We start from the raw sequence: 70,954 nt of genomic DNA, 5'->3' as shown, positions 1-70,954 counted from the left end.
CATGTGTTACTCAGTTATTTCATATCACATACCTGTGGGGCTCAGAGGAGTTAAGTAACTTTTCCGAAGTCACAGAGCTAGAAAGTTCCAAGGGGAGAGAGCTGAGCAAACTCATGCCAGCAATGCAGGAGACCAGGTATCCCTCCAGGAGAGGCCTACTCTCAATGTCCTGTCCAACTTGAGAGAAGGGGCTCTGCTGGGTTAAGTGTTGTTCAGTCACTCAGTTGTGTCCGACTTTTTGCAACTCCATGAACTGCAGCTTACCAGGCTTCCCTGTCCTTCACTATCTCCCACAGTTTGCTCAAACTCATGTCCACTGAGACAGTGATGCCACCCAACCATTTCATCATCTGTTGCCCCGTTTTCCTCCTGCCCTCAATCTTCCCCAGCATCTGGGTCTTTTCCAGTGAGTCAGCTCTTTCCATCAGGTGGCCAAAGTATTAGAGCTCCAGCTTCAGCATCAGTAGTCCTTCCAGTGGATATTCAAGGTTGATTTCCTTCCTTTAGTATTGACTGGTTTGATCTCCTTGCAGTCCAAGGGACTCTCAAGAGTCTTCTCCAGCACCACAATTGAAAAGCATCAATTCTTCGGTGCTCAGGTTTCTTTATGGTCCAACTGTCACAAGTGTACATGACTACTGAAAAAAAATCAAAGCTTTGACTATATGGACTTTGTCAGCAAGTGATCTCTGGTTTTTAATATGCTGTTTAGGTTTGTCATAGCTTTCCTTCCAAGGATCAAGCATCTTTTAACTTCATGGCTGCAGTCATTATCCGCAGTGATTTTGGATCCCAAGAAAATAGTCATTGTTTCCATTGTTTTCCATCTATTTGCCATGAAGTGATGGGACCGGCAACGCCAAAAAATGCTCAAACTATTGCACAATTGCACTCATCTCACACGCTAGTAAAGTAATGCTCAAAATTCTCCAAGCCAGGCTTCAACAATACGTAAACCGTGAAATTCCAGATGTTCAAGCTGGTTTTAGAAAAGGCAGAGGAACCAGAGATCAAATTGCCAACATTCATTGGATCATCGAAAAAGCAAGAGAGTTCTAGAAAAAACATCTATTTCTGCTTTATGAATTATGCCAAAGCCTTTGACTGTATGGATCACAATAAACCATGGAAAACTCTGAAAGAGATGGGAATACCAGACCACCTGTCCTGCCTCTTGAGAAATCTGTATGCAGGTCAGGAAGCAATAGTTAGAACTGGACATGGAACAGACTGGTTCCAAATAGGAAAAGGAGTACGTCAAGGCTGTATATTGTCACCCTGCTTATTTTACTTATACGCAGAGTACATCATGAAAAATGCTGGGTTGGATGAAGCACAAGCTGGAATCAAGGCTGCCAGAAGAAATATCAATAACCTCAGATTTACAGATGACACCACCCTTATAGCAGAAAGCGAAGAACTAAAGAGCCTCTTGATCAAAGTGAAAGAGGAGAGTAAAAAAGTTGGCTTAAAGCTCAACATTCAGAAAACTAAGATTAGGGCATCCAGTCCCATCACTCCATGGCAAATAGATGGGGAAACAGTGGAAACAGTGGCAGGCTTTATTTTGGGGGGCTCCAAAATCACTGCAGATAATGACTGCAACCATGAAATTAAAAGATGCTGACTTCTTGGAAGGAAAGTTATGACCAATCTAGACAGCATATTAAAAAGCAGAGACATTACTTTGCCAACAAAGGTCTGTCTAGTCAAGGTTATGGTTTTTCCAGTAGTTATGTATGGATGTGAGAGTTGGACTATAAAGAAAGCTGAGCGCCGAAGAATTGATGCTTTTGAACTGTGGTGTTGGAGAAGACTCTTGAGAGTCCCTCGGACTGCAAGGAGATCCAACCAGTCCATCCTAAAGGAAATCAGTTCTGAATATTCATTGGAGGGACTGATGTTGAAGCTGAAACTCCAGTACTTTGGCCACCTGATGGAAAGAACTGACTCATTTGAAAAGACCCTGATGCTGGGAAAGATTGAAGGCGGGAGAAGGGGATGACAGAGGATGAGGTGGTTGGATGGCATCATCGACTCAATGGACATGAGTTTGAGTAAACTCCGGGAATTGATGATAAACAGGGAGGGCTGGCATGCTGCAGTCCATGGGGTCACAAAGAGTCGGAAACGACTGAGCAACTGAACTGAACTGAACTGAACTGATGGGACCGGATGCTGTGATCTTAGTTTTTTGAATGTTGAGTTTTAAGCCAGCTTTTTCTCTGTCCTCTTTCACCTTCATCAAAAGGCTCTTTAGTTCCTTTTCAATTTCTGCCATTAGAGAAGGGTTATTTGCATATCTGAGGTTGTTGATATCTCTCCCGCCTAGCAATCTTAATTCCAGCTTGTGAGTCATCCAGTCCAGCATTTCACATGATGTACTCTGCATATAAGTTAAATAAGCAGGGCGACAATATGCAGTCTTGACATACTCCTTTCTCAATTTTGAACCAGTCCGTTGTTTCATTCCCTGGTCAACTGTTTCTTCTTGTTCTGCACACAGGTTTCTCAGGAGATAGGTAATGTAGTCTGGTATTCCCATTTCTTTAAGAATTTTCCACAGTTTGTTGTGATCTACACAGTCAAAGGGTTTAACATGGTCAATGAAGGAGAAGTAGATGTTTATTTTTTAATTCCCTTGCTTTTTCTATGATCCAGGAGATGTTGGTAATTTGTTGGGAAAATGAGGAGGAAACACTTCATCTGGGCCTTGTGAGATTTCACCTGTAGATGAACAAATTTCATCTGTAGATGAACATCTGTTGATGAACATCTGTTGATGAATATCTGTGGAAGTACAGATGAATCTGTGTTTCTTTCAGGCTGAAGAAGTAGCATTTGAAAAGGGGCAGAAACCCAACAGGAAACATGTGCCTCAGAATGGTGATGAGCTTGGTATTAAGTAAGGAACTGGAGGCTTCCCTGGTGGCTCAGTGGTAAAGAATCTGCCTGCCAGTGCAGGAGACACAGGTCCAATCCCTGGCCCGGGAAGATCCCACACGCTGCAGAGCACTAAGCAGGCGCATCACCGTTGGTGGGCTTGTGCTCTAGAGCCTGGGAGCTTCAACTACTGAGCCCACGTGCCCTAGAGCCCATGCTCTGCAATAAGAGAAGGCACCACAATGAGAAGCCCATACACTGCAGTGAAGAATAGCCCCTGCTTGTCCCACCTAGAGAAAAGCCCAACAGCAAGAAGACCCAAAACAGCCTAAGTAAATAAACAAAAATGTTTAAAACAGCATCTTCTTAAAAAAAAAAAAAAGCACGGGGCTGAGGAGTGTGAACACTTTGGAGACCATGTTTGGGAGCTGGACTTGTATCCTGCAGACAATGGGGAGTCATAGGGTAGGGGTGGGATGGAGGGACTCCTCATTCTGAAGAAATTACTGCAGCTTTCTGATTTCTTGGAAGTGAGAAATTAAGCAATGACTTATGTACCTACACACACATGGACCCATAATCCCCCTTCCTGCCTCTTAATCAGATCCCCACTTTTCTGTCAAATAAGGCAGAACATCTTGTCCCCAGAAGCATAGCATCTCAACAGCCACCGCAGACTAGACCCATGCCATGCCATGCTCAGTGCCATCCAACTCTGTAACACTGTAGCCCGCCAGGCTCCTCTGTCCAAGGGAGTCTCCAGACAAGAATACTGGAGTGGTTGCCATACCCTCCTCCAGGGGATCTGCCCGACCCAGGGACCAAAGTCTAGACCCTGGGGACCTCAAATCCTCTCTCCGTAGACTTGAAATGAGCCTGGCCACCAATATCCAGTAAATGAGAAAGGTCAGTTTGCCTGTGAGCAGGCAAATCCAAATCCATGGCCAACCAGCTATGGAGGCTTCCCCAGGACAGCAGCCTGGAGGAGATGGAGGGAAGGTGAAGGAGTAGTCAGGAGGACTGAGAAGAGCGGCAGCCCATCCTCACCTCACCTGGTTTCTCCTTTTCACCCTGGCAGCGCCCCTGCCTGATCTCCCTGAGAGGAGTTTTCAGGTTACTGGGACTCAGCCTCCTCCCTTCCATGGGGGGCCACTGACCCCATGGCTAGCCCAACTCTGCCTAGAAAATCTGATGCCCCCATCCAAACATCAGCCCAGACACCAAGAGCTAGAGAGGCCTAAGTGGAGGAGGCTGTAAAGTCCGGATACACTGGGGAAAGGAGGCAGCCAGAGACACCTTGCACATACATTTACAGAGAGACTGAAATGGGGCTTGTCCCTGTTAACTTGGCATTTTCTATCCATTATCTTTAGTCCTGAGCCAAAAGTGAAAGTTGTGTCTCAGTTGTGTCTCACTCTTTGCAAGTCCACAGACTGTAGCCCACCAGGCTCCTCTGTTCGTGGAATTCTCCAGACAAGAATACTGGAGTGAGTAGCCATTCCCTTCTCTAGGGGATCTTCCTGACCCAGGGATCGAACTTGGGTCTCCTACATTTCAGGCGGATTCTTTACCATTTGAACCATCAGTGAAGCCCACTCAATTTGTTCTACAGTTTGTTAACTGTATGGGAGGTGGGCAAGAGGGACACAATCATCTTAATAGTACATAGAACAACCTCTAGGAATCCTAGTTAGCAGCAGCAGCAGGAGTTCTAGTCCAGCTTACTGAATTACTTGCTCTCTGGTTAGTCCTGGCTCTGTCAGGATGAAGTTTCTTTGGCTCTTGATATTAGTCATGTCCAATTTGTGTGAACAAAAGAGAGGAGATTCAGCATGCGTGCAGGCTCTGCAACTGCTGTGTATATGTGTACTGTTTGTCTCACCAAGAATGCCCAAGAAGTTGAACATCTCAGCTGCCTCTAGTAATACAAACTGGGTTGCCAGAGGAGAGATGATAAAATTTTGCCAAATGCATGTCTTACCTATTCAGATCAATAATGGTTTGGAACATTTACCAACCTTGTTTTAAGCAAGTATTAAGTATTAATATTAGTCGCTTAGTCGTGTCCAACTTTTTGTGACCCCATGGACTGTAGCCTGCCAGGCTCCTCCGTCCATGGGATTCTCTAGGCAAAAATACTGGAGTGGGTTGCCATTTCCTCCTCCAGGGGACCTTCCCAACTGTACATAAAGGAGACTTCATTACTGTGCATTAGAGGATACCCCAGGTTAACCATCATAGAAAACTGTCTCTTGAGCCTTTATAGTCTATACCAATTCTACACCTCTGGTTGACCAACTTGTTTTAAGCAAAATCAACATAAAAAGTCAATTCAATAGCTTCTGCTTTCAACTCTGCAGACACAGTTGGGACCAAAAAAAAAGAAAAAAAAGGTCTGGTTACTACCTTCAAGAAGCAGAGAGAAAATTACAGAGAACCAAACACAATTTAAAATCACTCCAAATGATTCTGAGAATAAGGATCCAGCCTGGGAAGCCAGGAAAGTCAGAGATCAGAACTGGGTAGAAAAGTGATCTGTACCATCTGGGAAGGCATGGGAGGAGTTTCAGAGGCCAAGCCCCACCCAGCAAGAGTTTGCAAGGGGTGGGGCGGGGCGGGGGAGGAGGGGTGCCGAGAGAAAATTTTAAAGAGAGAGAAGCACAGCTAGAAGAGTCCTGCCCTTGAGATACACCAGTCCGTTCAGTAGGGAAAGAAGGCGGGACTGTGAAGATCCAGCCCTTCACGTATCACTGGAACTTCAGGGGTCCCTTCCCCAATCAAGACTCAGTTTCTTCGTCTATAAAATGAAAGGTTTGGCCCAGAAAGATCTCCAGGTGCCTCCCAGCTCTAATATTCTCTGATTTGATGGCTGCAGTCTTCTGCAAATGTGCATAAAATAGATTAGTTTTAGCAGTAGTAAAAACAAAACTGAAAATCAGATTTATCATTTTAATTAAATATACTTTACATTCTCAATTTCTAGGTAGCAAAATGCTTCCCCCCACCATGAGTTTTCCCTTTGTGGGAGACATTCGTGTCTGATGTGCAATTTAAGAAAATACTGAACCACCCCCTAAGAAGATACACAATTTAAAAGACCCTAACAGGTAATAACAAGAAAATGGGACTTGTAGGGGGAAAAAAGAACATAAGAAAGAAATGACAGGGAAGGAAGGGTCAGCTGGGTCAGGATATCAGAGGACTGGGGATCAGGGTGGTAAGAACAGTATGCTTTTGTCTCTACCTGGGTCTCAGATGAGGATGCTCCTAGAGCTGAATGGAGCGCTAACAGGGAATCAGGAAGCGGGAGTCTGGTCCATTCCACATCCCCCCCACCTCCACCCTCAGGTGACAGAAGGCAGATTGATGTCTCAACTTTAGAGTACTCAACTATAAAATGGAACTAAAAAGACTTACTTCGAAGAATACTGGGGAAAAGGAATTAGATAACCTATCTGAAAAGGCTTAGGAAAACAATAACATGCAAAGCACACAAGCACACGTGAAAACTCCACATTTTGGAAACTCAAACTGGGATCCAGAACACCTGGGTCCCATCCAGAATACCTGGGAGAGGTATTGTGTCCTCTCAGCATGCATTCCCCTAACATCCTTCTTTTCTGCCATCCTCTCTCCACCCAGGTGTTTGGTCCCCACGGAGTGAAAAGAAGGCAGCGCCTTTGCCAGAACGAAGCATCATTTCCTGGGTTATGGGTTCCGGGTTCCATGGCCCCAGATGGTAAATCAACCAACCATGGCTGCAAATTACTAGCTAAATCTGGGCTGGGGTCGCCAGCCAGGACAGCTGAGAATCAACAGGAGAAACAAATCTATAGCAGCAGTCCCCCGAGTTGCAGAGAAGCCCTTACGATGCCTCAGGGGGACTCAGGGGCGTGGGGTAACAAAAGAGTTTCTAATTTGGGGGGAAAAAACACTCGGAAATAAAATCACGAATTCCCTCCCCCACCACCACCACTCTTTCCTCCAAACAGAGTCCAAGGGAAGCCAAGCATCCAGGCTTCAGCCCGCTGTGAGTTCCCTGCCACTGCCTTAGTGAGCTGGGGCATCCACTCAGTGGTCCATTATTTGAGATGACAAGAGCAAATATAGACACTCTCAGAGAACTGAGGAGAGACTAAGTGGAATAAATGGCATTTAATCTGTAAAGAGAGAAATTGCCTCCCCTTGGCAGCGCCCCGCCCAGCGGGAGCTATGGCCCCTCATAATTCACATCCTCACTTAATTAAAAAGGGAAAAGAATCATCACGGATTCTGCCCAACTGGCACCTACTCCTCTCTCATCCTTCAGGCTGCTGACATTTGTCCGTTTGTCTATCTTTGACAGAAAGGGAAAAATTTCAGAAGGGGAAGAAAAAAAAAGATACTGTTAGATCCTGCAGTTTTCAGAGATGGCTCCTTCCTGAGCAGGGCTGCCTTGTCTAAATACCAAGGGTTGAAACCTAAACTAATAGGGGATGGACTTCCCTGGCCGTCCAGTGGTTAAGATTCTGTGCTTCCACCACAGGGGGACTGAGTTTGATCCCTGGGAACTAAGGTCTCGCATGCTGCACAGGGCAGCCAATAAATAAATAAATAAACTAATTTTATTAGGGGAAGAGACAGAGCAAGACAAGGAAGACTTGGCTTTTACGTAGGAGAGTCCTGAGTGGCTGTAGCAGCAAAGAGGAAAAGCTGAAGTCAACAGCACCTTCTGAAAAGAAAAATGACTTTCCTCAGGGACACCCTTTGAACTCCTAGACTCTTCCCACCACTAGGTTCAAATTTTCTCCCCAGACAATATTACAGATGAAAGGAGGACAGATTTATTTAGCCTTGTTTACAAATATTGAAATGTTCCTCATAGGGTATCTGACCAGTTCTTACATAGCTCTCCAAAAGGTGACTTCCCGGGGGCGGGGGCAGTCCTAAAAATCAACCCTTTCCAGGGACTAGCTTGGCCCCATGGAGGTCCCTGTGTCCGTCCCTCTACTCCTGAGAATCACTCTGGGTGGGTTGAGGCGGGGGGCAGATTGGGGAGAAGAACCTCCCATCTCAGATTCCTGACTGTGGACCCTAGCTGCTGCGCAAGATCTCACGAGAGTCAGGCTGGGGTTGCCACCTCCTCCTTTTTCTCCCAAGTTCCCCAAGTACATTCCATCCCTGCAACATCCAAGAGAAAGAGAGGTCCGTGTCTGCCCACAGCTTCATCTTTAGGACTTTTCTCCTGGGACAGCTCTCCTCTCCCAGGGCGCCCTCTGGGGTTGCTCAAGAGATCCGCTTTACCTCTACCTCTCCTCTGGCCAGCCCACGTGCTCCCAGCCAGCTGTCTGCAGGGAGAGCCTCTCCCTTTCCTGCGGGGTCGGGGGAGTGGCAGGTGGGGGGTGGGGGTGGGGTGTCATCTCAAGAGGGTTCTCCAGCTAAGTGGAAGATAGAAAGGAACAAGGGAAGCAATTGCCTTACTCCCTCCCAAGCAGAGTTTCCAAAAGTGCTGCCTTTTCAACCACTTTTAAGATCACATAAATTGACAAGATGTTTGTGAAGATAAGGGCTTCCTGGTGGCTCAGAGGTTAAAGCGTCTGCCTGAAATGCAGCAGACCCGGGTTCAATCTCTGAGTCAGGAAGATCCCCTGGAGAAGGAAATGGCAACCCCCTCAAGTATTCTTGCCTGGAGAATTCTCCCCATGGACGGAGCAGCCTGGTAGGCTACAGTCCACGGGGTTGCAAAGAGTCGGACATGACTGAGCGACTTCACTTTCACTTTGTGAAGATATCTAGGATGAAAGCCATTAGGGCAGTGGTTCTTAACCTGGGGGAGGTGAGGGATCACACACTCATCTGTGATGGCTCTGATAAAACCTCTGGACCTCTCAACAGCAAAACACACAGCTGCAGTTAGTTTCAGGGTGTAGTGTATCCATGGACACTAGGCTCAGAACCCCTGCAGTATAGAGGAAGTATTATGAGAAAGTCAGACTGTGAGACAAGGACAGTCCAAGAGTCCAAAGTGAAGTCCAAAAATGGCATTTTCTTTTTTCTGACCCATCAGCCCATAGTGCTCATGCTAAGTCACTTTAGTTGTAGTGAACTCTTTGCAACCCCATGGACTGTATAGCTCGCCAGGCTCCTCTAGCCAGCCCATGTGCTGGGAATCCATGGGATTCTCCAGGCAAGAAATGGAGTGGATAGCCATTCCCTTTTCCAGGGGAACTTCCCAACCCAGGGATCGAATCCACATCTCATGTCTCTTGCACTGGAGGCAGATTCTTTACCACTAGGGCCACCTGGAAAGCCACCAGCCCATGGGAAAGACCCCATGCTCCCCCAACTCCAGAGCCAGACCTTATTCTCTGATTCATTCCCTTTGGTGACATCTCCAGTTTGGAAGACACTAAAGGGCTTCCCTGGTGGCACAGATGATAAAGAATCTGCCTTCAATGCAGGAGACCCAGGCTCAATCTCTGGATTGGGAAGATCCCCTGGAGAAGGGAATGGCTACCCTCTCCAGTATTCTTGCCTAGAAAATCCCATGGACAGAGGAGTCTGGCCAGCTACAGCTCATGGAGTCTTAAAGAGCCGGACATCACTGAGCGACTAACACACACGCATACATAAAGGAACAATAGGTTACCACTTGGCCCTGTTTATCTCATCCATCTGGCCTTACTGTTAAGCTGCGTTACCCTCTCAGCTCCTTGCTTTAAGCCCCTGAAACTCTCAGCTCTTTCACACAGCAAGGAAGCCAGGGCTCTGGAGAAATTTCTGTCCCCCAATCAGTTAGACTGGGTAGGTCACTCAGCATCCTATACTCTGAAAGGCCAACTGGGGGACCCTGCTTCTCTGATGGCTCCTGGGCCTCCTGGTCTAATCTAAGTGTCTCTCACTCCTCATCCCAGTGCTCCAAACTTTCAGCTCTCAGGTAAGTACCAGGTTGCCTTTGTTGAATATCTGCATATCTAAAATCCTCATTTACATTTTATATCTTATATTCCTGGGAAACAAGTCAGAGTCCAGCCCCATTATTCTAGAGAAGGAAGCATTTACCTGCACAGCCCCCACCAAAGGTATAACGGGGGGTGTAAGGAGGTTTGTTGTGTGTTGTTCAGTCACTCAGTTGTGTCTCACTCTTTGCAACCCCATGAACTGTAGCACACCCGACTTCCCTGTCCTTCACTGTCTCCTGGATGTTGTGTGTGTCCTCCATGAAGCTGTGTGTCCAGGAGGGGGCTGTGAGCTTCCTTCATTTAGGTATGTCCATGTATACTCTGTGGCTCAGGCATGTCCTCCACCTGTTTCGTTGTGTGTTCACTCAAAATGTAGTCTTTGGGCCCATGAGTCTGTTTGGAATGTCCTCAAGTCTGTTGAGCGGATCCTTGAGGGTAGATGTGCTTCTAAGGCCTCAGTTTCCCTATTTGTAAAATGAAGGTGCCCCTTCACAGGACTGCTGTGAAGGTTTCAGGAGTAAATACAGGTCAAGTGTTTGCAGCAGGTCATGGCATATGGATGTGCTCAGTACATGTTATTGCTGTTGTTCAGTCACTCAGTCATGTCTGAATCTTTGCAACCCCATAGACTGCAACAAGCTAGGCTTCCCTGTTCTTCACCGTCTTCCAGGGTTTGCTCAGACTCATGTCCATTGAGTCAGTGATGTCATCCTACCATCTCGGCCTCTGTCAACCCCTTCTCCTCCTGCCTTCAATCTTTCCCAGCATCAGGGTCTTTTCTAATGAATCAGCTCTTCACAATTAGCCAAAGTATTGGAGCTTAAGCTTCAGCATCAGTTCTTCCAATGAATATTCAGGATTGATTTTCTTTAGGATTGACTGGTTGGTCTCCTCGCTGTCCAAGGGATTCTCAAAAAAGTATCCTCCAACACCATAGTTTATTTATTTATTTTTTTCAACACCATAGTTTAAAAGCATCAATTCTTCAGTGTTCAGTCTTCTTTATAATCCAACTCTCACATCCATACATAACTACTGCAAAAACCAAATACGTATAGCTTTGACTATATGGACCTTTGTCAGCAAAGTGATGTCTCTACTTTTTAATACACTGTCTTGGTTTGTCATAGCTTTTCTTCCAAGGAGGAAGCATCTTTTAATTTTGTGGCTACAGTCACCATCTGCAGTGATTCTGGAGCCCAAGAAAATAAAGTCTGTCACTGTTTCCATTGTTTCCCTATCTATTTGCCATGAAGTAATGGGACCAGATGATATGATCTTCATTTTTTGAATGCTGAGTTTCAAGCCAGCTTTTTCACCCTCCTCTTTCACCTTAAGAAGCTCTTTAGTTCCTCTTCGCTTTCTGCCATCAGGGTGGTATCACCTGCATATCTGAGGTTATTGATATTTCTCCCAGCAATCTTGATTCCTGCCTATGGTTCATCCAGGCCAGCATTTCACATGATGTACTCTGCATGTAAGTTAAATAAGCAGGGTGACAATAAACAGCCTTGATGTATTCCTTTCCCAATTTTGAACAAGTCTGTTGTTCCATGTCCTATTCTAACTGTTGCTTCTTGACTTGCAAACAGGTTTCTCAAGAGGCAGGTAAGGTGGTCTGGTATTCCCATCTCTTTAAGAAATTTCCACAGTGTATTGTAGAAATGTTAATAAAAATATTATTATTATTATTATTTGGCTGAACCTCATGGCACGTGGGATCTTATTTTCCTAACCAGAGATCGAACATATGTGCCCTACTTTGAAAGCAGGGTCTTTAACCACTGGACTGCCAGGGAAGTCTTTAAATGTTGGTTATTGTGATAAGACTTCCAACAGAAACTTCCAGCCCCTCTATTCCTTCCTCTCCCCAACTATCTCAAGCCGTGGAAGAGGCTCAAATGTTTCCCCTGGAGGTGTCACTGCTCTGAGCCTGGATGTTGAATCAGAGGCCATTGGAAACAGCAGCAGTATCTTCTTCCATTCAGCCAGCACTCTGAGCCAGAGCCAGCGAGGGAGGGCCCCTCAGCCATAACCCTGGATGAGGAACGGAGAGGAGGCACTTACTGTCCAGGGAGACTGGGGCCCTCCAGAGAAATGGAAAAACTCAGAAACATTGGGCATCCTTAAGAGATCCTGGGACTGGAGAGTTCTGTCCAGGATCTGACAGAATCTTCTTCATTGTCATGGAAACTACATCACAGCTGCCTTCCTGGAAGAACCCTCCGTCCTCCTCCCCCACTTCTCTTGACTCAGCGGCATAAGCTCCTCCCTAAACTGGTCCCATCCAGCTTAAAGTTGGGATTTGCTTGGGCTTGTCCCTCCTTTCTTGGGCAGGGTTTCTGCTAAGCTCGATTAGTTTGGTCTTTATTGTATTAATACTACCTACTCACTGAACAAGTATTTCCTGGGACCCTTATAAGCACGAAGTAGGCTTATGGGGAAAGATTTAAAGAGGCAAATCAAATGAGATCTTCTCCAGGCCCTGGAGAACTCTCCATACAGTCGATGACCATGTAGCAGAAAAAGATTTCAACAATAGAGATATAGGCAGGAACGTTGTAGTGTCTTTAAGGAACTGATTAGGGCTCTCTGGAAGGCTTCCTGGAGAAGAGAGGCAGTAGGCATAAGACTTAAACGTTTCAGCTGAAAAGAGAGAGAAGTGAGGACTTCGCCAGTGGTCCAGTGGCTAAGACTCCATGCTCCCAATGCAGGGCACCTTGGTTGGATCCCTGGTCAGGGAACTAGATCTGCAACTAAAAATCCCACATGCCTGCAACTAAGATCCGAGACAGCCAAATAAAGAAATAATTTTTTTAAAAAAGAGAGAAGTTTATTTTCATTTGCCTGGGATGATCTCCTGAAATGAGCCCTAAACAGGTGCTAGAGGTTTGGTGTTCTAGTCCCAGTTCTGACCCTGACAACAGCTTTCATGTATCATTTCCTTCTTTGAAGTTCCACAGCCACATCTTGAAAGGGGTGGGGGGGTGGGGGTTTGATTAGATGAATTTTGAAACCAAGCCTGAGGTTTGGACAGTCTCTAGAGTTTATCACAAACAGGTAGGAAACAAAATCAGAATCTCCTCAAAGGAACGCATCGACTCTAGACTCAGATTGTCACAGGAAAAAAAAAAAAAAAAAAAGACCTGGGGCACTTCAAGTTTTATGTGCCCCCGTGGCTCCAGCCTAAGCAGCCCAGCTCCCATCAAGTGTTTGTCTTGGTCACAGCTTCCTGTGTGGCACCCAGCACTGTGTCTGGCACAATAAATGTTTATCAAATGAATTACTAAATGAATGAGGTGACAAACACAGTGAGAAGCTTGTTGGCTAGAACGGAACGCAGTCCTGCTCTCTGGGTTTTTGCTCCCTAATACCCTGTGTTTGCTTTCAGGATAAGAGGAAAGATAGCAGAGAGAGAAATGCACTTTCAGAGGTCCAAGCCGGGCCTCTAGTTTCTGCTTCAATCAATAGAAAGTGGGTCACAGAACAGCTTTGAGAGAACAGACCCTTGAGGAAAAGCCTGGATTCCGTGCCAGCTTACATTTATTGAGCGCCTACTGTGTATCAGTTGTCACATAACTTTAATTCACTTAATTGTGGCCTCAAAGGGCTATACCGGAAAATGTAGATGGTCGGGGGCTGCAAACTCCAGACGCCCCGAGTGGCCAAGCCACCGCCCCTCTCTGAGTTTTCATTTTCAGTCTCTGTAAAATGGAAACAATAGAACCCCTTCGCCAGCTTATGGGAATGAAATGAGCACGTGGAAGCAGAGAGCTTCATAAATGCTCGTTATTATTGTTCCTCTGGGCATGCAAGTCCGCTCGCCTCCCCCCAGGGCGCACACACAGATACATTCACACTCCCACGTACACGCGGATGCACAGAGACGTGTGCAGACGCCAGCCAGAGGAGGCCACCGAGTCCCTCAGAGAAGCCGTCGGGTCCTTGGCTTCCCCGGTTTTCTCTCAGCTCTTGATGAATGAACTCCAGCCGCAAGGAGTTTATTTTTTTTATGAATGGGAGCCCAAGCGGTGAATGAAACCGGGAGCCAACCCCTGAGTTCTCATTGGCCCCCGCTGCTGGGAAACTCCGCCCCCCCGGCTCGGCTGGGCGAGTCTCGGGATTGGCGGGCGTGCCGGGCCCTGGGGTTTCATTCACAAAAGTCAATGAAACAAAGGGAGCGGGGTGGGGGGTGGATAAAGCCAAGGCAGAGGCGAAGGAAATGCACCAATCAGAGGCTCCCCCGGGCTCACAACTGTCGGCGGCGCCCGGAAAACAAGCCGGTGCGCTAGGGACCCGGGGCCGGGGCCGCCTAGCTCCGGCCTAGCCCCGCGGCCCTCGGTGCAACCCGGGAGGGGATGCTCGGGACCCCTCGCGGCTCCAGTACAGACGCCCGGGCCTCAGGTGAGGCTACGGGAGGGAGAGGGAGGGAGAGTTGTGATTCCCAGCCTCGCATCCAACACTCACCACACTCTCACCACCGCCTCTGCAGATTCCAGGGCAGGGGGTGGGAGGCGCTGGGATTCAGGGTTGGAGGGGGCGCCCGAGTTGTGGGCGTGCGAAATGGTGCGCGCCTCGCCTGCTGCTCCTCCGCGCGCGAGCGCACACTCGCGCGCGCGCACACAGACACAGACACACACAGACACACACACACACACGTCTTATGTAACCAAGTCTGGGCAAAGCAGGGCTGCAGAAAGCAGCTGAAACGGCGACCCCGGTTCCCAGGAGCAGGTGGGACCTCCTTTGGCGGGAGGGCAGTGTGGCGGGACTAAGCTCTGCAGGCGGAAACCTCCGCATCGCCTGAGTGAGTCGGAGAAGTTTTGCCGTCGGACCCGGAGCCTCGGGACTGCCCCTCCCCGCCGCCCTTACCCACCCCCACCTCGCTGCCTTCCCCAGACGGTGTGCGAACGCAGCCCCCCCGCCCCCAGGTCTCTGCCCCCGCGCGGGGCCCGGGCCGTGCGGCCGGAGGGAGCGGCCGGATGGAGCGGAGGATGAAAGGCGGATACTTGGACCAGCAAGTGCCCTACACCTTCTGCAGCGTGAGCGCCGCGCCGGCCTCCACGCCCGCCCCCTCCCTGCACCCGCCCCAACCCACCCCGCGGCCCTAGCGGGGTCCAGGGCTGCCCGCCCCTGAGTCACCCCGGGACCCCAGCCCCGCCCCCCAGACAAGGCGGCCTCAGGGTGACTCGGGGGCATTCTTCCCCTTCCCCGCAGAAATCGCCCGGAAATGGGAGCTTGCGCGAAGCTCTGACGGTCCCACAGGGGAAGCTCATGGACCCGGGCTCCCTGCCGCCCCCCGACTCCGAAGGTAAAGAGACAGCGAGACAAAACGCGACCCTCCCCACCTCACACACCCTGAGGGCTGAACCTGGAACCCTCGCCCTTTTCCCCCCAAAAAATTGCCCTCCAAGGGACTCTGTTCATTCTCCCCCAACCCCCAAGGGGGGAGGTGACTGGGCTCCTTAGGGTTCCCCACTCTCCCACCACCATCTCCACCTCACCTTCTCCATTCCATTATTCACCCCCTCAGATCTCTTCCAGGATTTAAGTCACTTCCAGGAGACGTGGCTCGCTGAAGGTGAGTAGTTTTGTGACCTTTTCTATTATTGGGGTGGCCGATGCTGTCTACCCCTAGTATTCCAACCTAGCTCACTTCCTCTCTTGCTGGCCTCCAGGGCCTCTGCAAGGCCCCTTCCCCAGGTCTCCTGCCTTTCCACTCTTTCCAGCGCCCTGTGTGGATACTTATATTGATATTTATTTTCTCTGCCCAGAGCCAGGCTTGTGTAACTAGGCCTGGGGATGAATCAGACCTTTGTGTGGGGTATTTGCTTATTTGAATGGAACTTGGCCCCAGGCCCGTTTTCCTGGTTGAAATTTTCATTTGCAAAGTTTGTTTGGCACCAGCCCCCAGGCTGAGGTGTGTGTTAGGGTTTGGGGGCGGGGGAATGAGTGTAAGAAACAGGAAAAAGAGAAGGAGCAATTCGTTTGTTACCTGTCTTCTGGAATTGCCGAAACATTCATTTTTACCCCCTTGGTTTCTCTTCTTCCCAAACCCTAGCGCCAAACGATTTACCGTCTGAGCCAGAGAACAACTAAAGTTTAAATAATTCTTTTTTTCTTTCTTTTTTTGCATTACTTTGGCAAAGCAGCCCAGGGCTTCTCCCCCAAATCGCCTTGATTGTAATTCTAATGGCAGCCGATCCTCCCTCCTCCTTCCCTAGGCAAATTGCTCCTCCAGTTTGCTGGGGGCAGGAGTCGGGAGTGATGGTGGAGGGGGTGAGCTGCGAGCTGGCTGGAGTGGGGTCAGTAGCTGGGCCTCTGTATAGGGAGGTGTGTTCTAGGAGGTCTCCTAGTGGGATCCCTTGGTGTATTTGGGTAGAGCCCAAGGGTGTCACTAGCAGGACTGCAGGTAGGTGGCTTTTGGTGTTGAGACAGTCTCTGAGAGGGAACGGTTAATACTCCCGTCTGAGGGTCCCTTCACTGTAACACTGAAACCCAAGAAAGCACAGCACAAGGAACCCCTTCTTTAAGGGCTTTTCTTTGAGCTCTCCCCATCCCTCCACCTGTGTCTCTTGGATGACTTCTTAAAACTCAAACCCAGCTCCTCTAGAACCATCTTTAAAAGCCTGGAGTAAAAGGGAAAGACCCCTGACTAGACAGACTAGATCTATTGTGACTGCTGTGGTATCCCCCTAAACATACACGTTAACAAAATGACTAGCATGGAGCAAGCACTCAAGACATTTTGGAATTCAAGGCTCAACGTCCTCATGGGTGCTGGAGAGATCTGGGGGCTCTAGGGAGATTGTGGCTGTCTTTCCTGCTTCTGCAAGCCCTGTGTGCCCAGCTGTAAATTACAAGCAGAGCTATGCCCAATCTGCCCATCCTGCCCATCCTCCGCTCAAGGTTCCGGAGCTGAGCTGGAGCTAAAAGAACGCAGTGGTGTCAGTTTCCAGGGTCTCTCAAAGACTTCCTTTCCTAACGCCTGATTTCTGTCTGGCTTGCCAGGCTCCTGTCTGTCCAGCTGAGGGTCCCTAGGCTCCCCCAAGTGGGCAGCTCCTGGGGCTTGTGATCTAGGGGTAGGCTCATGTTGGCGTTTCAGAAGCAGCAGGGTTTGGAATGGGAAGGGAAGGAAAATGTTCTCATCTTCTGTCAACCTTGGAAGCCCCACCCCTTGGCTGTGGGGATCTAGAAATTGTACTTGTGTCTATCTGCATGTGTCAGTGTGACAGCCAGTGTGTGTTTCACGCTGCTGCTGCCCTGGAAGTCCCTGTACATTTAAATCCAGTGGGTGGGGAGGTGGGGGTGGGGATCGCAAGACTCAGGTTGGGTGGGGGGGAGGCGCTGGGATCTCCTTGGTTCCCTCTCCTTCCTTCTGAGGGAGCAGCTCAGGTTCCCAGCTGGCGATGGATGGCCAGGCCTGAGGGGGGGATGCTGTGGCCGATTGCTCCTTCTCGCTCTCTCTGCGGAGACAGATGCAGCTGCCGGGGCCCTGTCCCCCTGCACCATCCCAGCACCACCCCAGCCTCCTCTCCTGCCTCTTCCCACCAGGTCAGTGACCCCTGCAGCCCAGAGGGAGCTTTGGGGTGGCAGGGAGGGACTAGTTCCTTTGGAAACTTGCCAGTGGTGGGGTGTGTAGGACTGGGGGCCGGAGCTTGATTTCTCCCTAAAGCCCCAATTTGTATTGAAGCCGTGGGTCCTTGAAGTGTGGGTGGGGCTGTGAAGAATTAGGGGGACACCAGGCTGGATTCTGGTGGAGGTGGTTGTGGGTTCAGCATCTGGTGTCCAGGCCACATAGAGGGCGAGGGTGAGTGGGGGTCTGTGGAGGCAGCTCCGACATCTTTGGGTTGGGGGTTTCCTAGATGGATAGAGGGGTGGAGTGATGTGAGACTAAGAAGGTGTGTCTGTTTTCGGGGTGCCTGGGAATCTGCTGAATTGCTGGAGAAAGAACCAGGCTACTGCAGGGAAACCCCGGGCTCAGACCGGCTGAGCCCAAGCTGCGTCTGGTTATTGTCAAAGATGTGCTTCTGGTCAAGGGTTCCTTTCCGGGTTTGTGGGGAGCCCTCTGGAACCCTCAGGGGCAATGACTTTGGTCTCTTGGTGATAAGGAACGTTGACTCTGGGTCATGTATGTTCTTTGTATGAGGCAGGAGTCCATACAGGGTCTATGGATTCCCGCAAACTCTGTGGATAGGTTGTAGGGGTCCTTGAGTCCTCCGATATGTGTATAAAATCGTTGGGGGTGCAACATACACAAAGGAATGTGAATATTTCTAAGAGAAGGATCCATAGCTCCTATGAGATCTTAAAAGGGGTGGGTCTGTGCTCCTCTTTGCATAAGAGCCATCAGTCCCAAGTCTTCCTCTGAGGTCTGCAGCCCCCTCGTCCTTTGGTTTTCCCTGTTCGTATTTGTAAATCCAAAAAGAGATCCCATGTGGATGTGTTTCACCCGTGTAAAGCCGTGAAGTAAAAGGCAGTTGGGTGTGTGTGAATCCATGCGTGTGCACGCTGGGGCTCAGCCTGTCTGTAAGAAGAGATGGGGTTAATTCCCTCCTCTGGTCTTCCCTAGCTACAATGCCTCCTTCTATATCTTTCTGTCTCCTCCCCTTCCAGAAGGCTCTTGGGGACGAACGTCCCCTCCATAGATAGAGAACTGGTTCCTTCCAGTATACTGCCAGGGTGGGGCTGGGGTAAGAGGGAGAGGCCAGTGGTGACAAAATGGAGGAGAAGCTCCGGGGGATGCCTCCCCCCATTTCCACGGGGGCTCCTTAAGAGGCCCCTCTGCCGTGTAATTGGACCCTCAGAGAGGGAGAAGGTGATGGAGTATACATTGTATAGGTGGGTGGTTTACTTGGGATGGGCTTCGCTACTTGGCTGTTTGCACCTACCTCTTCTCGGGAGCCCAGGTGGGAAGCCCCTAAGCCCCTTTTCTACTGACTCCCCTCCCACTGGAGGGATATTCCCTGAAATTCTCTTTCTGGGCATTATGCTGGCTTGGCACCTTTCTTAATCCTCTGCCATGTCCCCAGGCAGATAAACTCCACCTTGGTGCCAGGATGGAGTTGGGGGCAGACCCTGGCACACTGGCTTGGCAGCCTAAGCTCAGCCAAGTCAACAAATATATAAAGAGTGGCTGACACTTGAGACCAAACATGGTCATTAGAAATTCTCCTGCTCTCCAGGAACGCGAGGCTTTGTGTTCCTGTTTCCATCCTTGACAGTCTCTGAGCCACAGAGGCCCTGTCCTGCCCTTCTGGGAGGAGCTGGCACTCTGGGGAGGGGCCAGGCAGGCACTAGGGTTCACACCACAGCCCATTCTTGCCTTGGCTGATCTCTCCTGGCCTGGGATGAGGACAGCACCACCTCTTTTGAGGTATTACCAGGGTGCTGGGGGTGGTCTCCTGGACTGCTTGGGAACTGGGGATTCTGGTCAAACCTTCAGGCCTGAGGCAAGAGGAAAGTCAAGATGACCCCAGGGTTCGCTACCATGATGTGACCTGGCTTGTGACGCCAGCAGGAGATGCCCCCAGCCCATTACTTCAGTGGAAACTGGCAGTTAATGAAGCCCCAGAGGGGGCCCAGAGTGCGTCAGCCTCCCCCATGTGCTGACCTCTCCCACCCTGGGGACCCTTCTTGCCCAGGTAGCAGGGAGGGAAATAGTGTTCATTTTGCTCCTGTCACCCCCATTCTGTCCGTCTGGGGGGGTCTCACCGATGGTTGTGCCAAAGGGCACAGCATGGATGGGCTTGGGTCTTACCCTCCTGGGCAGTTGAGGTTTTCCATCCTTCCCTTTATCCAGTTTTACAAACCTGCCTATTCTTAGGGGCTACCAGGGGCGTGTGTTAAAATACAGGTGCCTGGGACTTCCCTGGTAGTCCAGTGGTTGACTGAGTTTCTAAAACAGGAGGCGAGGGTTTGATCCCTGGTTGGGAAACTTAAGATCCCATATGCCTGCCACACAGTGTGGCAAAAAAAAAAAAAAAAATAGATAGATAGATGCCCCCACCCTGGGCCTTTGGAATGACTCTCCAAGGGTGGGGCCTGGGAATCTGTTTCTAAGAGTGTCCCAGGCTTCTTGATTGGGGCCAGTTTGGGAATGGTTGCCTTTGTGCCCTAGTTGCGCTCCTAAAAAGATGTACTGTGTTGGTTTTTTGTTTGTTTGTTTTTACCAAGGGATTTCATGCCCTACTGATCTATTTGATCACTTCAGAATTGTTCTGTGCTGATTTTTCTTCCATAAGTTCTTTAGGGGCTGGGGGTTTCCTGATTCTTAAACCCTTCAGCCGTTGGGTTCCCTCTGTCAAGAAGTCACCAATCTATAAATAAATGTGTATTTTATTTCATTGTTTCTTATTGAAGTATAGTTGCTTTATAATATTGTGTTAGGTTTCAGGTGTACAGCAAAATGACTTGGTTATACATATATACATTTTTCCCCTTCTAGATTATTACAAGATATTGAATAGACTTCCCTGTGGTACACAGTAAATCCTTGCTGTTTATTTTATAAATGATAGTGTGCATCTGTTAATCTTATATTCCCAACTTATCCCTCTCCTTGATAAATGTGTATTTTAAAGCACTTGACACCTCTGATGTCTTAAAGCAAGTTAATAAAGAATCCACCTGCCAAGCAATTGATCACAGCCTTAAGCATCCTTTGTGAGATGTGTTTTCCCTGGAGGACCTGCCTCTAATATTTACCTGGTGGTGGAGAGGGGGCCCTCAAGGGGAAGGAAGGGCTGGTTGGTTAGGATCTCCTTAGTTCTTGCTCCCAGGCCCCTGTTGCCCACTCCCACTGGCCTGAGGACAGGGGTCATTGTATGTTTATTCATATAGTCTACAAATAATGTATTGAGTGTCTATTCTGAATGGGACCCTGTTTCAGGGGTGCTTGGGAGTCAGACAAAGACAGATAAATCATCTGCCCTCAGCAAGCTTAACTTCTTTGTAGAATAGATGGATGATAAAGTACACATAAATTACCTATGCATAAATTAAATGAATACTTTCAAGAAGTCATATGTGCTTGGGAAAAAATAAAACAGGGATGTGATCAAGAGCCAGGAGGGACCAGTTCAGTGTGGGTGGTCAGAGAAGGCCTCTGAAAGGGCAAAGTGAGCTAAGACTTAAGAGGCGAGAAGACAACAGGCCAGGATGTGGGGAAGAGGGGTCAAGCTGATCAGGACCCAAAAGGAGACCAGAGCTCTGGAGGGTAACAGGCAAGGCGAGGCAGGTCGGAGAGACGAGTAAGGGCCAGAACCTTTGGGGCCATGGAGGCCAAGGGCAAAGAGTTTGGGGTTCATGCTTTAAGCAAGGGAGAGAAGTGATTGGATTTCTGTTATAAAAGATTCCTCTGACAGCCATGTGGAGAGTAGGAGGAGGGAGTTCTGATCTGAGGTCATGGCTGAAATCCAAGGAAGACAGTGGAGCCTTGTCCCAGGAGGGAAGCCATAGAGATTGGGGTGTGTCCTGTATAGACTGGGACAAGTGACAGTGTTCTCAGCCATCTCCTTGTATCCCTCACCCTTACCAGCCATTTCCAACTCTCCCATCATTTTATCCATGAGCTTTCCCATTGCCCACTGAGAGCAGCCTACAGGGGACGAAAGACCTGTTTTTGTGGGTACCATCACCTTACTTTCAAGCCACTCTCTTCCCAGACTATCAGGAAGTCCTTCTAGGTGTCTACCCTTTCCCTTCCTGCTGTGATCTATTTATTCCTGAGAAAGAGGCAAAAAGTGGGCAAAGATTCTCGGGTCAGCAGAGGTACTCAGCTGGATCCCACCTGAAGGAGTTGGCGAGGCCAGAATAAGAACTAGAAATCAGAGCCCGGATATCCAGTCTGGGGGCCACGGATGAGCTGTTGTGCTGTTTTAGTTTTCCTGCCTAATCCCCAAACCCAGCTCCACCCACACTGGCACCCTGAGAGTGCTCCTCAGAACTCCAGTTTAGGAAGCCCTTCTCTCTCCTAGTTGCACATCAAAGGGATAAAGCACCATGACTGCCAGTGACCCCAGCCTCCTCCTCTTCCATTGTCATACTCTTATCACCTCCTTGAACCAGTCTTTTCCTTTTATTCCATCTCCTTTCCCAGGCTCTAGATTTCTACCTTTCACCTGGGAAGTTCTGGGCCCAGCCCAGATTAAGAATCTTCACATGTGATTCTAAGTCCACAGACGCTCATTCCTTGTCATGCCTGCCTATCCCAGATGTGACGCTGCTTTGAGGGAACTCTGTAAACTCTGAGGGGCTGGGTTATCTTCACTTGAGAAAAATGGAGGGAAAAAAGACAAAGCATCTAAGACACAACTCTGGAATCTGCTCAGACGGGTTCTGAGAACTGCAGCCTTCCCTCCAGGGTGTTAAGGGAGCCTCGAGAGGGAGGGTGCTAGGACGTGGTTGGAGTTACTTTCGGTCCTAGGAAAACTGTTTGCCCCTTCTGGCTGGTGCTAATCTGCAGGGCTGCAATAATGGAGTCTGCCAGGGGCTGCCATCCAGGGCCTCCAGCCCAGACTCACCTCTGACCTCTCTCTGCAGCTCAGGTACCGGACAGTGATGAGCAGTTTGTTCCTGATTTCCATTCGGAAAACTGTGAGTAGAGGGCCCTGGGTAGAGGGGATGGGGAGTAGGGGAGGGCAGGAAATGAGTCATAGGGATAGAGGATCACAGAAGATCAACTTGTTCTGTCCTCTGAAAAAAGGGTGAAGGGCATGCTCCCCATTCTTGGGTTTGGACTCAAAAGGCTCAGCAGTAATTGGGATGAAAACTTTGGTGCACGTTGGGGCTTGCCCACTCTAGCTGTGTGACCTTGGAGCAGACGCTTCACCTCTCTGATCCTTTCCTTATTTCTGAAACGAGGGGCTTGGACCAGTGCAGTGGGGGCCAATTCTACCATTCTAAGTTACTTCTGGACAACTAGGGATAATTGGCACCTCAGGAGACCAATGTCTGTTGACATTTGGGGTTGTTAACAGCTGAGGGTGGAGTGCTGTTGGCATCTAATGAATAGAACCAGGGAGGCTGCTAACATCCTTTGATGCTCAGGACAGCCCCCAGGACAATGAATTATGTGGCCCAAATGTCACTGGTGCTACTGTTGAGAAACCCTGCTTTAATGTCTGATACTTAGCTTTCAACCACCTTGACCAATGAGATGAAGCAGAGCACAAATAATTGACAACAGAGCAGTCGATTGTGGGTTTTTGACTCACACTTGCAGTCTTGAAACCAACGCTTTGCTGCTCAGCCTGGTGGCTGGAGTTGGCGGATCCAGCAGGGGCCACAGGAAAGGCCAGTGTTCTTCATGGATAATTAGGAGTGTGTGTATGATGCTAGTCAGCTGACATGCAAGTGGGCTAATATCCAACCTTAACCAGAAAAAGAAAGATGCTTTATAGCCCCAAATAAGAAAACATTTCTCTCCCTTGGAATTTTCCAGGACGGTCAGGAAAACCACAGGCCTTTGGTTGGATGTGCTTGCTCCTACAAAGGTGTTTTGGGCAGGGTGGGGGTGGGTTGGGGTTGCACTAAATGTTGAACCATACTGGACATGAGCCAAAAGTATAAAACTAGACATAATATATAAATAGCCAGACTGTTCTTAGAAGTGTCTATGAGTCTTCTGACAATTGTGACCCAGAGAAGGGGGATGAGGCTATACCAGCATCCAACTGATGGTTCACAAGCAGATGTCAGAAGGCATCAGAAGCTCTTCCTGCCTCTCCTGTGACATTCTCTGGCCTTGCTCTGCCTCCCCCAACCCCCACAGTAGCTTTCCACAGCCCCACCACCAGGATCAAGAAGGAGCCCCAGAGTCCTCGCACAGACCCGGCCCTCTCCTGCAGCAGGAAGCCCCCCCTCCCCTATCACCATGGCGAGCAGTGCCTTTATTCCAGGTGAGCCCTAGCCATGCCCTGGGGAAAGGAAGGGTGGGATGGAGGGTTGGGGGTGGGCACCTGGTGAGCAGTGGCAGCATTTGAGATGCAGATTAGATAATAGAAAGGATTTCTGAGCTCCTGTAATAGGGTAATATAGCTCAGGATTTCCTGAGTAGTTAGGATGAAAAAACAGGGGTTCAAGGGATGTATATTAAGACCAGGGCAGGGGCTTCCCTGGTGGTTCAGTGGTTAAGGTTTCACTTCCAGTGCGGGTGGTGCAGATTCCATCCCTGGTTGGAGAACTAAGACCCCCCACCCACATGCCTCGCGTTGTGGCCAAAATATTAAAAAGAGCAGAGTATTTCCACTGGAGAAGCCACTGTCTGACCCTACCCAGTTGCTGTGGGCTGGGGAGAGGTGTTTTCAAGATTACACCTGGCTTTAGGATTAAGAAAGAAAAAAAGGTTGATTTGGGGCAGAGTCTGGCACCCTGGCACCCTCTCTTCTCCCATAATCCCTGTGACCTGACTTCCCAGGGAATGAAGGGTTCAAAGATGCTTGCCCAGCTTCTCTGCCCTCACCCCTGTCTCCCTCCCCCTCACCTCCAGTGCCTATGACCCCCCTAGACAAATCGCCATCAAGTCCCCTGCCCCTGGTGCCCCCGGACAGTCGCCCCTGCAGCCCTTTCCCCGGGCAGAACAACGGAATTTCCTGAGATCCTCCAGCGCCTCCCAGCCCCACCCTGGCCATGGGTACCTCGGGGAGCACAGGTAAGGAGACGAGGAGAGCTGCTTCTCACCAGTTTTTCTCGAGTGTTCTTCACTGGCCCTTAAGAGACCTGGCATGGGGAAAGGTGAGGATTTTGACCTCTCCCTGCCCCTTCCTTCACCCCCACCCCCCACACTCTGTAAGCTCTGAGAGCAGCAGGCACAAGGAGGCCTACTTTTATTTTTTAATTAATTATTTTAATTGGAGGCTAATTACTTTGCGATATTGTAGTGGTTTTTGCCATACATTGACATGAATTAGCGATGAGTGTACATGTGCCCCCCATCCTGAACCCCCCTCCCACCTCCCTCCCCATCCCATCCCTCAAGGTTGGAGGACTACTTTTAATATTCTCTTCTGTTCTTTCTCCATCCAACCACATGCAGCTCCATCTTCCAGCAGCCCCTGGATGTCTGCCACACCTTCACACCCTCTCAGGGAGCAGGCCGGGAACCCCTCCCTGCCCCCTACCAACACCAGCTGTCGGAGCCCTGCCCACCCTACCCTCAGCAGAGCTTCAAGCAGGAATACCTTGACCCCCTGTATGAACAGGCCGGCCAGCCAGCAGTGGGCCAGGGTGGAGTCAGTGGGCACAGGTACCCAGGGGCGGGGGTGGTGATCAAACAGGAGCAGACGGACTTCTCCTACGACTCAGGTAAGAGACGCTCCCGGTAAGGGGATGGAGGAGGATTGTTCAAGGGGACTGTTGGGTGGGGTGGCATGTGATCGAGTGGACAGTGCCGTTAAACACATGTCTCCCCTTCCTATCCTTTTACTAGTTAATATGTTCAACCCACGCACCTACCACTTCTGTTCTTAGATTCAAAAAGAACTGTCCCTTTTCAGTCAGCAGACTTATATTCAGATAAGAGATAAGTGAGATGTGCAGGTCCTTGCCTTCGGATAGCTTGTGACTTGATAGGAAAGTTAAGGCATTTCTTCCCATTTCTATTTAACGGGTGTTTGGGGGCTTACATACCTATTGGGACAGAAGTACTAGGCCAGGAGCATGAGTGTGTGCAGTTGGTGGACACGGATGAATACGACGTGTCATTGGTCTCTGTCCCCACAGAAGCTTAAGAAATACAAAGGGATTTGAATGAGGAGAAACATGAACTTGAACTAGCCAGGCTCACACTTCCCAATTGGAAGGCAGGGTTCAGGTGCGGTTTCCACATCCTGTTTGAGCCTCCTGGTTGAAACAACCCACCATCCTGGCCAGAGTTGGGGACTGGACGTAGCAACTACTTTAAATTCTAGTTCCACCTGGCTGTTGATGCAAATGAGATGCACTCAGCCACGGTGTTCATAAACAACAGCGACTGCTCAAAAGCCCAAGGAGCCAGGGAAAGGCCCAGGAAATCTTGTCTCCTGTTAACACTGTCGTGTGTGTCAGTCGTGTCCAACTCTTTGTGATCCCATGGATTGTAACCCACCAGGCTCCTCTGTCCATGGGATTTCCCAAGGCAAGAATACTGGAGTGGGTTGCCATGTCCTTCAGGGGATCTTCGGACCCAGGTGTGGGTTCGAACCCAGGTCTCCTGCATTGTGGGCAGTTTCTTTAAAATCTGAGCCACCAGGGAAGTCCCAAGTTAATTAACATTGTTACCAGCTCCAAATTTGAGTTTATCTGCCATGTGCATTAGAAAAAAATAAATTTCAGAGTCTAGATTAGGCTCAGACCTGCCTAGAGTGTTTTGAATTTCCCTTTTCCTGGTGTCAGTCTTTTAGGGGTAGGGACATGAGCCCCAAATCCCCCAGGCTGCCTGAATCAGAACCAGAAGGGAGCCCCTCTCCTCCAGCCCAGGGCCCTACGCCTGAGCCCTGTCCCACAGTGAGGAGGAAGTAGCAGGGAGACGCTGTTGTCCGCTGACCTTCAAAGGAGGCAGACCGGAGGAGCTCCAGTTACATGCCCTTGAACTCCTGCCCCTCCCCCTTCAGCTTCCTCTGAATGGAGTCAGGAATTCCATTCACAAAATGGAGGCACGAATGAGCCCACCCTCCCGCCTCCTCCCGGAGGTGTCGGGTTTCACCATCTCATTCATAAGTGGGAGTGAAGGGGGTAGGGCAGGAAGGGGCTGGCACTTGACAAGCTGGCTGCACCACCGCGTCCTCCAGGTGGGGTGTCAATCTTGTGGAATGGAATGGAATAGAATGGACTGTCTTACTGTCAGAGCTGGAAACAGGGCCCGGCCGGGTGTGCCCACTGCCGTTTCCACAAATAGATACATGTGTTTCTTCTCCCTGCCCCCACACCCCTTTCCTCCCTCCCTCACATCCGCACTCGGCTGGAACCTGCCCTGCTGACCGGACGTCAGCCCATTCCAGGGGAATCTTAGCCTGGGACACCGAACCCTTTCCCCGGAGGTTCATCTCTACCCTCCCCCTCCCCTCTAAACTCACAGGAAACAGCTGCTCCTGGAATCCGGGGCCTTGTGGAGCAGCTTTGCCCGGCCTCAGCTGCTGCCATCCAGGCCGTCTGGCCCAGCCCTCAAGCTGAGGGCTTCGAGCCTGACACTCCCTCTGGGTGAACTTCCCCCGGGACCTGGGGGTAGGCGGGCCTCTGGGGAAAGAACCGGAAGGCAGGCTGGCATGTTCTTGAATGTGTGGGGGACTGCCGCCCCCACCCCAGCCGCCTCCAACATCTCCCTTCTTTCTCCTCCCCCCAGATGTCCCTGGGTATGCCTCAATGTACCTTCACACAGAGGGTTTCTCCGGGCCCTCTCCAGGTGACAGAACCGTGGGTAAGGCAGCCCCCTCTTCCTCCCCTGCCAAGCCCTCCAAGTTGGAGAGAGTCCTGCTGTGGGGGAGGGGCTCCTGGCCAAGAGTCCCTCTGGACTCTGGGGTCTCGTACCAGTGAACCCCCAGATCTGAATGACCGCCACACTTCCTCCTCAAGGCTACGGCTATGAGAAACCTCTGCGACCGTTCCCAGATGATGTCTGTGTCGTCCCTGAGAAGTTTGAAGGTCAGAGAAGTGACTGCTCGAGCCCTCTGTGTCCTCCCCCAGGAATCACATTTCATGGGAAAGGGCCTGGGGAGAGGGAACAGGGTTGCTTGGGCCACCAGAGGCACAAGCCCTCCACCTCTTGTTTCCTATGTTCCTCAGGAGACATCAAGCAGGAAGGGATGGGAGCCTTCCGAGAGGGACCACCCTACCAGCGCCGGGGTGCCTTGCAGCTGTGGCAGTTTCTGGTGGCCCTGCTCGATGACCCGACAAATGCTCACTTCATTGCCTGGACCGGCCGGGGGATGGAGTTCAAACTAATTGAGCCTGAGGAGGTGGGCCTCTCAGATGTCTCCACCCCTCCTCCCAACAGCGTTGGGGACTGGAGATAAGAAACCCTGGGAACTGGTAACATGTGCCTTCACCAGCACTGCTGCTTTATTTAACCTGAATTCCTGCCAAACTAGGGTCTGCAGGCTGGTGCTTAGCTGCAGGGCCAGCTGAGCATGTGCTCCAAGAATCTCAAGTGCTCTTTCTGACCTGCCCCCCATATTTCCTCTGCTGAGCTGCCCTGGCCATCCCCCAACTATCCCCTGTCCCCAGGTCGCCAGGCTCTGGGGTATCCAGAAGAACCGGCCAGCTATGAATTACGACAAACTGAGTCGCTCACTCCGATACTACTACGAGAAAGGCATCATGCAGAAGGTCAGGGGTTAAGGGTCCAAGGACAGGGTGGGTGCGGGCTTCCCTGGTGGTCCAGTGGCTAAGACTCTGCACTTCCACTGTAGGGGAGGTGGGTTTGATCCCTGGTTGGGGAAGTTCTGTATGCTGTGAGGTGCAGCCAAAAAGAAAAAAAAAAAAAAAAAGACACGGGAGTTGGGGCAGTGGCTGTGGAAAGGTGCCGAGGGTAGGAGAGCATCTCTCAGCAAGTTTGAAGGAGCACATAATGAACTAGTCAGAGAAGTCCAGAAATTATGGACAACCCTAAGATTTTCCTCTCTCAAAAAAGTGATGAGCAGTAATGGAAAAGAATTGTGAAGGGAGGCATCTTAAGCGAAGCAGCAGGAGGAACCCATGCATCTGGCCTGGGCCTGAAGAAGGGCTGCTTTTCCACCCCCACATTGACTCAGCCCTCTCCCCCTACAGGTGGCCGGCGAGCGTTATGTGTACAAGTTTGTGTGCGAGCCCGAGGCCCTCTTCTCTCTGGCCTTCCCGGACAATCAGCGTCCAGCTCTCAAGGCTGAGTTTGACCGGCCGGTCAGTGAGGAGGACACAGTCCCTTTGTCCCATTTGGACGAGAGCCCCGCCTACCTCCCAGAGCTGGCTGGCCCTGCCCAGCCCTTTGGCCCCAAGGGTGGCTACTCTTACTAGCCCTTTGCAGCTGCTCCCCTGCCGCCGGGGCTGCTGCCTGTGTACATAGTTGAGTTTGGTGTCAGGGAAACCCCAACTCTGAAACCCACAGATGTCTTTGGAGTAGATCTCCTCTGCCCATCAGTCACTCCGGCCCAGACTCTAAGCTGCTCCCCAGAACCGATGGGAAGGGAAAGGGGAGACTTCAAGAGTGAAGGTAGCGTCTGGGAAATTCCGTTGGGGGCCTCACCTCTGGCCTCTTTCTAGGTAGGTCCTGCTTAGAGGTCAAGCCCTCTCCCCTCTCCCCACTACAGAGAACACGTTTGTTCTCTTCTGGGGGACAGAGGAGCTTCCCCACTTCATCCCGTTGGAGGGTGGGGACATTGAGCTTTCCTGACTTCTCATGGTAGGGAGACGGCCGCCTGGATCCTGTGCTTCCCTCCAAGCTGTGGCCCTAGAGGGTCCTTCTTGGCAGTTCTTGGTGCTCTGTGTTCCCAGAGGCAGGGGGAGGCTGGAGTGAGGAACTTGGGGTAGGGGAGGGCTTGCCAGGTAGAGGTGTGGGGAGGGGGGCTAGCCTCTGCTCCAGTGGCCTCTGCCTTTTCCTAGGCCCAGGCCTGGGGTTTCACCTCCACTGTATCTGCCAGACCCTAATAAAGGCCCCTGCTTCTCCTGTGAGTTCTCCTGTGTCCTCTTTGCTGCCATGGGAGAAGGATCTGGGGTTTCAAAGACATATAACCAGAGTTTAGGCTCTGGCCCTGACACTTAACCTCCCATATGGGTTTAGGAAAAACAAATGACCTTTTTCCTCTGGAAAATGGGCTCAATGATAGATAGCTGCTCAGACTTCTCCCTCCCAGAATTATCAAGAGGATTGTCTGCGGAATTATCAAGAGGATTGTCTGAACTATCCCATGTATTGATGGGCAGCCATCTCCCCGTTCAGGTTAGTGGAAGGGGGACTGATGAGAGCCTTGAAGCCCTCCTGGGGCTTCCTTAGGCAGGGTTTGGTCTGTGGTTTCTGTGATCACAGGTAAACTCCCATGACCATGCTACCCATGTATACAAACCCCAATGGTGGGTCCCCTCTCCTGCTGTGGCTCCAGGTCGCTGTTTTGCTGAAGGTGGGGACAGTTTGTATGGAGGGGAGCGGGAAAAGGCAGCACCCAGGCAAGAGGGTACAGGGAGGCTGGAGCAGCCCCGAGCCCTGCGTCCCGGCCAGTGAGGAAGAACATGCCAGACTTTTGCAGGAAATGGGAAGGGAAACAGCATGGACTCTCCTTGCTCAAATCTTGGGGGAGAACAGAACCCTAGGCCACGTTTTCAGGGTTGGGAGGTGGGAGCCAAGGCTGAAAAAGTGGTGACATCTAGAAAGGAAGTATGATGAGAAATATGACAGGGCCTGTGGAGGAGGGAGGGGCAGGATGGGCAGTCCCTGTGTAAACAGCTTCGTAGGAGCCAGATTCAGGTGAAAACAGGCGCTCTCCATCCAATTACATCAGAACCACAGCAAACGTCTGCGCTGGGGCGGGGCCAGCCTAACCACAGCTGATGCTTCATCCACAGCCCCTGTCCAGTACTCAGGCCAAGACTACAGGAAGAGATGCCTCTTGACCACTACCCACAGAAAAAAAGCAATGTTATTTTTTTCCGCCCAGAAACAGAAAACATTGTGCTAACTTTATAGCAATAGACAAAATTTTTTAAAAAGCAAGTTTTTACAAATACATAATTGTACATGAGTGTTAGTCACTCAGTCACATCCAACTCTTTGTGATTCCATGGACTATAGCCCTCCAGGGTCCTCTGTCCATGGGATATCCCAAGGCAAGAATGCTGGAATGGGTTGCCATTTCCTCCAGGGGATCTTCCCGACCCAGGGATCAAACCTGGGTCTCCTGCATTGCTGGCAGATTCTTTACTGTCTGAGCCACCAGGGAAGCCTGTAATTGTACATGAAACCTAGGCTATCATGGTAAGAAGAGGTGTAAAGGTCAAGTGTAAACCCTGAGGTCTCAGTAGGTGCATTATGAGGAGAGACAGGGTCCTGGAAAGGTCTCCACAGGCTGAGACATGTGACCTCTGTCCTCTGGAATGCTAACAACCCACTCCTCACAACTCTGTTCAAATCCTTGCACGTGGAGGGCACTCCTCTGAGGAGATGACTACCAGACCACAACCACGACCACAGGAGAGAATTCTCTGGCTGAACGAAAGACTGCCAAAACCGAACCACACTCTAGACTGGATGAAGGGAAGCCCTGGACCAAGGCGCCTGACCCAACAGGAGAGCTGACACATGGCCCATAGGACGGTTCCCTGACACACAGACAGGCACAGACTCAGCACAAGTGCAGGGGCAGGTAACTCTGGAGCTAGGCTCCTGCAGGGGTGGGATAAACAGCAAGAAGATTCCAGCTCCTTACACGAGACCCACATCCTCTTCGGGCTGTCACTCAATCTCGGGATATACTGCTTCAAGGAAGAGAAACAAGGGCCCCATTGTGTAGGAGCAGCAGGCGGGTCCTCCTGCCCATCTGGCTGGGAGCCCCGTTCCCTCGAGGAAGGCTCAGCACTGCTGCCTACATGCTGTTTGTCACGGACAGTCAAAAGGCCAGACCCCTGCCTTGTCGTCAGAGCAGAAACGGTGACCCCAGCTCTTTGGGGAGATGTTCAAGAAGACCCACAGAGCTTGGGTCCTTTTTGCTCACCTTACCCAGAAAGATGACCACCCGCTCTCAGCCTTGGCCTGCTAAACATCCCCTTTCCAACTTCAGCTTAAAATCCAAACCTCCTTTCTTGGCGGTGATGACTTAAGAGGTGCCAATGCTGTCAATGTTGGTCACCCAGCTGGGACAGGTGGGCTGCCAAACCCAGAGTCTGTTCCTAAACCAGACAGACCTGGCCTGGAATTAAGACTGGGTAGCCAGCCTCTGCTTCTGCTTCAATTTCCTCTGTCTCCCAACAAGGCCTTAAAGGATCTTTAAATCCTCTGACTTCAGCTGCTGGCCTAGGTTTCCTGAGAGGCACACTGAGACTCGCAGCTCACTCAGCTAAATGAAGGGGCAGGGCATACCGTCAGCAGACTCTGCTGGGTTGTTTCTGAATTGTATCCTTAGGCTGGTCTGCTGCCCAAAAGCAGCCTATATTCCTTCACATCCTAGTAGGCTGTATAGTCTCCTTCAGTGTCCAACGTACCACTGTAGAGTAGTTCTAGTATTTATATCATTTCAGAACTCTCAAGTGTAGAGAGAATGGAGGCAGTTCGGGCCATAACACAGGATGTGCCCAATCTGCCAGGGATTTCTCCACCAGACCAACTTCCCGGAAGTTCCACAGCCTGGCCTGGCAGCATCTGCCTGATGGTCTTCCAAGTCCAGAGGCTTCTCAGGAAATGTGAGCAGGGCCCTGGGAGGTGGCCATTCCCCAACCAAATGCTAGGAGGAAACCACCAAGCACGTGGCCAAGAGCACAGGTCCTGGGCAGCACTAACAGGCTCTGAGAGGTGTGACAATGATTTTCACTTTGGGGTGGAGGAAGAAAGGCTTTGACCAGAGAAAACTGTTGAAGAGATCAGGGGTATAAAAATAAAACCAAAAATAAGCTGAAAGTTGTGTCATTACTTGTGTGTTTCAAGAGGAAATAGGGCGCACTGCATGTTGTGAGTTTGGCAGGCCGGAGAGGGAGCCAGGGAGAGCCTTCTGTATTCAATATGCAGCATCTGTAATCACTCAGGCTCCCAGAGCAGAATGCCTGTGCAGTGGATGTGGTTAATCATGGTGCGGTCCTCACAGCTCTGGACCAGTGCTGATGCTGATAGATAAGACTGGAGGTCTGGGTGTGCATCACCCTTCAGCCCAAAGAGCCTCAGGCTCTGGTTTCAGGGGACTCTCCACTAAAGCCTCAGATACTAAATCTCCCCACCTTCAGCCCAGGCCAATAGCCTAACCTTTCAGCTAAAAGCAACAGCCACAGAGAACCATTTTTGTTTCCTTATGAAAATAAATATTTGCAGGAGGTTAAACAAAAGGACAGGGGCTGGACAGGGGTATGAAGGAGGGGGAGGCCAACACTTTGGGTGAGCTTCACGGCTCCCTCCTCTACAGAGTACCAGCCAGGGCCTCAGGGCCCTCACTGAGTCCACGAAGCACACGCTCTGGGCTCCCCTTTCCCATCCGAGAGCTGCAGAAGTTTCCCCTTACTTGGAGATGATGCAGTGTGTACCTCGTGTCGGGTGTGAGCCCTGTTGGCCCCACGTTGGGGTGGTGGGGCCTGGAGGCTCTGATCACACCAGGCGTAAACCCCTGTTTCTATTTTACCACCAAGGAAGGAAGGAGAGTCAAGTTTAGGAAATGCCCAGTTGAGACATTCAGCCACCAGACAGCTGTATCCCCAGGACCAGCTTCTCATCAATAAGAGCGAGGCTGAGCCCTGGCCCAGGGCTGCAGGTCGGGCCAACAGATTCTTGCCTTTCAGCGCCGCCGGAAGGCTCGGGATATTCTCCAGGCATTGGGCTCCTCATAGCGGTTGTACAAGGGTTCCAGCCGTTGCTGCTTCTTCTGCTTGCTTAGCTTGGTCGGGTCAGAGACCTTGAAGAAGGCCGGTGCAAACTCCACAAGCCACCGGGGGTCAATGGTGGTGACCTCACGCATGTACTCCTTCGTAGTCAGCACCAGCTCATGATACACCACCCTAAGGGGGCCAGAGAGAGAGTTCAAGCCTCCAATATAGGACCTGCTCCATGGTCAAGTCACCATGGTCCCTGGCGGGCCTCAGCTGAGCTTGCACTTGACCCTCTTACCTCTCCGACCTGAACCCTGAGGAGACTGGAGTCTCTGTTTATGACAGCCACACCCCAATACTGAAGTGTCTGCACACCTCTCACCACAAGAAAGCTGCCTGTTCCAATGAGTTAAGTGACACAGAGCCAATCACATTCCTTCTCTGGACCTGTTTCCTGCTCTGTGAAGTGTGAGGGTGGTTTTCTGGGCTGTCTCCACAGAACTCCAGGACCCTGAAGAGGACCTGGAGGCTGCCGCATGGGAATGGGGAAAGCCAAGCAGGCCAGGCTCTATGTCTCCAGCTCTTTTCTACCACCATGGTGGCACAGCGGTTTTAAATCAGTTTTATGTTAAGGTGGGTAAGATTTCAATTTTTTAAAAATACTATTTGAAAAAATAAAAATTTAATCACCTCACTAGATCTCTGAGATCCTTCCTAGCTCACACCCCTGTGATTTTATTTCTCTCAAAAGGGCCTGATATTGTGTCTAATTCAGGCTTCTGCTGCTCAAGCAACATAAGCAACGTTAGGAAGTACTGGGTGTGAGCGGGGACACAAACACAAAGGGCCAGTTGATTCCCAAGTTCTCTCTGTCCACCTACCATTCGGGCTGTCTGTTGAAGAGAGCACTGGACGGATGGATGTAGACCACTTGCTGGTCAATCAGTGTCCGGTAACCCTCCTGTGGGTCTTTTTTGGCAGCGTTCCGGAAGAATCCACTGCAGATGGCCTTCTGCACTCGGACTGTGGACTTACCACAGGACACCACATCCAGCTTGTGTCTTGCAGGAGAATAAGTTAAGAGAGGACAAAGATGGGAGACTACTCTGCTTTCTGAGGTTCTACGTTCCAGAATAACAGTACCCAACACCCACCTCGTGGGGCCCCTGGAGTCGGCACTAGGACCCTCCTTCCAGTCCTAAGTGCACCAGCTCGACACAGTGGGCAAGACGGATGCCACAAGAGCCAGACACTTTGCCTGGGTTATAATTCAACCCAACTAATAATGTCACAGATGCTGTAAACAAAGAGGATTTTCAACAACTAATATATCATCTTCCTCTTAGGAACTTCCTAAAGTGACTCTCAGCCCCATCCTCACCTGGGAAGGAGTACAAGAGATGGAAAAGAGTTTTTTGTGCCGAGCAAGAATACAGGTGCCTGCAGCTTCACAGATACATGCAGAGACACATGTACACGGCACAGCATTCAGGGAAACTCAACTTGAACAGGAGAAGTCACCAGGTGTTACCTGTCCATTATGCCCAACATCTGCTTGCGAATGTCCTGGGCCCGGCGCAGAGAACGAGCCTGGATAAAGTTCTCATAGCACCATGGGTTGGAGAACTTGTTGTTCTTCCAAGAGTTGTACACGGCCAGCAGGGTGAGGTGGTCCCCTTCGGTCTGGTGGAATTTGGCCTTCTTCTGATCTGCAAGGGCTTGTTTATCCTGCAAGCAGTGGGGAGAAGCTCATTCCCACCCAAGCTACTGACTGAACACCCAGCAGTGCCGGGACACCCTCCATGGCCCAATCAAGTGTGCACATTAAGCACTCGGGTGGCAATGGGCTGACTTTACCCAACTCTGCCTGATCCCTACATGAACACAGGCCTGCACTCCTTACTTTGGGCCTGTAGAAGACGTTCTGCACAGACAGCATGGACACAATGGTCAGCATTTCCTCACTGCAGCCCAGATGCACAGACATGATCAGCATTTTGCACAGCATTGGCTCCAGAGGGAACTCTGCCATCTAGAGGGAGAAGAAGAAACTACAATTATGACCCTGGGGAAGACCCACCTGGAGTCCTGGGTCAGAGTGGGTAACAGACCGCAGGAAGTTTACCCAAGCATGATGATGGGGGATGCCTCGCTCTATCGGAAAAAAATTTTTTTTAAATTTCCCAAATAAATTTAAACAAAATGTATATGACCAAGATTATAACTACTGTTGGGGTAGGTGGGAATTTTATAGACATCTTTTCAAAGGCTAAACTCAATTACATATCATGAGGTAAGATTAGTTGGATAGAATTTCTTTTTCTGTAAAGAAGAAATAGTTTCAAGTAATAGTGGAAAATCCAGGTTAAACACAGGCATGCAGAATTCTAGTCAAAGCTTATCCAGGGCCTCAGAGCTTAATTTTTTATACAGAACAGAAAGAATGGAAGGCTAGCCGGGGGAATCTTCCCCAAAGCACCAGAGGCTTAGGGCTGTCCCCTACCCTGCGGCCCAGGCGAGTAAGCAGGCCCTCGTCGTCCAGGGCCCCCAGCGTGTACAGCTGCTCCATGGCTGTGATCAAGGTTTCCATTGGCGGGGCATCCATGAAGTCAAAGGACAGCAGGTCATTGATGCCCATGGCCTAGAACAGAAGGGAACAATGTGTAGATGGCAGGGTCAGCCTCACCAGTGCTCACATGGAGGGAGACTACTTGTCACCTTCTTATTTCTTCAACTGCAATTAGGAAGCTACCAGAGCGATTAGCAGGAGGGCTGGGTCACACAAACCTCAAGACTGTTAGAAAACACATACTTTCTTGGAAAATATTTTTAAAAATTCTCTCAGAATATACAGCTCAAGAACCAAAAGACAAAAATTTTTAAATGGGCAAAGGTAGACATGTCTCCAAAGATATATAAAAATGGGAACAAACACAAGAAAAGATGCTCAATATAACTAGTAATCAGGGAAATGCAAATCAAAACCACCATGAAATATCACTTCATACCCACTAAGATGGAGACAGCTATAATTTAAGAAAGAAAATAATAAGTGTTGGCAAAATATGGAGAAACAGGAATCCTCATACATTGCTGATGGGAATAAAATGGTGCGGCTGCTTGGTGATTCACCAATAAGTTAAACACAGAGTTACCAGGTGATCCAAGAATTCCACTTCTAGGTATACACTCAAAAGAAATGAAAGAAGGGACTCAGCACAAATACTTGTACATTAATGTTCACAGGAACATTACTCACAATAGCTAAAAGGTAGAAACCACCCAAAAGTCCATCGATGGATGAATGGATAAACAAAACACATTGTATATACATACAATGGAATGTTACTCACCCTTAAAAACAAATGAAATTCTAATACATGCTACAGCATGATGAACCTTGAAAACAACAAGTAAAATAAGCCAGATCAAAAGGACAAATATGTGCAATTCCTTTTATCTGAGGTACCTAGGCTAGGCAGATTCATAGAGACAGAAAGTAATTTGGTTACCAGGGGCAGGAGGGAGGGGGAAGGTGATAGTTTAGCTAAATGAGTACAGAGTTTCAATTTGGGATGATCAAAAAGTTCTGGAAATGGATAGTAGTGACGGCTGCTCAATACTGTGAATGTACTTAGTGCCACTGAACTAAACATTTTAAAAGATTACAATGATAATGTGTTATATATTTTATCATAATAATTTAAAAAAAAACCAGCTTGCCCTGTCTCCTGCATACAAAATATCTCCTGTGTATCTAGAAAGTGCCCTGTGTGCCATGTTAGGTGGGAGGGATATAAAGAGGACAAAGATAGGGTCCCTGCTCTCAGAGTTCACCATGGTGACACACAAAACCACATGCAATCGCCTGCCTGCCATGGAGCAGGCATTTGATACATCTGTTAGCTAATCTGATGAATAAAAGAAACAAATGCTGCACTATCCAAATGTGTATAAAGGCAGGACCTAAGCTTTCTGTTTCTTTTCCACAGAAGTGATGGCGACCATAAACCCAGCAGGTGTTCAATAACTGCTTACTGTATGAATAAGAACAACAAGGAATTATGTTAGCAATCAGTAAGTGTTGTGCCAAGTGCCTTTACCTGCACTATCTCATTTATCTTCACAGGAGAGACTATTAACAGCCCCCTGCTTTGAGAGGAGAATACAGAGCAGAGAGCCGAGCAGGTAAATTTACCAAAGACACACAGCTCAGAGCAGACCTTTGAGCCACAGATGCCTCTCTGTTCTCACTTCAGAGACTGGAGCAGGCTTTTTTTTTTTTCTCTGAAGCTCTGTTTTAGCCTTTCGTACAGGGAATGAATAATAAATTACAACAGAACACTGTGCATTAGTAAAGTGCCAGGGCTCCAGGGCAGCACTGGAGTCGGGCGGCGGCGCTGGGTAGGGGTGCCATCATCTGGAAAATTACTCATGCGGCTCCCCCTGCCAAGAGAGACTGAAGGTTCTCACTGGGGACTGAGAGAGGAAGAGTAGTGATTTAGAATGAAACCCAGCCCCAGGGGGGCCAGTCTGAAACCTGTACTAACTGTTGTTCCCTTGCAAAGCTTCTGGATTGGGGGTTTTGCTTCCGTTTTAAAAGAATAGAATTGGATGTGAAAGTTAAAGGGTTGAGGGAAGTGAGTTTGTCCACAGTTTGGCACTGGCTTGATTTTTCTAATATCCTGTTAGAAAGACAATGCTCCTAACTAAAATCTTTTATAACCAAATATCCTGCTGGTTATGATGGCAAGAAAAGAAACATCACAGCATACATGCCAATTTAGCCCCAGACCCGCAGTGGAGAGGCTGTTATCACAGCCATTTGCCTTGTACCCAAAGGGACAGGTTCCATAAGGTTACTGAAGTATTTAACAAGATTCATAAAACTGAGATCCATTCACTAAGGCCATAGAATTGGACTGCTCCACCAGCCCATTCTAACATGACAGTGATTTCTACCTTGAGCGAGAGCACTGTGCTTGCTAAGTTGGTTCTCTGAATTTCTGGCACGTTGGTGGTCAGCATTTCATCTCGGTAGGCACGTTCTGTGTACAGCCTATAACACTTCCCTGGGCCTGTTCTCCCAGCTCTGCCAGCTCGTTGCTTTGCCTGAGCCTAGAGGGGTGGGAATAAAAATATCAGATCTGTTAAACATTCCTTAATGGCTTCACCCAGGAAATCCTAGAAAGGGGGGCACTTTGCAACAGGGCAAAACCTAAAATGGGGTTTATTCACTTCCTCTAGGACTATTTCCAAGAGTTCCTACCACCGCTCTTAATCATCCCCACTCAGGGAACTCTGTTCAAGTGAGGCCAAATATTAATATAAGCAAGTGAATAGAAGAAATACTGTAAAGATCACAGAAATATACCTTCAAACTAGTGTGGCACAACATAAATAAGAAAGCATAAAACCAAATGACAAAACCCACCTTCCACCATAACCAAAAATATAAGTGAACTGAATAAATATAATTTAATCACACCAGTGAATGACTCTGCGGCTGTTTTAAAAATCAAGTTTTTGAGATGCTCAATGATAGATGAACAGGTTCACTCACAGAGGTGAAAAAGCAAGTTACCCAACAATACTAATTTTATTTTTTTTAACCTTAATGTAAATATACAAACTATCAGAAATAAAAAACTAGGAAAAAATACCCTAAAATGTTAACTTTGGCTAACTCTGATGCTAGGCTTGTAGATGAGTTCTATTTTCTTTAATAAATATCCAATAATGAACATATATTACCTTAATTATCAGGAAAGTTAAATATGAATCAAAACCCACATACTTACTACACTATTAAAGTTGCAATCTAAAATAAACATGCAAAAAGATGGACAAGAAAAAACATCATAATGAAGACAGTGGTTGGTGGCAACAGGACTATGGGCAATTTTCAAAATAATGTTATATTACTTCTGTACTCAGGGGAGAGGGGCACTAATTTTTAAAATTAAAAACAATATGTAGGTTAGCCCCAGGTTGCTAGGAAACCAGTGAATAGCAACCTGGAGAGGGCCATTTTCTGACAAAACCATCTGTCTTATAAATAGTATCAGGGTTTACGAGTTTCTATGCCAGCTCCAACCAAAAGATAAGAGTATGAGAGGTCACTACCCACTCAGAGGGAGGCAGCAATCAGATTCCACAACATTCTACAGATGTTTCTCAAATTATGGAGGGCAGATACAAATAATTTCTCCATCACTGCGAGGTGCATGTATCACCCCCAGAAGAACTGGTACAGAACACACATGCTGGGACCACTGCTGCTGCTGCTGCTGCTGCTAAGTCACTTCAGTCGTGTCCGACTCTGTGCGACCCCACAGACGGCAGCCCACCAGGCTCCCCAGTCCCTGGGATTCTCCAGGCAAGAACACTGGAGTGGGTTGCCATTTCCTTCTTCAATGCATGAAAGTGAAAAGTGAAAGTGAAGTCGCTCAGTCAGTCCGATGCTTAGCGACCCCCTGGACTGCAGCCTACCAGGCTCCTCAGTCTATGGGATTTTCCAGGCAAGAGTATTGGAGTGGGGTGCCATTGCCTTCTGCCCAAGTTTAATTTCTTTTTCTTTTTGAGCCACATCCCACAGCAGGCATGGCTTCGCAGGTAGCTCAGTGAGTAATCTGTCTGCAATGCAGGAGACTCAGGAAACATGGGTTCAGGTTGGGAAGATCCCCTTGAGGAGGGCATGGCAACCCACTCTAATATTCCTGCCTGGAGAATCCCTTGGACAAAGGAGCCTGGTAGGCTGCAGTCCATCGGGTCGCAAAGAGTCGGACACGACTGAGCGACTTCACTTTCACTTTTCACTTTCATGCATTGGAGAAGGAAATGGCAACCCACTCCAGTGTTCTTGCCTGGAGAATCCCAGGGATGGGGGAGCCTGGTGGGCTGCCATCTATGGGGTCACACAGAGTCGGACACGACTGAAGTGACTTAGCAGTAGCAGCAGCAGCACGCACACACAGCAGACACATGGGATCTTAGTTCCCCGAGCAGGGATTGAATCAGCGCCCCCTGCATTAAAAATGCAGTCTTAACCACGACCACCAGGGAACTCCCTTGTCCAGGTTTAAATCCTGGCTCTACCAGCTATGTGACCTTAGGCAAGTCACTTAACCCCTCTGGCCCTCAGTCTCACTTGTGAGATAAGGATAATAATAACATCTACCACAAAAGATCAACTGAGAACGTAATGAGTTCATGTGCGTGAAAGTACCTGGGACAGTGCCTGGCACATAGGAAGTACCCTGCAAGTGTTAGCTATTATTACTTAAGTTTCAAAATGAAAATAACCTTATGGAATTATAGATTATGAGAGTAATACACGCCTTTTATAGAATATTAAGACAATATATAAAAGTATAGGGAAGAAAATGTGCTTTACCCATCAGCATAGAAACCAGCAGCACCACCACCAAGAAAGAACCTTGTCTAACATTTTGTCTATACTACGCTTTCAATTGCAGGTACGTTCACATACGCTGTGCACAGGCACATACCATCTATTTTTAAACAAAAACTGGATTATACTACTCATGCTATTTTGTAGCTCACTTTTTTCAAATAATATATCATAGTTATGTGCTTATGTCATTAAACATAGATACACACCACTATGTTAATGCCACACAACATTCTATGGCATGAATTTACCATACTTTATTAAACTACTTCCCTTTCAGAACTAATTTAGAATTTTCTCAGGTTCCCTCTAGTACAAATAATGCTTCATGAACATCCTTTTCCATTACCTTTGGATATGAGTTCAATCATTTCTAACTTTCAGATTTACTTCCAGAAGCAGAACCGTTAGGTTCAAGAAATGAACTTTTAAATTTCAGATACATTGGGGCCAAACTTCCTTCAAAAAGGATGATCAGGATATTCATTTAAAAATATAATTCAGGCAGGAAACCATTCCATAATTACCAAACACACACTATCATTTCTTGAATTATTACTATCTCAGATATTTGTGGCTAAGTGCAATATTTTTAAAAATAATACTCAAGATAATCAAGGGTGCTAAGATTAAATTTCTTTTTTAAGTTCCAGTTTTATGGGGTTTTTTTAATGTTGAAACACTATTCTGAAGATTAAAAACAAAAAACACAAAATCTCCTGTATCTCAACAAAGAAGCCAGTATCTTAAAACAATAAAGTTCAAAATACAAAACCATAAAAAATGTCAGAAAAGCCCTAACCAGGATTTTCAGAAAAGCTGCCAGAAGAAGTTGTCCTACCTGAGAAATAGGAGTCACCACGAGCTGGTCAATCCCTGTCTTAGAATTGTACACCTTCTGCTTCACGAATCCAGGGTCTACCACATAGTAAATGCCATCAATAGTCAGCGATGTCTCTGCAATGTTGGTGGCAATCACGACCTGCAGGCAAGAGGGACATAGTTGGATTGAACTGCCCAGTCTCAGTCCTGAGGTGTGAAATGAGACTTCTGAACTCGGACATCTTTCCAAAGAGATTGTGCAGCTCTCTCCCTCTCTCTAGATGGTTAGAGAGCACTTAATCTCTGTTTGGCCCCAAATGGGTGGAAGGGGAGGTGCCTTCATCTTAAGTGTTAGGCTGGGGAGGGAGTGGTACCTGAGAGAAGTGGAATAGGAAAAAGCAATGGCCAATCAAAGCCAATTTCATTTGTGCAAATGGCTACATCCCTCATTTTCTAGATCCAATGCTGATTACTACAATTTTAATTTTCTAGCACCCTGGGAAGGCAGAGATTTCCTGGTATCACATGTGCCAGCGCAAAATGAGATTTTCCTTCCCCCACAGGGACATCTGTACTACAAAATGAGCTGTTTGTGTATGTGGAACAAGAGGGAGACTTTTTTTTTCTGATCATAAAATGAACCACGAGGCAGCAGAGGAATTTCACGATTTGTGTGTAAAAAGCGGCATATGTGATCTAGATGATTGGTCTCAGCCTGGTACTGCCACTCTTCTTCCACCCAGAGGTTCAGATAATAAAACACAATTGCTTGGAAAAAATCATTGCCAGGAGGCACCAGAACATCTCACCTCACGCCAGCATTTTACTGGCCCTGAAAGGCTTCTACCTGCCAGAGAACTCCCCCGTGGAGAGCAGCACAATCACCAGGAATAGAGTAGGAGTCACCGTTTTCCTCTCAAACCTGCTCCTCTTCATTTGCCTCCTCAGCACTATCTTCCACCTAGCAGCCTGAGCCAGAAACCTGGTAGTCATTCCTGACTTCTCCCCACTGCCCTTCCCTAAATCTCCAGGCGCACACCATGTCTTGACCGTTCTAACTCTTCAATGTTATTCAGATCCATCTGTCTTCCAGATGGTTACTAGATTCATTCTGGTGATCATTTTATAATGTATGCAAATGTCAAATCACTCTGTAGTGCCCCTGAAACTAACATAATGTTGTACATCAACTGTGTTTCAATTAAAAAAGAAAATCCATCTGTCTTCCATTCCTAGGTATGTACTCAAGAGAAAGAAAACATATGTCCACACAAAAACTTGTAAACAAATGTTCACAGCAGCATTATTCATAACAGCCAAAAGGTGGAAACAATCCAAATGTCCATCAACTGATGAATGGATAAACAAAATGTGGTACATTCTGTTCTACAACAGAGTATTCTTCAACAGTAAAAAGAAATGAAGTGCTTATACATGCTACAACATGGATGAATCTTGAAAACACACTAAGTGAAAGAAGGACCACAAATTATAATGACTCCATTTATATGACATGTCCAGAACAGGTGAATCCAGAGACAGAAAGTGGTTCCCAGCAGCTGAGCAGAGGAGTGAATGGGGGATGATTTCAAAAGGGTCTCTTTTGGGGATGATGAGTTTGTTCTAAAAATTAAGTTGTAGTGATTAATGGTTAGTGATGAATGATTAATAATGGTAATTCATGACTGCACAATTCTGTGAATATACTAAAAAAATTCTGTGACTATACTAACATATACTGAATTTTATGCTGTAAAGGGGTAATTGTTCGGTATGTAAATTATGTATCTCAATAAAGCTATTAGGTAAAATCCATCTGTCTCCTTTCCCACTGTCTCACACATACTCACACAGTCAATTCCAGCGGCTGGAACTACACATCTCCCTGAAAACCCTCACAGCTGTTGGCTAGGAGGGCCTGTTCTGTTGACTTGGAATGCATGTTGTCCTGCCCATCTTGTCTAGGTGAACACCCGCACATTCTTCAGGACTAGCTTAGATCCTAACTTCCAGTAAGAACACTGGGCTGGGTGCTCCCCCTCTGAAGACCCAGCGCACCAGTAGCACTGTCACACTCTATGGTAAAAGCCTGTCTACTGGTGGATGTTCCACAGCAGACAGAAGCCTGTCCTCAGATGGCAGCCCTGTGTCTAACCCGAAGTCTGGGAAATGCTCAAAAAACGACCTGTCAAATGAAAGCAAAGGGAGGAAGAAGAGCAGGGATCATATACAAGACCCTCATTCCTTAACAAACTGTTTGGACTACTTCCTAAAATATAATACACAAGACTCACATACACCATAAGCAATTCCCATCAGCAACAGTTGCGTACACCACGTGGTTTCAGAACACAAGCGCCTGTGTTACCTTTCTGCTGCCAGGTGGAGCTGGGTCAAAGATTCTGGTCTGCATCTCACTGGGGAGAGCAGAGTACACTGGGAGGATAATCAGCTCTGGAACATCAGGTCCCAGGGATTTCATTCTTTCATACAGGATCTCGCAAGCAGTATCGATCTCTTCCTGACCAGTCAGGAAGACCAGGATATCACCTAAGAGGAGAACAGGAGCATGAATTGACTTCCTCGGTGTGTGTTCTATACAAAGGCTACACTGACATTCACAGAACTCCAAAAGGTGGAAAACACTCTAATATTCTGTTCTCTAACAAATTAAGAGGTTTTCCTCTATCCATGTTTATTCTGTTTGTTGTTTTGGTTTTTTAAATTTTTAAAAAATTTGTGTCCATGTTTAAATAGATGTATTTATACCCTGCATACTATTATTTATATTTTCATCACCACGACTTCAAACATGCAAACCTGAGACCTACAGACCAACCAATATTTAAAAGGCATTTTTTTTTTAAATGAGCAAAAATACCCACATCAGGACTTTTGGCCTAAGAGGAAAAATGCTCTTTTCCCCCTACCTGGTGGTTCTGTTAAGTGGATCTGCATGACTGTGATCAAGCTGGCATCTAGATAATCGGTTTCAGGTTCCTTTGTGTACAATATTTCCACTGGGTATGTTCGACCTGGGATGGTAAAGATGGGAGCTTCATAGAAGTACTGAGAAAACTTCACAGCATCCAAGGTGGCTGAGGTGACAATCAGTTTCATGTCCTGCCGTTTCTGAACCGTCTAAAGGGAAATGTAATGCAGCTTACTAAAACAGACTGCCCAAAAAAGGCACAGGTACTCAAATTCAATTCCCAGGCTTTCCTGGTGGTCTAATGGTTAGGAATCCTCCTGCCAATGCAGAAGAAATGGGTTCAATCCCTGGTCCGGGAAGATCCCACATGCCGCAGAGCAACTAAGCCCACACGCCACAACAACTAGAGCCCGTGCTCCACCAAGAGGAGCCACTGCAATGAGAAGCCCCACACCACAACTAGAGAGTAGCCCCTGCTCTCTGCAACTTGAGAAAGCCCACATGCAGCAACAAAGACCCTGCACAGCTAAAAATAAATGATAAAGTAAGCAAATCTTAAAAAATAACATCTATTCCCAGAATTCAGTTCCCAACAGGCAGAAGGGTCACTGAAGAGCATCTAGTTACCTTTTTCAGCAATCCAAAGAGCACATCAGTATGAATTGTCCTCTCGTGCGCCTCGTCCAACATGATGATTGCATACTGAGTGAGGTCGGGGTCGATCAGGCATTCTCGGAGCAACATCCCGTCTGTCATGTACTTGATGACTGTTTCAGGGCTGGTGCAGTCCTCAAATCGAATGGTGTAGCCCACCTAAAGTAGAACAGAAGTGGAAAACCTTAGACACAAACCTCTCCTTTTTGCCATCTTCACTCACGATTTCAGCCCAGACTATTACCCGTAATTTTAATAGATAGAATTTGACCAAGATGTACAGTGATTTCCTCAAAGTAAAATCTGCCTGGGGTTTGATCCTGAACAGATCTGATGACCATGAGAAACCCTCTCTCTCTCAGGAGAAACCTGAAAAAAGGTAGTCACCCACTCACCTCTTGGCCTAAGCAACAACCGAACTCCTCTGACACTCTTTTGGCCACAGACATGGCCGCTACTCTTCTAGGCTGGGTACATCCAATCTTGCCCCTGGAAGTGTAGCCCGCCTCCGCCAGGTACTGGGTGATCTGCGTGGTCTTCCCAGACCCGGTCTCTCCAATAACAATCAGGATCTGGTTGTCATGGACAGCCTAAAAGCAACCAAATATAAGTAAGGTCATTAAAATCTGCCACACATTACTCAGGAGTAAAATAATTGATTAAGTTCTAACATTAAAGGAGAAAAAGGAGAAACAGTGGTGCACATACGTAAGATGACAACCAGGGTTTAAATTTTTAAGTATACATAGAAAAAAATATTAACAGTGATTTTCTATGGGTGATCTTCTTTTTCAACTTAGTAGGTAAAGAATCTGCCTGCAATGCAGATGTGGGTCAGGAAGATCCCCTGGAGAAGGGAATGGCTACCCACTCCAGTATTCTTGCCTGGAAAATTCCATGGACAGAGGAGCCTGGTAGGCTACAGTCCATGGGGTCACAAAGTGTCAGACACGACTGAGTAACTAATACTTTCACTTTCAACACTTTCCCAGATGGCTCAGTGGTATAGAATCTGCCTGCCAATGCAGGAGATGCGGTTTGATCCCTGAGTCAGGAAGATCCCCTGCAGAAAGGAACGGCAACTGCCTCCAGTATTCTTGCCTGGGAAATCCCACAGACAGTGGAGCCTGGAAGACTGCAGTCCATGAGGTCACAAAAAGAGTCGGACATGACTTAGCAACTGAGCACACACGCACACATAACAAATTTAAAACTTTAAACTTTAAATTTTATTTACATTTTTGGATGCTCCCAGAAGCATGCAGGATCTCAGTTCCCCAACCAGGGATAAAACTTGGGCCCCCTGCAGTGAAAGCATGAAGTCCTAACCACTGAACCACCAGAGAATTCCATGAGTATTCTTTTTTTTCTTTAAACTGACTCAATTATTTAAAAACATACTGTCTTCCTTAAACTCATAAAAATACAATGATGCCAAAAGCATAAATTATCCAGCTCACCCTGATATTTTATATACATATATGTATGTTTTTTCAAGTATTATATGCACATGACTAAAGAATTCAGTAGCAAATAAAGACAGTTCCTTTCTACTGTCATTCTCAAATCTCCAGTACCTTACCCCCTAAAGTCACTTGATTTCTATACTGTTTATAACAGCAAAGGATTGCCATCAACCTACATGTCTATTAACACAGGACTAGTTAAATAAGCCACAGTACACCCACATAACAAAGCACTAAAAAAAAAAAATAGGGAACAATGCTGAGCTGTGTCACTGAGGGGGAAAAAGCAAAATACAGAACTATATATATAATATGCTGCCATCTAGAAACATACATGGTTCATATAAAACGTATGATACCTCTGTGTGTATGTACATACATATATTTGTACTTGTTTGTATAAGAGATCATTGAAAGGATTTGCTGGAAACTAATAAAGAATGTTGCCTCAGGAAGGTTTCATGATCTTAAATCAGATCGCAAGAAAATAGAATAAAGACTGCCTCGATGGGAAGTCAAGCATCCCCATTTTTCTTACTCAACACAATACTCTGCCCACTTGTAATTGCTCCAGGGATCCCCAGTTCAAATAGATTTATTTCCTCATAGAAATAATGTAGAATAATATATATGTATTTTTTTTAAGTAGTTGGAAATGTTTTTTTTCCTATTCTCTTCAGAAAAGCCACTTCAAATGCACTGATTTCAATTAAGACATGTTATTTTTAGAAAACACCCTGATTTCCGCACCAACACGTCATAAATAGCTTCTCACCTGGACCAGTTGCTCCTTCAGCTTGTAGATGGGAAGGCTCTCCCTTTGTTCAATGATTGACATCTGGGTCTTTTTTCCATATGAAGCTTTGTTGCCCCCAAAGGCATGCTTCTTCCACTCAGGAATGTCATTGGGCATCATCCCAATACCCCTCATGTTGGCAGCAATCTGCCTGCCTTCCGCTGCGAAGGAAAACAGGTGACTTCTTATCAACCTCACTGTCCCTTGCCAACCCTCAACAGATCACATTTCTCCAGTACATTCCTCCTCTCTGCATCCTGTCTTTAAGCCATCATCTCTCCTCTGAACTATTATAAACGCCTCCTAATTCACCACATGTGTTTACTCTTTACCCAGCCAATCCATTCTGCAGGGCACCCTCAATAATCCTTTGGAAATTCCATTCTGATCTTGCCACGCCCCCGCTTAGAACTTTGCACCATTTCCCAGTGAACACCAGGAATGAGCCTCAATTCCTAATGCCATCTACAAAATCCTCGCGGCCACATCTTACCCCTGCCCCCGTGAGCTCCACCCATCACTCTGTTACAGCCACACAGGTTTTCTTTCCGACATCACAGCCTCAGCACAGGCTATTCCTCAGCCTGGAACATACTCCCCAACCCCCATGCATCCCCATGGACAGACTAAATCCTATTTATCCTTCAGGCCTTTGTCTTCCCAGGGAAGTGACCCACAATAGCCAAACACACCTCTACTTCTTATCTAGCACTGGTTCATGATTTAACTAATTAGTTATTTGGTAATTATCTGGTTAATACCCAACTTCCCCACCAAACTGTAAACCTCATAAGAGCAGGAACCATGTCTGTCTTCTTCACAGCTGTATCCCCATGTACTTAACACAAACAGTATGTTATGACTTATCCAACAGTCAGTTAATATTTACTACACAAGGAATTATATGAAAAGAGACATTTCAGAGCTGTATTATCTTTAGAATAAAAATTTTTAAGTTATTCAAAAGAAAACAGCCATCTAATGATTTGACCACAGTTACGAAAACTTTTAAAAAACAAAACAAACAAAAACATGCTCTAACTGAAGGGGAAAACTGCATCACTGAAGTCAAGGCTAAATCTTCAGTTACGTGATGGCAGTGCCCTCTCCCTGCATATTTGAAGGTTCAGATTTTTTTTTAAGTCCACATACCCACCCACCCCCAGAGTCCTACCATCAGGCAGCGGATCAACCCAATGTTTGTTGAGTCCCATGGGAATAGAATCCATCTCAGCTTCCCGCTGCGCTTGCTTAAGTTCCCGCCTTTCTTTGGCCAAGGCACTCTGCATCATTGCTGCTTGGGAGAGGGAACCATCTGGATTCTAGTGCAACAGAGGACAAGGCAACAGCAGAATGGGATCTCAGCATGCATTGAATATCCAGGAAATAAAATGTAGTTGTTAAGCCACTCAAATCTAAAAAAGAGACTCACCCAGAAGAAACTTCATATCAACATATTAGACTTCATGAAAGAAGTGGATCAACTGTACCATATTCAAAGAACATGAACAAGGACAGTGATAAATCACTGAAAGAATTGGGCATTTTTGGCTTGAAGATGAGAACCCCAAGAGAAAAGCCATATTCTTGTGTATGATCCTGAGAACTAAAATTAAGACCAATGTAGATGCCTCAGTAAGACATATTTAGTTCTATCTAAAGAAGTCTACTGATCAGATCCATCTGGGGATGTAATGGGTCTCCTCAAGAGCTGCTGAATTCCCTGTCACCAACACTTCAAGCAGACATGAGAAGACCACGTGAGATGAACTGCAGAGGATATATGGTTGGATTATAAGCAACAGTTGGGCCTTTAAGATACCTTCTTCCAAACCCCAAATTTTATCGTAACGATTTCATGAATTCTCTTCACAGCTCTACCCTACACAACATCTACTGCTATAACCTTCTACTGGGAACCCCAATTGGCCAAGTGATCTATTAACAATTGCCCTTGAACCTGTAAGGTGATGCCTCAAGCCTTAAAGCCTGGACAAAGGCAGTGATGATAGATCCAGCACTCATATTTATCTCTGCTTCCTCCCAAAACACACTAAAATGAGACTGTGAGAATTTAAAAGGCGAAAACAACAAAGTCAAGTCAATCTTCCTCTATAACAAAAACATTCTAGACCCCAACCAACAGTCACTACTGCCTCCTATGGCCTGAGTTCTGCTTACTCAGATCTAGTAACCTGCTCTGAAAAACTGAATCGTTACTTTAGGAAAAGAAGTTCACTTGACACATCCAGGTTAAGAGTTCCCAGTGTTTCTCACCTTAACGATTTTGATAGGGCTCATGTCCATGCTCTGCTTGGTGTGCCCTCTCAGGAATGGAGGCTCTTCCTCAACCAGCTCAATCTCAAGGTCCTCATCTGGAAATCCCCCAAAAGAAGAATAGCCAGAAACAAAAGACATAAATGACCAATCATTCTCACATAAACCATTAATTTCCACAGGCATCAGCAATCTTTATCAAAGATAGCTCCCAAGGTCAAAACTCTAATGTGGGTGACTACCCTGCCCAACAGCCATTTCGAAGGCATTTGTGCTCCAGCCTAAGAATGGATCAGAGCTTCTTTCAAAAGAAGTTAAGCCTGTGGAGAATTGTTGTCTGATATTCTAAATGGTACTAAAGCATTTGCCATTCAACTTCATGTGGAATAACAACTCTTAGCCCACAATAGATGGGGGTGGGGGGCGAGTTTAGTTGGATAACATCAAATGTTGGCAAGGATGTAGAGCAACAGAAACTCACTTACACTTATAGTAGTAGTGTAAATTGGTACAAAAACTTTAGGCAACAATGAGGACTGCCTGGTAAAGTTGAACACACACATGTCCTGCTACCTAGTAATTCTCCTCCTATGTATTCAGGAAAAAGAGACAGCCTTGCACACGTGCATTAAGAGACAAGTACATGAATTTCATAATAGAACTTTTCATAAAGGCAAACAAAAACCCCCCAGAAAACAGCCCATATGCCCATCAAAAGTAAAATGGATAAATTATGGCAAATTTATACACAGAAAAACTCTACAGCAGTGAAAATCAATGAAATTTAACTATAAAAATCAACACAGATATATACTGAAAGAATAATGATGACTCAAGAAAAAAAAGGAAGTTCAAAAACAAACTAAACAATACAGTGTTTAGGGATAGACAGGTGGTAAGATGCTAAAAAAAAACAGGAAATAAGGTAAAATTCAGGATGGTGATTACCTAGAAGAGGAAGGAGAAAGCTCTAATCAGAGCGAGCATGTAAAGGCTTCAAAGGTGCTGATAAAGTTCTACTCTTATGGCAGAAAGTGAAGAAGAACTAAAGAGCCTCTTAATGAAAGTGAAAGAGGAGAGTGAAAAAGTTGGTTTAAAGCTCAACATTAAGAAAACTAAGATCATGGCATCTGGTCCCATCACTTCATGACAAATAGATGGGGAAACAGTGGAAACAGTGGCTGACTTCATTTTCTTGGGGCTCCAAAATCACTGCAGATGGTGATGGCAGCCATGAAATTAAGTGACACTTACTCCCTGGAAGGAAAGTTATGACCAAGCTAGATAGCATATTCAAAAGCAGAGACATTACTTTGTCAACAAAGGTCCATCTAGTCAAGGCTATGGTTTTTCCAGTAGTCATGTAAGGATGTGAGAGTTGGACTATAGAGAAAGCTGAGCACAGCAGAATTAATGCTTTTGAACTGTGGTGCTGGAGAAGACTCTTGAGAGTCCCTTGGACTGCAAGGAGATCCAACCAGTCCATCCTAAAGGAGATCAGTCCTGGGTGTTCATTGAAAGGACTGATGCTGAAGCTGAAACTCCAGTACTTTGGCCACCTGATGAGAAGAGCTGACTCATTTGAAAAGACTGGATACTGGGAAAGATTGAGGGCGGGAGGAGAAGGGGACGACAGAGGATGAGATGGTTGGATGGCATCACCGACTCAATGAACAAGAGTTTGGGTAAATTCCAGGAGTTGGTGATGGACAGGGAGGCCTGGTGTGCTGCGGTTCATGGGGTTGCAAAGAGTCAGACACGACTGAGCAACTGAACTGAACTGAATTGGGTGGTGGGTACAGAGGTTTTCATTTGTTATTGTTATATAAACCATATACGCTTCATTAAGGAATTTATTTCACAATTTAAAAAAAACTACCAATAGGCTAAGCTTAAAAATTGTTTCCATGGCAACTCAGAGGTAGTCTAGGTGGATCCAAGGTTTAGAGAACAATTACTAAAAATATGAGATCAAATTCACTCCCCCAAATACTAGAACTTCTTGTATCTTAAAAACTGATTGTAAGCACCTTATATCCTAAAAACTGATCATAAGCAACAAGTACAGCAATATATAAATATTTATCAAAAAAATAAGGGTTTTTTGCCTCCATCATGAAAGGACCCTTGTTCTTTGAGAGAAGAGCTGTGAGACCCACGAAACAGATGAGTTTAACCACTGGTTTAAACTACAAATAAACCCTATCTATGGTTGAACTTGCCAACTGTCCTCCCAATCCATCATCCTGGTCCATCTAAGTGGCTGGTTACCTTCTTCATCATCCACTTTAGGGAGAATGCCAGTCTCTTCATCGAAGTCTGGGAACTCTTCCTTGGAAAGGACATTGGCAGCAATCATCTAGCCAAAGGATAAAAGGAAACATTTATTGCCTGCTAGATCAACACTCTTCCTTTGACTTTATACAAAGACTTCATGTAGGAAACCGAGGTTTTTTCCTCTGCTGACCCAAGACTGCAGGGCCTCAAACACCATATATCCCCCCCCCTGGAGGTACAACATCATGCCCAAAAGCACAGCTCAAGAGTCGCATTCCCAGGACATGTTATCTGCTCCCTGACTCCATAGCACTCTGCACATTCCGTATTATGTAAAAGGTAAACCTTTCCAGTTATATGCTTCAATTTGTCTCCTCCGCTGGACTTGGGAGTTCCTCAAAGGTAGGAACCATGATACATTTATCCTCATAGCTCTAGTTTTCGCACAGTGGCCTGGCACACTGCGGTTTTGATGTTTACTGACAAATGATGAAAACAGGAACAATCGTTCAAACAGCACTTAACCACATACAGATCTAAGAACATCACTTCTACTAACTCATTTAATCCCCACAATACCAACACTGGCCCTGTTTTACAGGTGGGGGCTCTGAGGCACAAAGAGGTAGTATAACTTGGCTCAGGATGATAAGCTGAGTGGTCTGAAGTCCAGGGTCCACACTCATAACCATCATGCTACACCCTGAATGACTGCGGCCATAAAAGCAAAGGGCCCCGACCTGCTTGATCTCCCACTTCTCTGGGTCAGAGATGCGGGTAAGGCGCTTGCGCTCTAGTGAGTCATCCTCTACTTCAGGGGCACTGACGAGGGACAGGTGGGTAGGCCTGTCTGGATTCCTCATAGAGGTCTCTTCGTTGGTCTCCCCGACAAGGTTCCGCCGTCGATTTGGGTTTAGATCTTCTCCAGTCTCTTGATCCACATCCTAAGGCACAAAAACCAGGGAGAGCGTTTACTTGCCGTTCTCTTCTGCCTCCTTGACCACCAGATGTGGAAATCAGCTGCATATCTCACCTACCTTCATGCTCAGGCTGGTTTTGGTCCCAGTGAAGGACAGCACTTTGACCTTGACCCTCTGGCCTTTGCTCACCACGTCAGCCACATTGGCCACACGGCCTTCCCGCCGGAGCTCGGAGATGTGCACCAGGCCTTCCCATCGCTTCCTGAGAAAGTCAGACACATCAGGAACATGCCTAAAATACCTTCCCCCAACCATTCTCCACCCTTGTTGGAAATGAACGAATGGAAAGGGGTATTAAACTCAAGAGCAAAGTTCCAAGAAACTGGCCAAACAATAAACCAGAATTACCACCTTCCCAAAGAAAAAGTTGGGGGTTAGGGTGGAGGTGGGGGGCAACAAATTCTTCTGTGTCAACTAGCAAAAGAGTGGATTTCCTGAAGTCAGAGGAAGGAATAAATGGCTCTATGACATTTCAAACAAAAGGTCAACTTCTAACAGCCTGACACAGTCACTTTTTAAAACATGAAAATCCCCAGTGATAAAAGAAATTCTGCCCTTTGCTGGTGTCATTACCTCAGTCCCTCCAGTTGCACAAAACATCCAAACTGCATGATGCTGGTCACCTTGCCGTTGTAAATGTCCCCGATGGCGGGTTCTTCTGGGGGAGGGCGGTCCACGTGTTTATCCCGCCATCTGTCCAGATTCCGCTCCCCATACTTGTCTCGGTCTTTCCGATCTCTAGGGGGACTTTGACTTCTGCTCCTGGACCGGTATCTAGACTTCCCCTTATTCCTGTCCCGGGTCCGGGAACGTGATCGAGAGCGGGACCGGCGTCTCCGCTTATGGTCTCTATCGCGTTCTCGCTCGCGGTCACGGTCTCGCTCTCGGCTCCGGCTGCGCTTCTTTTTCTTGGCCTTGTCCCTAGCAACAAATAATTGTTTGAGAAACAAAACCAACCCAATTCCATCCTCGCCTTCCCAAGTACCTAACACAGTGCCATGCATATGGAAGGTACCCATTAAATGCTGAACTGGAGTTTCAGTAACTATGACTGACATCCCTGCGGGCTAATAACAGAGGAGACCACAAATGTATTCAGCCTTCTTTCAACCCAGATTTCTATCTTCTGAACATCTCAGCACTTGCTGCCTAAACACTCTCACCAAGGAGGAATGAAAACAGATCCAACAGTATGGTATGTGGCCAGTCTAGATTCTGTAAACTTGCCCAGAGTTTTGCTTGGCTGGTCCACAATTCAACTATCACTATATCCTAAACTTGCAAAGAATAGGACGCTAGGGACAAACCGGTGCTCGGTGTCTCTGTGCTTCTCCTGGCCTGCTGCACTGGGCATCAAGGCTTCCAGTTCTTTTAGGACATCCACAGCAACTTTCACATCATCCTCATCCAGCATGGTCTACAGAGACAGAGGTAACCACATCAGGAGAAAAGGGGACAAGAAAGTCTGCTCTCAAGAATCTGTACTTCAGGGTCATCTGCAAATCTAACAGTCCCTACAGTTCTGACCACTAATGTGAGGGAAGCAGAGGAGGCAGAGATCTCCAACACAATTTGAGACAGAGGGAGAAGAAATGAGCAAAGGCTCCTGGAAGTCATTTCCACACTTGGCAAATCCCCTTTGTCCTTAATACAAGCCTTATGGTGACAATTAGGTACCACCCCTCCCATGAAGAAGGAAATGGTAACCCACTCCACTATTCTTGCCTGGAGAATCCCATGGACGGAGAAGCCTGGTAGCCTACAGTCCATGGGGTCGCAAAGAGTCGGACACGACTAAGCGACTTTACTTTCCTCTCATGAAAGCATGCAAGTGGTGATTGTGAACAGAAAATAGACGTCAAAATTTTTACACAGCACTCGCCCTCTACACTCCCTTCCCTCTTTTACTTCTTTACTTTTCTCCATAGTTCTCATCCCTATCAGCTACATCACCTACTTACTCGGGTACTGCCTGTCTCCTCCCCACTAGAGAAGTTTACACGTTCATTCCCTGCCCCAGTACCAGGATGTAATGTCCAAGAGGGCCGACACTCTAGTCTGTCTGGTTCACCACTCTACCCTGACAGTTATAACAGCTCGGCATATAGTAGGTACTAGTCAAATTACAAAATCAGAACACTTTGAATCTGCCTGCCAATGCAAGAGATGCGGGTTTGATCCCTGGGTCAGGAAAGATCCCCTGGAGTAGGCAAGGCGCTCCAGTATTCTTGCCTGGAAAATTCCATGGATAGAGGAGTCTGGTGGGTTACAGTGCATGGGGTCGAAAAGAGCCAGCATGACTGAACACATACACACAATATGTAACAAAGAAAAAAATCTAATTTGCACAACAGGCAGTTGTTTCAGAACTTTAAGTTATTTCATACCTATTCCATATCCCTTAATCATTGCTTCCCACAATTCCCAATCTCATTTCCCTGGAATATCATTCTCTGAACCCTTTAACACTACTCTACACATAGTACGTGCTCAGGGAGTGGCCAGACACTTTTACTTTGAAAAAATACTAATACGCTACAGTGAAGGCAAACTTAAAACTAATAACTAATGAGACAGAGAAAAGGGGTGAGGTGGGGGGACATGCAGCTGTAGTAGACAAGCTCAAAATGGTATCAGTACCCGAACAGAAGGGTTGTCTGGCTGGCAAAGGACTGGGAAGAGCTCCTTCAGCTTTTCTTTTTCAGTCTTGGGCTTAACAACTGGATCTTAACTCATTAAAAGCATGAAAGAATAAAAAAAAAAAAAAAGACATAATTAATATTCTTAGAGATTAACAAAAGAACTTCAACATTAGATTTGCATCAAACTAAAAACATTTTTCTACATATTACTCTTATACATTATTATAAACATAATTCAACTTCCTAAAAAAAAAAATACTGATTACAAAACCTTCAACAACTATACTGGCACTGGGATGGGGAGTATGACTCAGTATGCATTTGATTGGTTATGTCTTATTTCTTTAATCTACTTGTTCAGCAGCTGCAGCAGGGTCAGTTCAGCTCAGTTCAGTCACTCAGTCGTGTCCGACTCTTTGCGATCCCATGAATTGCAACATGCCAGGCCTGCCTGTCCATCACCAACTCCTGGAGTTCACTAAAACTCACGTCCATCGAGTCGGTGATGCCATCCAGCCATCTCATCCTCGGTCATCCCCTTCTCCTCCTGCCCCCAATCCCTCCCAGCATCAGAGTCTTTTCCAATGAGTCAACTCTTCATATGAGGTGGCCAAAGTACTGCAGTTTCAGCTTTTGCATCATTCCCTCCAAAGAACACCCAGGGCTGATCTAAATGCAATTTACAGGATGCTCACAACCTAAACCATACTGGAGACGAAGCTTGGCTAGAAGGTATGCTCACCTTTGCTAGTAGAAGGCTTTGCTGGAGGCCGCATGGTTTGTATGAGACGCAGCAAGTTACTAATGAGTGAATCCTTTGAAAAGAAACAGAACAAAGATTGTCAGCTCCTGGATCAGTGCTTAAAAACACTAAGAAAAGGAGTGTCCTTTAGAAAGAGTGGTAATGCACCTGAACTTACCTAACTGGGACAAATAAAGCAGAGTGGCAACGTGATGTGGCCTGAACCTAGTAACATACCTCAGAGAAAACTGATATTTATGACTCTTTGCAGGCATGTGACTTAGTTCCCTTCAACTATTTTATTTCCCATGGTATAGAACTACCTTTCACACCTAGACTGTTGTTTTTGACTTCTTGATTCATAGAACAAGAATGTAAGCACCCATAAAGATTTAATAATGGAAATTCTGCCCGATTTTCCTAGAAAGGTGTCACAGGCAATTCAGTTATATCACCACTGCTTAGTGTCATGAAAACATCACATACTTAATGGTGCACTTTACTGGCATGTACTATCAAAATTTAAATCCAACAGTGATATTAAAACAAAACAGGGGTCTCTATGTACACATACCGTAAATTCTGCACCATTTTTGACCAGCGAAGCCTTGAAAGTATCAAAGGTGGTATTTTTCTCAGCAAGACTGATCACAAATTCAGCTGCAAACGAGAAAACCAGGAGAATGGAGACTTGAGGAAGAAATCAGTTTCAAGTATGTTAAAAATAAAACCAGTTTGGTTATCCAACAGTCTTCAGTCTTCATAAAAACCAAAAAGCACCATTCAGTAAGAGTAGAGAAAGAATTTAGATTACCAAAATTATCCACGTATGGCCTAGTTAATCTTCATAAATAAAAAGAAAACATGGATCACCAGGCCTTTGAGTGCATTTGAGAGAGGAAGACCTTGTCGCAGATCATTGTACTCTTCATGAAACTCCTGCTGCTGCTAAGTCACTTCAGTCGTGTCCGACTCTGTGCAAACCCATAGATGGCAGCCCACCAGGCTCCCCCGTCCCTGGGATTCTCCAGGCAAGAACACTGGAGTGGGCTGCCATTTCCTTCTCCAATGCATGAAAGTGAAAAGTGAAAGTGAAGTCGCTCAGTCAGTCCGACTCTTAGTGACCCCATGGACTGCAACCTACCAGGCTCCTCTGTCCATTGGATTTTCCAGGCAAGAGTACTGGAGTAGGGTGCCACTGCCTTCTCCGCTTCATGAAACTACTAGATATGTATTCCGCCATACAGATTCTAGAGGCAAGCATGTCCAAGGTCATAAGGCGACACACATGTGCACAGGCATGCACACATGGACACAATAGGATGCTTTCTACAGTTTCTGAAAAGACTCACATGATCTATAATATATATGAGGTCCAGGCAGCCACTGGGTGGTACAATATCCAAGTTGGTGTAAGACTCACTTGCTCCCTACCCTCAAATTTCACAAACCTGCCTAGTTCTCAAAATTTCCAATATTAGAACTATTTATTAATTAAGAGACTTGCAGGAGAAAAGTGCATTTTATGATAGATTGAGAAAATTGCCTCAACTTCTAATGATTTCAGTTGGACTTTTTTTTTGGTCATGCCATATGGCTTTCAAGATCTTAGTTTCCCAACCAGGGACTGAACCCAGGTCCTAGGCAAGGAAAGTATGGAGCCCTAACCACTGGACCACCAGGCAATTCCCTTCATTTGGATTTTAATCCTAAAAAATAATAATGATAACATGGAAAATCTGGATAACCAACTTATAACTAGAACCACATACCATTTCCATGCTGAAATTTGCTTTTACCTTTTTTATGATGTTAAGTGAAAGCCAGATGCCATCAGATTTTTATTTAATAACAAGTTAATAACAACAGTGCCAATGGTTAAGACTTCTTAAACATCTACGACATTTGAGGTACTATGCTAAGTGCTCCACATGGGGGTTAAGACTTCTTAAACATCTACGACATTCGAGGTACTATGCTAAATGCTCCACATGGGGGTTAAGACTTCTTAAACATCTACGACATTCGAGGTACTATGCTAAGTGCTCCACGTGGGTTACCCCCATGGTTCTCACAACAGCCCTTATAGGTAGGCAGTACTACTGTCCCTGTTTCACAGATGAGGAGGCTGAGGGTTTGAGACAATGACCTACCCAAAAATAATTGGTGGAACCAGAACTAGAATCCAGAAATCTGATTTCAGAGCCCAAATTCTTTAGAGAATGTGGACAGAGAACTAAATCACATGGTGCTGGTCATACAATGCTCAAAAGAGGCAATCCTAAAGCAGTCACCAGCACTCACACTGTAGCTGTCATTAATGAGGATTTATTTTTAATTTTCAGAATTATATGAGGACATCATATAACTGAACTATCAAAAATGAATCAGTAATTAAAAACTAGCTCATTGTTGAAAACAGGAAAAACAATGACATTGATTTAAATGATAATACATCAAGGTCAAAACAAAAAAATCAAGTCAACAAGTAAAACACACAAGAAATAAATATTTAACTTTCTGTTATTAAAACCAACTCTGGCAGTTTAGCTTTTTTGTTACTAAAACCAACTCTGGCAATCACACTTTTCCAATATTACTATTTTTAATGTTACTGGTTCCGTAAATCTGTATTTAACAGTGTGATACTGTGATTTATAAGAAGAAACACATATTTGGTTTCTATCCCTGGTGTGGAGCTCTCCTAAATGCAGAGAATAAGTTATTATTTTTTTTACTTTTCTGAGATAACTTTAGGAAAATCCCTAGGTAACTAGGATGAGGGTTAGTTGTCAAGGAAACCAATCAAGAGATTAGAGGGCTGGAACTTTCAGCCCCACCCTGATCTCTGGAAGGGGAGAGAGGCTGGAGATTGAGTTCAGTCATCAATGGTTGGATGGCATCACTCAACCATGGACATGAGTTTGAGCAAACTCTGGGAGACAGTAAAGGATAGGGAAGCCTGGCGTGCTGCAGTCCATGGGGTCGCAAAGAGTTGGACATGACTTAGCAACTGAACATCATCATCAATGGCCAATGATTTAATCAGCTGTGCCTATACAATGCAAGCTGTGCCTATATAATACATGAGTGCTCATACAATGAGGCCTCCATAAACACCCAGAGAGAGTTTGGAGAGTTTCCAGATTGGTGAATGCACGGAAGTTCAGGGAGAGTGGGGCACTCAGAAAGCATCGGAGCTCCTCTCTTCTTGTTACATATCTTCCATTTAGCTGTTACATCCTTTTATAATAAATCAGTTAGTAAAATGGCAATCCACTCCAGCACTCTTGCCTGGAAAATCCCATGGATGGAGGAGCCTGATAGGCTATGGTCCATGGGGTTGCAAAGAGTTGGACACGACTGAGCGACTTCACTTTCACTTTCTGAGTTCTATGAGCTGCTCTAATAAATCAATCAAACCCAAGGAGGGTGTCATTGAAACCCCCAATCCAGGTGACAACCTGGACTTGCAAGTGGCCTATGAAGGTGGAGGTGGGACAGTTTTGGTCTCAAGAACTTTTTGTTTCCTCTAAAAAAGAGCTAACTCGTTAGTACTCTGTAGTTTAAAAGAGAGAGGAAAACAATGTATGCCCACTGAGGGAATCTATCTTGTACTCTACTGTATTCCTAATCCCCCAGCTCAGTGAACATTTCCTGAATGAAGGAACATATTACCCAGAGAGATAGCAACCTGACCAGTCTATCACCTCATTATCAAAAAAAAGAGTAAACTGAGAAAAAATTACACAAGATAGGCACATCTTGATGACAAGCAAGAGAAAAGTGAACTAAAATACACAGGTGCTACATGGTAACCCTGTGAAGAACACAGTATCACCCCTATTTCACAGATAAGAAAAACAGCTGCAGAGAAACTATGTATCTCACCCTAGATCATACTTCTAACCTCCCTGACTCCTCTTCCTCGTGCATGTGTCCTTTTCTTCCATCTCTCCAATTGATGACTTTATCTTCATTTAGAAAACAGAACTGTCAAATGGGAACTCTCTCCCTCATCTCCCTACCACCTATCCCTAAACCCATCTGCATTTAAAATCACATTCTGCCCTCCTTCCAGTTAAAATGAAGCATCCCTGTGCCTATCAAGTCAATTCCTCCACCCATGCCCTAGACCCTATCCATCCCTCTGCCTCCAGGATTCCACCTGCCTGCAGCCTGAGCTGTGGGGCCCTAGTCTTTTCCATTTCCTCAGTTTGTATTCGCCCCATGTGCAATTTGTCCCAAGACGTCTAATGTTTGAGAGACACTATACATTGGTGCTTCAGAGACAGTATAAGCATGAATGGTTAAGAGCACAGTTAAAGTTACAGACTTGGATTCCAGACCAAGCTCACTTCACATTTTGATACGTGATCTTGAGGGGGGGTACTTAATTACTCAGAGCCTTGTTTTCGTAATCTATAAACAGAAAATACTATCTCACAGGATGGTATGAGGAGCAAATAAGACAAAGTAAAACACTAAGCATACTATCTGGCACGTAGTGAGAACTCAGTAAGTGGCTGCCATGAAAAAAAACCATCATCTTCACCATCATCATCATGTGACTCTGCGTTGCTGCTGTTAACGCTGTTTAATTATCTGGGACTGGGGGGCTGGGGGTGCAGGGGGGGTGGGGAAGCAGGGGGTTAGAGGGGGAAGCAAGCAGCGACGGCCGCTTCGGGTTTCACTGACAGTTCTGGGAAAAGCGTTCTAACAGCTCGGCCTGGAGAATTCTAAAGAGGCGGCCGCGGCCGCAGGTGCTCTGGGCCAAGTCTCTGTGACAGACACACACACACACTCGGCCCATCAACCCCCCTTCTCCTTCCGCTTTCCTCGAGCCCAGACCCAGAGGCCACACGGACCTCCGCACTCACCCAAATCCTTGTCGTTGATACCTAAGTGATTGTCCAGCTCGGTGCAAACCTTTGACACCAAAGACAGATACTCGAGTTTGGCGAGTTCTTCCGCGGGGCCTAGCTCTGTCCCGGGTACGGCTCCCGCCATGGCCACAGCCACCGCCATGGCTACGGCTTCCCGGGGACCCTCACCGCGGCCCTTCGGAGCTACCTCCACCTGGCCTCTACACTGCCGGCCCTCCGAGCTCCGCCCGCACCTGCTCCAGTTTCAACTTCCGGGTCGGCGCACCTCTCTTTTGTTTACGATAAATCGAAAGCTCCAGGAACTTTTCTTGACGTAACCGGATGGATCATAGAGATCAGACAGGAAGTGCTCGAGGAAGGGACCGCTGAATGGGTTACTCAGCACGCTGACGGGCGCCCTCTATAGTTCAGCGATCTTCTTCGCCGGCTTTCAGGCACGAAAACATACACTCTCCACGCGCTTCCGCCCTGTGTCGGCAGAGGGCGACCGTGGCCTGCGCAGGGTGAGCGGAGGAGGAGGGCGCCGCCACCTCCTCCCGTCTCCTCTCCCCCGCCCCCGCCCACGCCCCCATACGCACCCGCCGCGCCTGCGCTTTAGAAGTCTTGGGAAAAAACCCTGAATTCAACTCTGGAACAGGCAAGATTGGCTTAACAGGAGACCCATATATTCCTGGGGCTTTGCATCTGCTCGGATCATAACGATTCCAAGAAATTCTGTAACAAATCAGCAGGCGATGGAGCCTACTTCTATCATTAACTCACTTTACAGATGAAGAAACTGATACTTCCCCTACCTAGCTGAGTGACCTTAATCCCTTGGGCCTTAGTTTTCTTGTCTGTAAACTTTGCTTCTCGGCCTTTTGGCTGAGATTGCAGACGGTAAAGCGTCTGTCTACCATGTGGGAGACTCGGGTTCGATCCCTAGGTCGGGAAGATTCCTTGGAGAAGGAAATGGCAATCCACTCCAGTACTATTGCCTGGAAAATCCCATGAACAGAGGAGCCTGGTAGGCTACAGTCCATGGGGTCGCAAAGAGTCGGACACGACTGAGCGACTTCACGTTCACGTTCAAACTTGGATAATATTGCTCTAACTGGGTTTAGGTGATGACCAAATGAGATAACTATACAAGGATCCTGATTCATAAACACAGTACAATGGTAGTTGCTATAATCCCAAAGCTGAGACAGTGGTCATCATCAAGTCTGTCAAGCATAGGTCCCCAAAGTCTGAGACACCAGAGAGCCGCCTAGCTCCTCTCCTGTGAAAACCACTTCTCAACCCCCAGTTTTCCAGATACTGATACCCTCAGTCCTCTCAGAACTTGTTCCCTCAAATATCAGCTGTGCTATGAACCCAAAGTCAGAAAGCTCAGGTCTCCCAGCTTCTGCTTCAGGTCCCCTTTTACTTTTTGACAATTCCAAGTGGCTCAGTGGTAAAGAATCTGCCTGTCAGGTAGGAGATGCGGATTCGATCCCTGGGTCTGGAAGATTCCCTGGAGAAGGAAATGGCAACCCTCTCCAGTATTCTTGCCTGGGAAATCCCATGGACAGAGGAGTCTGGGAGGGGTGACTGTCCATGGCGTTGCAAAGAGTTGAACACAACTTAGCAACTAAACAGCAGCAGCAGCAACATGGTGAGGTGAGGATTTTCCCACACCCCGCCACTCTGCACGATGAATGAGGAAACAGGAGGCACCCCCAAGTGCCTTTTGATGGCCTTCTCATCAAAAGGGAGGGAGTCAGACCCTTTTGCTTTTACCTTCAGGGTCCATTACCCTACTGCATCTTTGAACTCTGTTCTTTCATCATCTCACTATGGTTCTCATCACTTCCAAGAGCTCCATGTTTCCAGGATCCTAAGGATCAGCACTGTGCCCTCTGTGTTCTTCCCACTCCCCTTTCTCTTCCTCTGTTCCCACGTGAATGGGATGGAAAATCTTGTTCTTCATTCAACAAGCTCAACTTGCCAGCTTGGAGCAGGGCTACCTGGGGCTTATTCCACTGAATTCTTTTCTTTGTTCTTCTTTGCCTTTCAAAATATATATACGTTCATGTTCTGCTTTCCTCCAATATTTAACTGGATGGGGGAAGAAAACATGGAGTTTATTTTGTTTTAAAAGCTCTGAGGGAAAAAAGACTATAGAACCATAATATGTAGTAGTGGTAACAGTACTATAAGAAAACTACAAAAATTTGTTTAATTTGGGGAGGGGGAATTATTGAACACACATCTCAATAGTAAATAGTAACAACAAAACATTGATTTTATTTGTGTATGCCATTAAGTACAAATTTTCAGAAGTCAAAGTTTTTTATGCAATACACATATACCCTATAATACCAAGGGATGCTTTTTGAAGCCAGAGGAGAACATTAAGTACATAGATACTGATAAATTGATAGCCCAAACACACATGCATGTGGAGTCTTCCTCTCTTTCCCCATGAAAGACACTGATCCAAATGTAGTATAAAAGTGACTTCATGGCAGGGAGGGAAAAATTGGGAGATTGGGATTGACATATACACACTACTATATATAAAAAGAAAACTAATAAGGGCCTACTATATAAGGAAAAGACTCTAAAAAACAGTGGGTATATGTATGACTGATTCACTTTGCTGTACACCTGAAACTAACACAACATAGTAAATTAACTGTATTCCAAAAAAAATTTTTTAAGTGAGTTTATCCTTACAAGGGTATATTGTATAGCACAGGAAACATAGCCAATATTTTATAACTATAAATAGAGTATAACCCTTAAAAATTATGATTGTGAATCACTATGCTGTACATCTGAAACTTACATAATAATGTACATCAACTATACCTCAATAAAAAATAAATAAAATAATTGTTTAAGTGAATTCATTCTGGAAATTCCCTGGCAGTCCAGTGTTAGGACTTCTCGCTTTCAATGCCAAGAACCTGCGTTCAATCCCTGGTCCAGGAACAAGGATCCCTCAAGTCACACAGTGTGGCCAAAAAACAAAAGTGAATTAATTCACGTTGAATATATTTGGATATATTCTGGATCATCCTTTGAATATATTTCCAAATATTATACCAGATAAGTACTTCCCTGGCAGTCCAATGGTTAAGACTTTGTGCTTCCATTGCAGACGGTGTGGGTTCCATCTGGGAAACTAAGATCCCATGTGCTGCAGGGTGTGGCCAAAAAAAAAACCAAAAAGAAATATTATACCAGGTATAATTAATTGCTCATCAATATTATATTACTTTCCTTGGACAGCCTCCATTTGGCTTCTTTAATACAGCTATTGATGGTTCCCAGTAAATAACCTGCCTTCACAAGACAATATTTAAAATATTGAAACAAATAGCTTAGGCTTAATCACCACCACCACCCATCATGGATAAGAAATTATTTCCCACACTGATCCAATAGTAAAAAGGGCTTTGCTTGTATGCCTATTCCTAGACTGATATATATATTTAACTCTCACCGCAATTCCCACATTATTTCTGTTTTGTCCCAGAGAATCGTCCCAGCTGCTGGCAATGGGTTAAGAACTTGGGGGTTGAGGGAAAGTAGGAAGCAAAGAAGAGAATCTTGAGCTGCTGGGCAATCCTAGACTAGATGGGCGAGGGCAGAAGTGTGGAGTTAATAGATGGCATCCTTGGAGAAGTTGGTGAAAAAAACCATCGGACTTCCTGTCACCATAACAAAATGGTGTTGCTGCAAACAAGACAGCCCTGACTTTTTCTGCTAGGGCCTTAGGGGAAACACCTCTGCTCTGGAAGCCAAAATCGGAATGATTTGCTTGGGGCTGCCCTGGTGGCTCAGATGGTAAAAGCATCCTCCTGCAATGCAGGAGACCTGGGTTCCATCCCTGGGTTGGGAAGATCCCCTGGAGGAGGGTATGGCAACCCACTCCAGTATTCTTGCCTGGAGAATCCCCTTGGGCCAAGGAGCCTGGTGGGCTACAGTCCATGCAGTTGCAAAGAGTCATACATTACTGAGCGACTAAGCACACACACACATATAACTGCCCCTCAACTGTCATTGCTATTAATGCAGTGAGACTTCAGGAAAAAATGGCACCTGTTTCATGGCTCTGTGACTTCCCTGGTGGCTCAGACAGTAAAGCGTCTGCCTACAACGCTAGAGACCTGGGTTCCATCCCTGGGGTGGGAAGATCCCCTGGAGAAGGAAATGGCAACCCACTCCAGTATTCTTGCCCGGAGAATCCCATGGACAGAGGAGCTTGGTAGGCTGTACAGTCCATGGGGTCGCAAAAAGTCAGACACGACTGAGTGGCTTCACTTTCACTGCTCTACTGTGGCCTGACTTAATCAGAGAGCCTGGGAACCAACTGAAAGACATTGATGCCAATGGCCAGAACCTTTTCATCTGAGGCCTTTGCTGAGAGGGATAGAAGCCCAGAGAGAGTGAAGTAGTGAAATACCCCTCTTTTTTTCACTCTTTTCCCCCAAATTCTTCTCCAAATTTGAATCAATTCATCAATGATGTACTGAACATCTACTTTGTGCCCAGGCGCTGTGATAGGTTCTGGAAAGTATCATTAGGGATTGGAAAGGCAGTGGAAAGCCATCAAGGAAGAACTAGAATATTCTTAATGCCACACTCATGGCTGGTGGCAAAGCTATGTTTATTACTCCAGTCTCTGTGCTGCCTAAACAGGAGGGCAGGTGATTGGGAGACAAAAAAACAAAGCACGTCAGGTCAGCCAAGGGCAGCCGGGGGAGGGAAGGGGGCGGATGGGGCCAGGGCCACCTCGCAGGACCATTCCTCCTGTTGCAATCCTTTATTTGTCTGTCTTATCTTCCAATGCCCAAGCACAACCTCTATTTTGCCCCAAATGTCCCTGACCTTAAATTTCCCCTCTTTTCAGGCCATCATCCTGCCATCCACATTAATAATGGATGCTTTGAGCTCTAAATTCTCCAAAGTTTTATAGTATTATGCAAAAGAAAAAAAATTCCTTCTTAACAGGCTTTTTCTTTTTTTGTCACAGTCAAGTCTCCTCCTTTCTCTCCCACTCTAAGGGCTGTCTTTAAAATGTCAGGAAAAAAAAAAAATCAGACACCCTTAGGATGTGAACTTGTTAAGAGAATTTATTCCCCCATCTCTACCTCCTCACCCTCTGTGGGAGTGGTAAGAAATTTTCACATGTTTATTTAATCATGTGAAATGTTTAAATGCTAATCATCCTTTAAGTGACTGAACTTCATGATCTAGTGGATATTTTGTAGACTTCATTTAGGTCGATTTTCTTTAAAAAGAAAAATTTTTAAATAATATTACAAGTCTAGAAAACAAAGTGACACGTTATCACAGAGCTAGTGATATTTAGCCCCCATCTCTGGAGGAGGGTATTTCTTTACCCTCTGGTTTCTGTTTGAGGTAATTCTTTAAAAACTTAAGGCTTTCGTCAGGAGAAATACCAAAAAAAAAAAAAAAAAAAAAAGCAAACCAAGAAATATATTGATAGGAAAAGAGGAGAGAACAGAGGGGATGGTGTTCTGTTTACAAGTCAGGGATGTAAACAGCTGTCCAGTTAGCTTGAGGCCAAAGGTCTGTGTTAATCTGTATGCTTGCCACTAACTCCAAAGAAACTGCTTCTCCGAAAACTCGGTTTTTTTCACCCAAGAAAAGAAGGATGAATTCCCAGTGTGTCCTCTGTCCCAAGTCTGAGAGGGCTCAGCAGAAAGAGCCGTGTGGGACTCCTCCCCGGGCTCTCCAGGTCCTGAGCCTCAGAGGATCTTTGGTGGCAGCAAGAGCTGCTGCCCTGGTGCCAAAATAGATGCCTCTCCGTCCTGGGATTATAGTCATTATGGTGATTGATGCCTCCAGAGTGAAAATTAGCAATCTGGTGAGGTAACTAAAAATGAATGCATCTCTTCCTAGGGTTCACTCCACCCAGCTGAGCCACCAAATAAAACCAGCATATGGGGCAATTAGGGAGCTGGCTCTGGCTTTCAGGGCGAAGAAGAAAAGAGACAGAGTTCAGGGTCTCTGGTTCCCTGCTTGGTTCAGTAATGATCATGAATCCTAATGAGCATCCCCTTTGCCTCTCAGTAGCGTTCCTAGTCTCAGACCTGCAGCCTGTGGTTTCACCCTTCCAATAAGTTCATTTGTTCCACACAGCAACATCTTACCCTCTTTTGTTGCAAATGGGCTGAGGGAGAAGCAAGGGAAAAGTGAGGATAAAGGTTTTTCACATGGGTTTGTGTGGGGCAAATAGTGTTTCTTCTTAGTTATATATTTTTTTCTTTTTTTTTTTTTTTAACTGTACTGTTCAGCTTGCAGGATCTTGATTCCCCAAGCAGCGATGGAACCTGTGCCTCCTATAGTGGAAGCTCAGAGTCCTAACCACTGAACCACCAGAGAACTACCCCCATAGACTTGCTTTTATACGACCCAGAAAGACTCTATAATCTTCCATTAACTCTCAAATAGCAATGTGGGTAGAACTTATCTGAAAATTTTTGCAGGACGCAGAGATTCCATATTGGTTGATCAACCTCTCTTATTGAGCATGTCCAGAAATCCCTGTCCTGTTTTATCCCCATGGACTTGGACCTAATGAAACTTCACTTGTGACAAGGACTGACTGGGGTCACACTATCAGCTACTTGCATATCTGGGTTTAAAGGCAATATTCAATCAGGTGTACTTCTGAAGTTTTAGAGTTGGACAAGAGTTAAGAGATAATGTCATCAAATCCATTCACTAAAGGCCATCATTATTTGAAATGGTTTTACTCCCCTGACCTCAATACCTGAAACTCCTCTCTCTAACCCAGTGTATCCTTTCCACCACTGGACCATCTCTTAATTTTCATGGTGCCTCTAAATCTTTCATCTATCCTTCCTTGCAATCTATCAGCATTCTCTCAATTTCACTCATATTCTCTCAAACATTTGGAAATATGCTCACAAATATCAAGGAAGCCCTCCCTCCATTGTTTTTTGCTGTCCTGATCTGCCAACCCCAAGTGGCTCCCTTCACCCTGTTCTTCCCTCCCACACTGCTGGGTATTGCTAGAAACAGTCCCAAGGTCAAGCTGGTTCAACCCAGTATAAATTCATAACCTTGAACTTCACCTGGGCCCCATTAGGGGCTCTTCTGGACAGTGGTTTCCCATACAACATGACTAAAGATGTCTAAACTCTCCTGAAGTCCCAAACCCACACCTACCACCATCATTTTCAGAAGATTTCACCTCCTACTTACAGGGAAAAAGAAAGCCAGTCAAGACTTCCCTCACCTCCCTGCCCTCACCTCCATCTCAGAATCAGTCCATACTTTCACCTGATATTTCTTTCTGTCTCTAGGAAAGTATCCTTTCTCCTCCTCAAAGCTCTTGCACCCACGACGCTCTTCATCTTGTCCTCTCCATTGACAACCTCTCTGATCTCATCCTTACCCTTTCTCTCTCCTTGTTTCTTACCTTTTTCCTACAGACATGTTCAAGTCCCCACTGACCTAGAAATAAGAAATCTTTTCTCTATGTGCTTTTGCTTATTGTACTGTCTTTCTCTATCTCCTGATACAACCAGAGCTCTAAGAAGTGTAAACTGTATTCGGAGTTCTCTGTTCCCCTTCCTCCTGCCTGCCTCCTTCTCCAACTTATCCCCTCAACTCCTGGCCATTTGCTTTCACCCTCTTGAAATTATTCATTTATGTACTCGTTCATTCAACAGATGTGTACTGAGAACCCACTCTGTGTCAGTCCCTGCTAAAACTCCCTGTTCACAGAATTTACCAGTTACTTCTGTCTGGGTCTCACTCTGAGATACTCTGAGATCATTGCTCTGGGTGTGACCTGGGCATCAGGATTTTTTAAGGCTTCTTGGGTGATTCCTAATGTGTAGCAAAGTTTGGGAACCACTGCCCTAATCCCCTAATACAAGATTTCTCCATCTTAACGCTACTGACATTTTAGGCAGCAATCATTCTTTGCTGCCGGTGGGATTTTCCTATCAATGAAGAAAACTAATTAGTTGTTATTAACCAGTTTAACTTATTCAAAGCCTCTGTTATTTTATTGCATACTAAACTAGTGAATTAGTTGGAGAAGGCAATGGCACCCTCACTCCAGTACTCTTGCCTGGAAAATCCCATGGACAGAGGAGGCTGGTAGGCTGCAGTCCATGGGGTTGCGAAGAGTCAGACATGACTGAGCGACTTCACTTTGAATTTTCACTTTCATGCATTGGAGAAGGAAATGGCAACCCACTCCAATATTCTTGCCTAGAGAATCCCAGGGATGGGGGAGCCTGGTGGGCTGCCGTCTATGGGGTCGCACAGAGTCGGACACGACTGAAGCAACTTAGCAGCAGCAGCAGCATAGGTTGTTTAGCAGCATCCCTGGTCTCTACCACTAGAAGCCAATAGCATCCTCTGCCCTTAGTCGTGACAACCAAAAATGTCCCCAGAGGTTGCCAAATGTCCCCTGAAGGGCAAAACAAACCCCAGTTGCGGCCCACAGCCCTAATATCTTCATTTCTCATCTTCCTTGACATGTGGATAGCATTGTGAAGTGAAAGTGAAAGTCGCTCAGTCGTGTCTGACTCTCTGCAACCCCATGGACTGTAGTCCATGGAATTCTCCAGGCCAGAATACTGGAGTGGTGAGCCTTTCCCTTCTTCAGGGATCTTCCCAACCCAGGGATCAAACCCAGGTCTCCCTCATTGCAGGCGGATTTTTTTACCAGCTGAGCCGCAAGGGAAGCCCAAGAATACTGGAGTGAGTAGTCTATCCCTTCTCCAGTGGTCTTCCCAACCCAGGAATTGAATCAGGGTCTCCTGAATTGCAGGTGGATTCTTTACCAACTGAGTTATAAGGGAAGCCCTTGTGAAGTGAGTGAGTGAGTGAAGGTCGCTCAGTCGTGTCCAGCTCTTTACAAGCCCACGGCCTATACACTCCATGGAATTCTCCAGGCCAGAATACTGGAGCGGGTAGCCTTTCCCTTCTCCAGGGGATCTTCCCAACCGAGGGATTGAACCCAGGTCTCCTGCATTGCAGGTAGATTCTTTGCCAGCTGAGCCACAAGGAAAACCCTTGTGAAACTCCTCTTTAATTCAGCTTTCACCACTGTGCACTCTCTGATTCATTATGCAAGGACTTACTGACATTTAAAACATGTTTATAGAGCAGACCTTAAAGGGGTTTGTGTGTCTTTTGCTCACCTCTTATTGACTCCTTATTTACAAGAAGGACAAGCAATGTAACCTTTATTGTGAGCAGCCACACATCTAGCTAAGACTGGGATTCTGGTCCTATAGTTTATGTTTGCTTGGCCACGGCTACATGACTTGCAGGATCTTAGTTCTCAGACCAGGGATTGAGCCTGGGCTGTGGCAGTGCAAATGTCAGGTCCTAACCACTAAACCACAGGCGACTCCCCTGATTCTAGTCCTATAGTACTTTCAGGTCCTGTCTTTTCCTCATTATCCCCCCTTCCCTGGAAGTACAGATGTGATAGTGTTGAGTCATCTCAGACAGTGTAAACAAGGTCATGACCCTAGGGTTCCTAGAGCAGAGAGGTAGAGCATCCTAATCTCTGACCTCTCAGAGCCACCGTACCAGCCCTAGGCTCCTCTCTACTGAATTATTATGTGAGGAAGAAATACACTTCTGTTTGTTTGAAATCACCATATTAGGGTGCTGCTATTATATAAGCTGAACCCATGTCCTAATCAACATGGATCCAGTCAAATTCGGCTATCACTTCTGGCAACTCGCAGGTCTCTATCTCCAGCCCCTGCAACTCTCAAACTCTAATCTTCTATTTCAGT

The 70,954-nt window shown here is 46.8% G+C and overlaps 2 protein-coding genes across 10 annotated transcripts; one reads left to right on the top strand and one right to left on the bottom strand.

The window, feature by feature from the left end:
* Positions 1-14,062: 14,062 nt before the first annotated feature.
* ETV4 (ETS variant transcription factor 4) lies at positions 14,063-29,263 on the top strand. Of its 9 annotated transcripts, none has more exons than XM_068977943.1 (13): positions 14,063-14,228; positions 14,724-14,866; positions 15,042-15,135; positions 15,358-15,405; positions 22,368-22,421; positions 23,602-23,725; positions 24,316-24,477; positions 24,862-25,130; positions 27,145-27,219; positions 27,375-27,443; positions 27,585-27,757; positions 28,026-28,127; positions 28,569-29,263. In XM_068977943.1, the coding sequence occupies exons 1-13, from the start codon at positions 14,183-14,185 to the stop codon at positions 28,791-28,793; spliced, it is 1,584 nt and encodes a 527-aa protein (XP_068834044.1). In that variant the 5' UTR covers positions 14,063-14,182; the 3' UTR covers positions 28,794-29,263. The 9 variants fall into 9 exon arrangements, with proteins under 9 accessions (XP_068834044.1, XP_068834046.1, XP_068834045.1 ...); XM_068977945.1 differs by having other exon boundaries at positions 23,599-23,725; positions 24,334-24,477; XM_068977944.1 differs by having other exon boundaries at positions 23,599-23,725; positions 27,145-27,204.
* A 3,532-nt stretch (positions 29,264-32,795) lies between these two features.
* DHX8 (DEAH-box helicase 8) lies at positions 32,796-61,371 on the bottom strand. The gene is made up of 23 exons (XM_068977941.1): positions 61,155-61,371; positions 56,849-56,934; positions 56,275-56,347; positions 55,531-55,616; positions 54,198-54,307; positions 53,464-53,811; positions 52,948-53,092; positions 52,651-52,854; positions 51,905-51,992; positions 49,634-49,731; positions 48,531-48,678; positions 47,336-47,517; positions 45,490-45,684; positions 45,068-45,253; positions 44,439-44,649; positions 43,877-44,058; positions 41,528-41,668; positions 38,235-38,390; positions 35,776-35,913; positions 35,176-35,304; positions 34,804-35,000; positions 34,154-34,333; positions 32,796-33,461 (listed from the first exon to the last, which is right to left on the bottom strand). Exons 1-23 carry the CDS (start codon positions 61,300-61,302, stop codon positions 33,242-33,244), a joined length of 3,651 nt encoding a protein of 1,216 aa, XP_068834042.1. The 5' UTR covers positions 61,303-61,371; the 3' UTR covers positions 32,796-33,241.
* Between the last annotated feature and the right edge of the window lie 9,583 nt (positions 61,372-70,954).

The sequence above is a fragment of the Capricornis sumatraensis genome, chromosome 8 (genome assembly GCF_032405125.1).
Source record: "Capricornis sumatraensis isolate serow.1 chromosome 8, serow.2, whole genome shotgun sequence".
In the NCBI taxonomy this organism is placed as follows: Eukaryota; Metazoa; Chordata; class Mammalia; order Artiodactyla; family Bovidae; genus Capricornis; species Capricornis sumatraensis.
This window is presented reverse-complemented; position numbering and strand designations above follow the sequence as displayed.

Bases quoted from the DNA above. Each gene is read 5' to 3' on its own strand.
- ETV4 (XM_068977942.1), top strand. From the start codon at position 14,183: ATGCTCGGGACCCCTCGCGGCTCCAGTACAGACGCCCGGGCCTCAG. The intron at 22,422-23,598 runs GTGAGTAGAGGG...CAACCCCCACAG, and splicing joins TGATTTCCATTCGGAAAACT to TAGCTTTCCACAGCCCCACC. The intron at 24,478-24,861 runs GTAAGGAGACGA...AACCACATGCAG, and splicing joins GGGTACCTCGGGGAGCACAG to CTCCATCTTCCAGCAGCCCC.
- DHX8 (XM_068977941.1), bottom strand. From the start codon at position 61,302: ATGGCGGTGGCTGTGGCCATGGCGGGAGCCGTACCCGGGACAGAGCTA. The intron at 53,093-53,463 runs GTAATGACACCA...TGACTTTCTCAG, and splicing joins GTGCAACTGGAGGGACTGAG to GAAGCGATGGGAAGGCCTGG. The intron at 35,914-38,234 runs GTAGAAATCACT...CTTCTGTTCTAG, and splicing joins GCACAGTGCTCTCGCTCAAG to GCCATGGGCATCAATGACCT.